At 38.7% G+C, this 72,089-nt stretch overlaps 1 protein-coding gene across 1 annotated transcript; it reads left to right on the forward strand.

The window, feature by feature from the left end:
- The first annotated feature begins 15,363 nt into the window (after window positions 1–15,363).
- On the forward strand, window positions 15,364–54,786 carry LOC124555139 (cysteine-rich hydrophobic domain-containing protein 2). The gene is made up of 4 exons (XM_047128950.1): window positions 15,364–15,578; window positions 15,818–16,028; window positions 32,278–32,394; window positions 49,497–54,786. The coding sequence occupies exons 1-4, from the start codon at window positions 15,454–15,456 to the stop codon at window positions 49,545–49,547; spliced, it is 504 nt and encodes a 167-aa protein (XP_046984906.1). The 5' UTR covers window positions 15,364–15,453; the 3' UTR covers window positions 49,548–54,786.
- The last annotated feature ends 17,303 nt before the right edge of the window (window positions 54,787–72,089 follow it).

A 72,089-nucleotide genomic window follows, 5' to 3' on the forward strand; every position in this document is an offset into this window, starting at 1 on the left:
ACATTTAATTTTGGCGCTGCAGTTTCCGTAGAACCTCGTTTATGTAATATCGTTGAAGAACCTGTCGACTGTCGTATGTGCAGGAAAAATGTTTACATGGCATAAAACAAAATCAGAATGCGTTTCAACAGTTGTAATATGTTTTAATGGTGGAGTAAAAATGGTTGAAATGCATCTAAGTTCTGTGGGACTTAACTTCTGAGGCCATCAGTCCACAAGAACATAGAACTACTTAAACCTAACTAACCTAAGGACACCACACTCATCCATGCACGAGGCAGGATTCGAACCTGCGACCGAAGCAGTAGCGCGGTTCCAGACTGTAGCGCCTAGAACCGCTCGGACACTCCGGCCGGCCTGATGGAGTAAAGATTAAAAACAATGAGCAGAAGAGGCATCAAAACTAGGAACAACATGAAAATTGTGCAGGTATGGGTGGACAGGCAACATGTCACATAAACTGAAAAAGCTGCTGAAAGTATGAAAAAGGAGGCCAGAATAACAAAGAAAAGAAGCAAAACTAAAGAAAATGAAAAGGACATGAAAGATGACAACAAGATTATGGAGCAGGAATGGTTTGCAATGTCGTCATTGAGAAGAAAATGACATACAAATCTTTAGTTTCAATTTTCTGTAATCAAAGTGTTTGCATGCAGAGATACTGTTACCAGTATCTCATCCACTATTAAAGCTACATAAACGAAGCTATGGATGAATAATAATAAAGTGCTTGCCTACACACTGAACCACATTATTCAACAATGGATTAGCCGGCCGCAGTGGTCTCGCGGTTCTAGGCGCGCAGTCCGGAACTGCGCGACTGCTACGGTCGCAGGTTCGAATCCTGCCTCGGGCATGGATGTGTGTGATGTCCTTAGGTTAGTTAGGTTTAAGTAGTTCTAAGTTCTAGGGGACTGATGACCACAGCTGTTAAGTCCCATTGTGCTCAGAGCCAGCCAACAATGGATTAAATATTTTAAACTGCAGTATGTCATATTATGTTCTTAAATTATTAGGAGAAACAATTGACTCTTAAAATACATTGTTTTTAAAATAATCAAAACATGAAACTGGTAAATATTACTGGTTTGCTGTTTCCACAAGGTAATAATTCATATAATAAAATTTGTTTTTTATCTGTTATTTGAAATAGTGTGTAAGTGCATTGAACCTAAAATAACAATTACTTGTAATTCAGGATGCAAGAAAAACATCAATATTCACTACACAATGTATTCCACAGATTTACAATGTATTTCACCTAGAGCTCACTATCTACCTATTCTTTGATAAAAGTTTCATTCCTGAATCTATTGACAGTCTTGCATTATTAAACACACTCAACAAACACACACAATGGCAACACCACACAGAAAAGAACCAGATGGTACACCATGACCTACACACATAAACTAACACACAGAGTTGCAAACATCCTAAAGAGACAGGGCTTCAAAATAGCATATAAGCCTGGGCAAACCCTTCAATCACACCTAAGCCAGTCAGCTACCAAGAGGGACAAATTCCAGCAATCAGGAATATATAAACTTGAATGTCAAAGTTGTGATGCAGTATACATAGGCATGACATGCAGGAATTTTGAAACAAGATACAAAGAACATATCAGATGTTGGAAGTATGAAACAAACCATTCCACATTTGCAGAGCATTTAAAACACTACGACCATCATCCTACAAACATGGAACAAGAAATGAAAATAATGAGAATAAGCAACCATGACAAACATCTTATACAAATGCAAGAAAACTTCCACATCCAGAAAGCCATAGCAGAAAACAAACATGTGATAAATGAACAAACACACATCAGCACAGGCTCCTTACTACACTTAATAAAGGAAATGATAACATAAAAAAAGTATATAACACCAAAATACACACACACACACACACAGCCCCCCCCTTCCAAAAAAAAAAAAAAAAAAAAAAAAATAATAATAATAATAATAATATGCATAACACCAAAATACAGACAGACACACATACACAGCACAAAATATATATATATATCACACCAAAACACACACACACACACACACACACACACACACACACACATACACAAGCGCACACACAAATGCATACACGAACAGACCACAGATACTTCGATAGTTACACTCATAAGTTTGGCAGTAATATTCGATCTTTGGCAAGAACATTTGACAGTCGGCAACAGAAACCAAAACATTGCATTAAAAAAAGCGTTCAGTGCATAGTGCTGTGGAATGCAGAAAAAACAGCAAATTGGCGCTCATAGGAAGACGAACAAGACCAAAAATGCAACAGGAGCGTAATATGTAAGAAACTGTCTACGCAACCTGTAAGTACAGTTCAAAACATTACTACTTAATAGGAAATACCAACCACCAGAACTGTTTATAACCTATAGGCACAGTGACAAAAATGTAAATAAAATAGCTAACATATGTACATATTACAGGCCACTGATGATGCCTTGCAGAAAATAAAGGCGAAACGCGTATGGCACTAAAATTGTGTTTTATTCAGTTGCTGTCAGACGGTCCATAAGTGAAAATCATCAACATACCGTAGTATTACGCGCAACTGAGGAGGACAGGACCAAAAAATTGAAAATGTCAATACAGCTAGGTCAAGCATTCCCTGTCAACGTGTACAACAGGTTCAAGAAAATACATCTGAGACTCCATAAGACAATACAGCATATAAAATTCAACAGAACATGCAAAAAGAACGATTTAATTCCAAGCTACATTAATGTAAAGGTTAAAAACAGTTCTACAGTGGCACAAAAGTCGAAATCATTTGCAGAACGATATTGGTTACTACATGAAATTAAGATGCTCTATTCGAAAAAACAGCACCTAAACATGATGCTCTATGAGACTCATCTAGAATTGGCAAAAAACGTAGGAAACGCCGCAGTTTTCATGGCACTAGTAGAAAAAACTGAGCACAACACATACATAGCAGTGAAACATTTACAAAACAAACATAAACACAAGATAATGAAACTAACAGTAAAAAAGACGCAAAAATACATTTACATTTTAAATGTGAAACCACATGAACACCAACACTCATTCCATCCACGCTTAGTTAACCTAACAGAGACAGAACTACACGAAAACGAAAAAATGCTCTTGGAAAAAGGTTTGAAACACTGCACCAATAGCAAGGTGAACAATCAATACATAGAAAATCTCATAGTAGAAACCGAACACATCCTTACACGTGAAGAACAACAAAATAATTGTGAAATAAACATAGGACTGACAAGAGAACTAGTAAAAGAAGAAATAAAAGGCATAATAAAACAAACACAGCAGACACACAATAAGAACAACCAGACAGAAGCAGCTACTATGAAAAGGTTAAAACAAAAGTTAACAAACAACAACGTATTAATAACAAGAGCAGACAAGGGAAATGTAACAGTACTCATGGATAAAGAGCAATACATCACAAAAACCAAGGAATACATAAACACCAACGCAATACAAAAACTGAAGTCAGATCCAACTACACGATTCCAGGCAAATGTGAAACGAACACTGAAAAACATTGAACACACACTCACAGACAAACAAAAATACTACTTAACACAGAAAAACCCACAAGCACCAACACTCCGCAGTCAACCGAAAGTACATAAAGACGGAATGCCAATGAGACCTGTTATCAACTTCAAGAAAGCCCCAACATACCGCATAGCCAAACACCTCCAAAAGTTAGTTGCAAAACACTATAAAGTAGAAAACAACAGAACAGTGATAAACACAGGAAACCTAATAGAAAATATACAGAACATACAGGTACCACACACAGCATCACTGATTTCATTCGATATAGAAAATATGTATACCTCCATCCCTATCACAGAAACAATAGAAATCATAGAACAAAATCTCTCATCCCACAGCAACCTCACCACAGACGCAATAAAAGAAATAACAGATATGCTCAGACTGACAACTGAACAAAACTACTTTCAGTTTGAGGAAGAATATTATCTACAAACTGATGGACTGCCCATGGGATCCCCAATATCAGGAACACTAGCAAACATTTTCATCAGTCACCTTGAAAATCAGATATTTGATAAGATAACCACAAATGAAAGATTCAAAATCATATATTGGTACAGATACGTGGATGACATTATTTGTTTGGTAGACGAGCCAAATGAAAAAATAGATGAACTCCATTCAGAAATAAACAAAGCTCATAAGAACATAAAATTCACACTTGAAAAAGAAAAAGAAAATCAAATAAATTTTCTTGACATTACAATTAAAAAAGAAAATGGAAAACATACATTTAACATCTTTAGAAAACCAACAGCCACGGACACAATAATACATTCCACATCCAACCACCCCCAAAGCCAGAAATTTGCAGCACTAAGACACATGTTACATAGATTAAACAGAATCCCACTCAGTAAGAGAAACTATGAACAAGAAATGAACACGATCATACAAATAGCTAGGAACAACGGGTATGACACACATGTGGTACACAGGCTCAATCAAAAAATAAAAACACAAATAAAAAACAAACACAACATTTCCACAATACAAAACAAACACACTCAATGACAACACCACACAGAAAAGAACCAGATGGTACACCATGACCTACACACATAAACTAACACACAGAGTTGCAAACATCCTAAAGAGACAGGGCTTCAAAATAGCATATAAGCCTGGGCAAACCCTTCAATCACACCTAAGCCAGTCAGCTACCAAGAGGGACAAATTCCAGCAATCAGGAATATATAAACTTGAATGTCAAAGTTGTGATGCAGTATACATAGGCATGACATGCAGGAATTTTGAAACAAGATACAAAGAACATATCAGATGTTGGAAGTATGAAACAAACCATTCCACATTTGCAGAGCATTTAAAACACTACGACCATCATCCTACAAACATGGAACAAGAAATGAAAATAATGAGAATAAGCAACCATGACAAACATCTTATACAAATGCAAGAAAACTTCCACATCCAGAAAGCCATAGCAGAAAACAAACATGTGATAAATGAACAAACACACATCAGCACAGGCTCCTTACTACACTTAATAAAGGAAATGATAACATAAAAAAAGTATATAACACCAAAATACACACACACACACACACACACACACACAGCCCCCCCCCTTCCAAAAATAATAATAATAATAATAATAATAATAATAATAATATGCATAACACCAAAATACAGACAGACACACATACACAGCACAAAATATATATATATATCACACCAAAACACACACACACACACACACACACACACACATACACAAGCGCACACACAAATGCATACACGAACAGACCACAGATACTTCGATAGTTAAACTCATAAGTTTGGCAGTAATATTCGATCTTTGGCAAGAACATTTGACAGTCGGCAACAGAAACCAAAACATTGCATTAAAAAAAGCGTTCAGTGCATAGTGCTGTGGAATGCAGAAAAAACAGCAAATTGGCGCTCATAGGAAGACGAACAAGACCAAAAATGCAACAGGTGCGTAATATGTAAGAAACTGTCTACGCAACCTGTAAGTACAGTTCAAAACATTACTACTTAATAGGAAATACCAACCACCAGAACTGTTTATAACCTATAGGCACAGTGACAAAAATGTACATAAAATAGCTAACATATGTACATATTACAGGCCACTGATGATGCCTTGCAGAAAATAAAGGCGAAACGCGTATGGCACTAAAATTGTGTTTTATTCAGTTGCTGTCAGACGGTCCATAAGTGAAAATCATCAACATACCGTAGTATTACGCGCAACTGAAGAGGACAGAGCCAAAAAATTGAAGATGTAAATTTCAAAGTACCTGTAAAACTACAGGCTGTGATGTACAGGTCACCTTAACAGCTCTTCTTCAGAATACAATAAAACCCAGAAGGAAATACATATGTAGGGAATTCAGTAATAAATAAGCATAGAATTTATGAGGTGTGAAACAACTAAGAAAAATAAGTACAGAAAAATATATATGTGAAATTTAGGGCATAAAATGCTCTTATTCTAGTAGCTAAAACAGGAGGGCTGTGGTTCCAGAAACAAAGATACAAAGAATTAACATAAGAGCTGTATTCATAATATTTAGATATGAACTTTTAGCAATTGTTTACCTTATAAAGCAAAGTTCCTATGTAGGAACTACTTGTTTCGTCTCGTCGGTCTTCTAGCTGCCATTTGAAAACTTTCCTGTCTTGACATATATGAACAGGTGTGGAGAAATTATCATTCCTTTTGAAACTCTCTGTACATCTTTTTACAAGTCATCTTAATGCTTCCAGTAGGTTCCATCAAAGACATATGCCGTGCAGTGTTTGATGGAGCTATTATAATGAATGGCACCAACAAGATTTCTTTCGTGATCGTTTGCAACGCACATTTCTTCCTTTGATTTGGAGGAAACTGATCTTCAATTAGTGGGCAAGTTGTTGTACTAGTATCCATCATCAAGTAGCATCCAAATCTCTTTTCTTCGACTGCTTCTCCATTAGATTTCTTGCATTTTGTGATAGTCTTTAGACCTCCATTTGTTGCATCCACAGCCTCTTGCATGAAATTATAACCAAGTCTGAAAAGCACATATGTATCAACGGAAATATAATGTAGTTTCACACAACGTGAATTTAGGCACGTCAGACATGATGTCTTTTTGTTGCAAATCAGGATATCTTTTAATATTGTCTCATATAATTCCCCAACATTCGACTCTGCATTCAGGGACAATATTTTTCTAGAGATTACTCCTTTTTTTAGGAATGGTATCACATATAAAATATCAAATCCCTGCTTAAAATGCTGGGAGTTTATAATTTTTTTGTCCAAAACATCCAAAGCCACATCCAAAAATGGAGGGCTCACCACTTGAATGGTACTTTTGAAATCATCACCGAGTGATATTGCTTGCATGAATAAGGTCTTCGAAGAATCGAAACCGCACGTTCCCTTCAAGTTGTAGGTAACAGATTTGAATTTGCTTGAGGACCCATTTGGGAAAAGTGGCAAATTAATTTCTATGAATTTGTTAGTTGAATTCCAGTTTTGGAAATCATCTAAGTAGTTTTTCTTGCTCTTAGTTTGCATGCTCGATGTGACAATGATTTCATTTTGAAGCTTTTTCAGCATTGCACAATCCTCCATTTAATTGTTACAGGTCTCTCGGTTTTCTTCTGTTTTCGAACCACAGGATGAAATTTCAGTGACATCCCTGGTGAAGTATGGTTCTCGATAGTCTTTTGTGGAATGAAATATCTCTTTAGAGTCCAAATTCGGCAGTAAATTATTATCTGAAGAGCGCTGAAAACACACACTATCACTCTTGACTGAGAGACTGTTGTTCTCCGCATTCATAACAAATGAGCTCAAAGTAGGAGAAAATGTGTATTCAAAACTATTAAAAATTTTGTTTAACTCTGTCTCATTGCCATCATTGTGTTTTGTCTCATTTCGTAAGGTGTTGTTCAGCGTGCTCTCAGAATTATCAACCATATGATTGCTTCTTATTTTTTCCTCTCCAGTTTTTTTCTTCATGGTAAGGCAATGATGCTTCAGTTGGTTTGTGCTTCACAGCTTGCTTTGAATCTTGTTTTCCCATCATAAGTGGCGCTAACAGTTTTGTTTCCTCACGCAGCCACTTCAAATGTTGAAAAATGAATTTGTCTACTCGTAAAGGCAGCTTGTCAAAGCCCATTGTCTTTAATTTTGAAAATTATCCTTCAGTCGCTGCTGATGAACGAATAGATAGAGGAATATGGAAAGAAGGATACATCACAGCTGTCCACTGTGGTCTATAGTACATCAACTCTTTCAGCATCTCTGCAGCATTAGGAATGTTGTACAGATTCACATCAAAGAGATTGTCATCCTTAGTCTGATTCGCGATGACTTCAACTTCATTGTAGAGACGTTTTGCCCTATCAATCCACGCGTTTGCAGTTGATTCCAAAAGACAGTCATCATTGTTTTCAACATTATCAGTTTTCTTGCCATCATCTTTCTTTTCTTCAATATATGAATGACGTGGACCACCTCTGATAATCTTATCAAGGTGGTACTGATGTTCCATTGATGAATATTCTTGACTGCACTCATCAGTACCAAGATTTCACTCAACGCAACAGCCAAAAGTGAGCGCAAAGCACTTTCAATATCACGAAAATCTGTCATCATGTAAATGTGGGCCAAAACTCAAAGATAAAGTTGTTTGACTTGTGATTTACCTCTTGAGAAGCATTTCCACCTCTAAATCATGACCATAAAACGGTTTAAATCTATCCTCAAACAACATGAGGGTAGAATTACTCTTTCATGCAAAACAATATGACAATAACACCTATTCAAATAATCTGTTAAGTCCGAACAAATGGCTATTGCTCTAGAAATGGCAACCAACAAAGCCTTACCAAAATCAGTTACCATGATTTTTGGTCTGGGAGCTCCAGATCTGACGATTTGCATAAAGAAAAATGACAAGAATGATGCGTCATGCCTAGAGGATATCATCTGATAAGTTGGGCAACTGCTTGATGATCCATTGACGATATTTGGATCTTTACTAGTGACGTTTACTTCGCGGATGCACATGTACTGATACAGGTATATGTAGTTTGACTTAATTTCCGCACAGTCAGCCCTGTTTGACAGATCCTCAAATCGTGAAATAACTCGAAATGCAACGCCATCTGTAGCATCTACTGAATCGTATACACTGCTATTGATTTGATGACAGTATTTGTGCAACTGACTTTGATCTTTCAGCCAATATATACAGAAGAATGGGTCCAATCCGATTGCGTAAATTTCGTCCCGATGGGTTGTATGTTTTGCGATTTGCAGGTTTTCAACAGGGATACTAGTTATTATACCAAATCGTTTGTCCCTTTCGTCTTCTTTAGCCTTTCTCAAGACATCAGCATTTGGTAAATTTGGAGGAATTATGTCTCCGAAAGACATATTTCTCGCTTCATAATTTCGCCAAAGAGCTGCAGGAATCCTGTTATCAACCAATTTAGCTGCTACCTGTTGTCTTCTCGTGCCACGAAGTTGTCTTCTTTTCAGGTGATTTCTATGGTCTGAAAAGTTTGAAAGTCTGCAGTTCAGAATAATGTCGTTGTCCTTTTTTTGCATCTTCAGAGCAATCCCTTCGAAAGTGGCTCCACATTCTGTACATCTTCCTTTGATCTTCAAGAAGTACTTTGAACTTGAACTTTCACACACTTTCGCGTATTTGAAAGAAAAGGCACATGGAATTTTGTGACGTTCATAAATTTTATCAGCCATCAAATCGGTCCATTTCCCTATTTCCAGTTTTGAAGGCTTTCCAAGTTTCCTCTTTGTTGGTTTTATGGTAGACCATTTTTCTGCTGACAGTAGTAAGTCGAATTGCTTTGTCATGTCCTTGTAGCACGAGAAACCAAAAACATTCCACGACTCATCTTTGCTGTCGTCGTCTTTTTCTTCAACGAAACATTCCAGCCTGAAGGTGTTTCTAACAAAAGTAAGCAGATCATGACGATCTTCTTTAATTGTTGTGTAAATATGTTTGAAGACATTTTCGAGCCGATGTCGGCCATGGCATCGGACAGTTTTTGGAAGACCGTATGACACAGAGTTAACTGAATGCCTCTATCATCGATTACTTTAAATTCCTCCATGCTGAGAAGACGTTTCAATTCTAGTAGATTGTACATTTTTATGGGTATTACGGTTCATAAATGTCACTTACACAACAGCACCGACTGCACAACAAGCACCGACTGCACAAGAGCTCTGACTGAACGAGCATAATTATTATTCCCATGAGTGTGAGTAGTATTGTTACGTTTAGTCATTAGGGGCAGATAAAGGAGCGAAATGCAGCGCCGGCGGGCGGCTTCACACGACGCGGCGCGTGCCACCCAAAAAGTGTAGCTGTTGTTGTCATTAGCTTTGATGCTACCGCGAGAAGCTTTGATGCTACCTCTATTGTAACTGCTACGCTGACGTCACTTGCCGATTGTTTAAAAGACGCAGTTCAAGTGTTCATTGTTTCCAGATGTAGTGCCACGACTTTTGCATTGTTGCTGTGCTTTGTTTATTATTTTTTGGTCTTGAGAGGTCTCAGGGACGTATCATAGTTTTCATTATCCTTCCAACGGCCCCATCTGTTCAAATTGATACATTTCGAAATTTTCTGTAAATTACTTGTTTGCAGTATTGGCGCCTTGTCGTTAATAGCTTCCCTTCTCCGTATGCTTTTCACTGTTGTGTGATTCTGTAAATTACTTGTCCACAACTGGTAGCACTGGCGCCCTCTCGTTATAGCTTCCTTTCTCTGTATGCCTTTCATTGTTGTATGATTCAGTATCGACGCTAATCCTCTCTTGATGAGATATGAGCCGATTGCTCGTTTTTATCTACTGTGCCCTCTCGTATTTCATTTCAGCAATTAATTTATTTGTTTATCAACGCAGTAAGTAGTACAAAGCTAACCCAGATTGTAAAATGCTCTTAAATTCTGTTTGAACAGTTTAACCGTCAGTGTCCGCTGTCTGAACGTCAAATATCAAATTAATACACTGTGCCTGGTTGCGTTATTTTATAGGAATTTTATTAGTTTAAGTGGGATGTACTTGATCATGCTGAAGAAATCCAAAGCATATAGTTCGAAGAGGATAATATTATTCGAAATTTACCTGGACCGATAGGCGCAGCCAAAGTAGCCTTTGTGATGCTGTAATTGCCTCATAGAAGATATTTGTCTATTGCAGTTTTGTATTTCAATCAGCATTTTGAGAGCATTAAAGCTTCATTTCAGCGTAAGAGACGGGTAAGATCAATAGATGTTATTGAACTGAAAGCCTTAATCAGTCTCTTGTATTTAATTGTTGTTAACAAAAGCAACATATAAAGCCTGGAAGATCTGTGTGGAACTGATGAGGATGGCACTGAAAAATTTCACCTCGCAAATGAACATAAAACGTTTCAAATTTATTGTGGAGTGCCTTAGATTTTACAGTCGCGCTATTCGTGATGAAAGGAGACAATTAGACAAGCTAACAGCAATTCGGGAAATATTTACTGTGTTTGTCCCCAACTACTAGAAATCTTATACCCTTGGAGAAAATGTTACAGTAGACAAGAAGCTGGAAGGATTCTGTGGAAGGTACATTTTTTGCCAATATGTACCTATCAAAACATACAAGTATGCATTTAAAATCTATGCTTTTGTGGATTCTTAAGACTTTTACCTGTACAATTTGGAAATATACGCTGTGTTGCAACCAGAAGGACTTACCAACTGAGCAATAAACATTTTGATGTTGTTCTGTGACTGTGTAAACCTACATATCAGTCAGGTCGAAATGTGAAAGCGGACAACTGGTTTACTAGTACTGGAATGATAATAGAGCTACGAAGGGAGAATTTTTCTTTTGTTGGCACAATGAAGAAAAACAACTGTGAGATTTCTCTAGAGTTTGCTATCAGTAAAAGAAGGGCTGGCCACAGTTCCTTTTTTGGCTTCCATAAGACTGAGCTGTAGTTTCCTCCATAACTAAAAAGGGGAAGTGTGTGATCCTGGCATCATGTTTGCATGAAGATAATTCGATAAATGATGACACTGTAGATAAATGGAAGCCATCCATTGAAAATGTTACAATAGCGTTAAGTGTCGTATTTTCACAGCGGATAAGCTGAATACTTTGTACAACGCTGCAAGAAATGTGCGCTGCTGGTCAATGGTTATATTTTTGTAATGATCAATACGGTTGGAATCTATGCACAAGTGATTTTTTGTGGCAACAGTAAGAATTTTATCAGAAGGAAAGGGTTCCTGAATCAGCTATGTTATACATTGTTGTTTTCTTCGCTATATTCTGCAGAAGTATTCAAATTTTGTACAAAGAACTCTAGAACTATTTCATATCTATCAATAACTCTGAAAAAACATACATTTCTGAAAAAAAGAGTGCCAACTTCACAGTAAGTGAAAAGATTTTCTCCTTACATTGCAATTATCTCGTAAACTATTAGCTGCACGAAAAAATGTTACTTGAATTTTCGATAGAACTCTTGGAGTTCTGTTCAGAACTGTGCTCAGAACTCTTGTACTTATTTACATTATGCGGAAATTGACAAAGAATGTTTTCGATACGAAATTTTTTTCGAGTATTGTTGTTTTCTTCGTTACATTCTGCAGAACTATTGAAATTTTGTGCAAAGAACTCTAGAACTATGGCACATCTAACAAGAACTGTGAAAAAAATGTATATTTCTCGAAAAAAGGGGTGCTAACTTCACACGACTGACATCAGCTTGGCCCGCTGCGTTAACATCCTCAACCAGTTGGTAACAGATCATTTAAGGTAAGCTTCTGACGCTGTATCAAATTACTTTTAAGAACAACAGTTCGCCGCGGACATTCCTGTCTGAAGTGGCCGGTTTCGTTACATATATGACACGGAGCTTCCTGACCTGTATAAACAATTTGTGCCTTATATCCACAAAGTTATGTGAGACGGAATATTCGTCTTAACGTCCATCTCTACACAGCGGACCCCGTTAAAACACTGCAGTTTAAAGCGAGGCGACCGTCCTTCATTTGCAATTGATTTTACGTCTCTGTAGTTTGAAAGAGCTTCCTTAATCTTATCATTTTCAATTTCAATGGGAAGATTCAAGACACGAACGGTTTTGTAATGAATGTCCGCTCTATAGATGGAAACCTTACTTTTATAACCATTTCTATGCACAAAATCTACTTCATAGCCCCACTTTCGTAACACTTTATCAACAGTCGAAGCACTGATTAATTTGACAAAAACACAGTATTTTTCCTGATCCAGTTGCCAGCTATGGACGGTTTCAGAATTTAGACCAATTACCTGTGTAATCCAGTCATCTATTTCCAGGGACGTCGGCTGAACAGGACAGGATTCCTTGTCAAAAGCAAATACCAGAGTATTCTTCCTGAGATTTATAGCCATGGTTAATCCAGCGAAGCAATTTTGGTTAAACAACTGAAATTCCAAGTAGCAGCAGCAAGACCAGAAAGAGCGATCAGATCACAAGTAACAGGAACGAACACGGAGATTTACGGACGGACGGCACTCGGCGAAGCACAAGTACACCGATGTAAACACTGAAGTGCAGCGCAACAGTTAACAGCGACCACTCGCGAGCGCGGCTGAAACAGAACTATGCGTGCCGGCTAATTTGTTCGTGGCGGACGTCCGATGACAGCTGTTCAGGTTCTTTGTTGATCCGTTCACTCAGTTTTTTTTTTTTTTTTTTTTTTTTTTTTACAGAGGGTAGCTAACCCTCTGACCGAGCACGCTGAGCTACCTTGCCGGCGATTAAAACTGTGTGCCGGGCCGAGACTCGCGGCGCAAGAGTGCGCGGGAAGAAGAGAGCGGCCTACTGTACGCGAAGTTATCCGACGTGAACGGATCCCTGACACTGAAAAACCCTCCCAAAGAACAGGACAGTGCCGCTGGGGGGTTTTGCAACCGAGGATGCGGTGAGTTGAGCCGAAGCTCTTGCCGCTTAGCGCTCGGAAGCGTTAAGCGGCTTACGCTTGTTCGCGGCGCTCCGAAATGTAATGAAATGAAATGGCGTGTGACGAGGGCGTTCCGTCGGACAGACCTCTCGCCTGGTGCAAGTCTTTCGATTTGACGCCACTTCGGCGACTTGCGCGTCGATGGGGATGAAATGATGATGATTACAACACAGTCCCTGAGCGGAGAAAATCTCCGACCCAGCCGGGAATCGAAGGATTGATAGTCTGTCGCGCTGACCACTCAGCTAGCGAAGAGCGTCACTCACAGTCATGCCTGTTACAGCTTATTACCGACCACTCCGTAGATCTATGATCGGGCAGCTATGCCAGGTGCAGAGATCAGCGAGCGGTCTGCTCGGATCGGCTGCTCGACTGCAAATACTTGAGAAAACGAAACTCCCCGCCTTCTTTAATACCGGCGGGTTCGCCCCTCCTGGCATCTAATGGCCAGTTTCGCATTACATATGAGGGTCCAGATACTTTTGATCAGATAGTGTACCAGTGTTTTGGTGGTCTTCAAGGTCTTACCCACATGCAAATAATAATTATACACCGTATTGTAGGTTATTCAGTATAACAATAGCTAAACTATTATACGCGATCTTCCAGTGTCATAATACGCTATTTACATAGAAACGGCCGCAAGATAATAAATCCTACCATTATTAGCAGCTGAAACGAATGTACCAGGTGGACAGATATGGCATTCTGCCTCAGAGTAGATTCTTCCTGTCCTGTAGTCGGGAAATCGTTTTTGTAATTCGTCACTAGAGACACATTTGCGTTTTTTTTTTCATGATTTCGATTAAACATTAACAGTGCTTCCCTTCACAAAAACCAACAAGCAACTGAGCGTAGAGCAATTGAAAATAATCATTCTAGTTAGAAATAATTAGAAGCCGAGGTATCTTTGTATTGTTGCATACGTGATGCTTTTACCAGACCACCCCGCAGCTCCTATTTCATGATAATTGCTGAGCTAGTTATTTCAATTGCTCTGAAATCGCAACTTCAGCTCGGCGCGGCGGCGACATAGAAAAGAGCAAAGCGTGGAAAAAGTACCACATTGTTGTAAGAAAGGTTGAGTCCTTTAGACTTTGCGATTTTGAGAGTTCAGAAAGTTGTATTTGTGCACTTTCAAGTTGAAGCAATTGTGTAACTCTAAAATAAGAACATTTCTCCACTTTCTTGAAAACCTACCTGGACAATTTTTAGGGTCCAAGAAAAGAGGACACGTCCAGGTAAAAAGAGGACGTCTGATAACCATAATAAAACGAAGTTCGTATGGTGATTTAAATTAATATTTTCTAGTTGTCAAACAGACTGATTTAAATACTTCCAATAGCTGTAAAGCAACTAAAGGCATTATTGCTACACTAATGAAGAATTTCCTGAACAATATGTGCCGCTAGGTCACACAACTATTTTAAAACAAACCTCCGAAGTAACGTTGAGCACTAGTTTAGAACACGGCTTGTGAAATGGCTTCATAAGAGAAATTGTGTTACACGTTTCGAAATGCTAGTTTTCCAGCGTAATTAGAGTGTAACGATGCTCAGGTAGTTAAAATTTTCTTAACTGCTATGAGAAGATTGCTTGATTTTATTTACTTTTCTTCTGCACTCTGTTTAACATTTTGGGTAGAACCTTATGGCTACGTGGACTTTTTCTTATAGAGCTGAGATTTATCTATAAAGTATTAATTGCCAAGAAAGGGCTGTTACAAACCGTTTAGCATCTTTGGTTCCATTCAGCAGAGTGAGCAGCCTTTCATTTTCGTAGAGTTGGCAGGGGGCATATCACGCATTATTTGTTTTGATGCTGATTTCGTTTCTCAACATAGTAATAAATGTAGTGTCATGGCTGACTTCGATGCAATTTACGAAGAAGAAGAAGAAGAGGAGACTGAAGTTCCATATGAAGAAAGTTATGTTACCCTTGTCCCAGACCCAGTTGTTGTTCGTGGAGCAGGCAATATGACGGTGTAAGTGTTGCGCGTTTCAGGAATATTTGGAAGCTCATGTTCGCACCAGTGATTACAGTTTGCATAATAATAGTATATTTATGTATACTTAATGTGAAACTGAAGTGCAGTGAGAAATATGCTGTTATAATCTTGATAAACATATTTACGACAAGTCCTGTGTGAGGCCGTTAAAGCTCTGTTGGTCTTCAAAACAATGTGGAATATGCATATTAACCATTCCTTTTGTTCTCTGGCAGGTTTGGGTTAAGCAACAGGTTTGAAGCAGAATTCCCAAATGGCCTTGTTTCTCGTGTCGCTCCGGAAGAATACAAGGCAACAATTATGCGTGTGAACAGTGTTTTGAAGAAAACCTTGCCTGTCAACGTCAAGTGGCTGTTTTGTGGCTGTGTTTGCTGTTGCTGCACGTTAGGCTGTTCCTTGTGGCCTGTAATCTGCCTCAGCAAACGGGTATGAGTGAAACAAGTTTTTCAGTTATTTAGTTGCATGTTCTGTAGCTCATGCTCATCATTTCACCATAGGCCTAAGTTTTATGATTCAGAACATGTCAATTGAGCTATAGTTTGCTAAGGTGGCCATAAAAAACCTGTATTCTTCTGGAAATTTTCAAGTGCTGAATTGATTACTTATGTATACTCAATAATCCCTTAAAGAAATAGTTGTTTAGAAGAAATTACAAGCCTATGTACTTGCAAATACTTGTGCTGTCTATTAGATATTTTATTTCCACGAGCAGATTGTTAAAGAGTTTCGTAGCTATATTTTTCACTCCTCTCTCTGTTAGATTCACTGGAGTAAAGTGCAGATCATTTTTCCTCTGTTAATCTAAAAATGCTGTGTTTAAATAACAGATCTCACCGGTGAGTCATTTTAAAGCTGTGGTTAATACTCCCCAATTGCTTAGACCGATGCCCTCAAGAGATATAGATGGCAACCCCATACATTATGTTAATTACTTACTTTCATACAATGAATACTTTTTTGCTTATGTGAGGAATTACTGCAGTATATGCTCCGTACTGTATGACTTCAGCGAATAAAAAGTCATCTTAGTCATTTCTTTGTCTTTGAAGTTTACAGTTATTCTTATGGCAAAAGTTGGTAAACCTAAATGCTTTAGCATGCCTGTGGTTGTTCAGGTTGTTTTCATCAATACTGATACCCAGAAAGTTAAAACTGTGTATTGTTTGTTATTTGGTGATAGTATACAAAATTAATAAAACAGTTGAACAAGCTCTTTCTTCTCTCCTCCCTACCCACTCTCCCAAGTGCAGAATTAGATCATTTGTGGAAAATCAGTTAACAGTTTTATCAGTTATGGGAAATTTCCCAGGTTGATACATCTGTGTATTGTTTGACAATAATGCATAATGTATCATCTGCAAAAGGGACTAGTTTTGCCTCCTGATTCAAGTTATTACTACAGTGCAAGAACAAGAAACCTGTGGCACTCTCATTGTGATTTGCCCCTCGCAGGTGATAGGTTGTCTGTGTTTGTGAAGTTATCTCAATGTCCTAGTGTAATTTTCTGTGCCCTCTTCCTTACATAGCAACCTACCAAGTCATGTGCTTAAACATTTAGCCCAAAAATATTTTATTTCAGTAATAGAACATATTGAATGTCACAATCAAACACCTTCAATAAGTCAACTAGGTCCTATCCTGTGAGTGGTTACATTTATTCCTTGTATTGTTGAAGAGTATTCTGTACTGATCTGATATCATAAATGGATCTGTCAAATGCTAAGACTGCTGTAGTGTAAAGTTGAGCGAGGCATGTAATTTCATAATATAAACCCAATTTTCACAGAAGAGACAGATTACTGTAAACTGTGTGTACTGTTTCCCCAGGTCATTCTTTAAGTTGCTCTGTTTACAAATTTCTCTTTTGTTGTACAATATTCGAAAAAGAAAAGGGGCAGAACACTTGTTTTGGATGTCTACATTAACTCAGATTAAAGCAGGTGTATCTATTTTTGAAACTTGTTTGTTTAAAATGTAAGTGGTGTTTTTGGTATTCTATAGGTTATTTGCAGTGAATTGCCTATAGATACGCCTAACAGGCAATTCTATATTGCTACTAATGTAAATTTTATGTAAATGTGGAGGTTGCTATGTTTAAAGCAAAACTTCTAAAATTGTCAAGCAGTTCTAATTTTAACAATGAACAAAATATTTTATAATTTTGTACACAGCTGTAGCAGCAACTGTAGAATGAAATCTTGTAGGAATAGTAAACAGCCAACCAGTTGCAAATTAGAAGCTTTATATTACCATGGTTTCAATGTTTATAAAAGTCTCCTTCAGAAGGAAATATAGGCAATCTAAGCAAGTTAACAGTGACATGCGCGCACACACACACACACACACACACACACACACACACACACACACACACACACAAATCTCGTTAACGAATACAAAATAACTTGTTCAGGCTTTCTGGATTACAACAGAGTCTAGAAGAATTAGAGATTTTTAAATGTTTTACTCACAAAGATGGATCAGATTTAAATAAACAGGTTCAACTCAAAAATATAAATTGTCTACAGTTTCAGACCTCTACTTTTGTTAACATAGCAGGGAAATGGCAGTTTTCCGTGTGACTGTAGGTTATGTCATTTTCCTCACCTGTTAATGCTTAGTGGTACTTGCGTTTCTTCTTTGTTATGATGTAAGTTATACTTCTAGAGGTTTTATGTTCATAGTTTTTTTCAATTGTGTTGTATTTGAGACTATTATACGTTTTTACCATCTTCTTCCCCTCCCCGTGCCCTCTCTCACCATCTCTTTCCTTCCCTCCCTCTGCCCACATTCCTCACCCCTTTCACTCTCTTCCTCCCACCTGCCATCCCCACCCTGGTTCCTATTGCTATTGTTTCTATTTCCACTATTCATAGTTTTACATAATTTGTTTTTACTACAATTACTTTTGATAGTTTATTATTTGTTACTATTTCATTAATTTTAAATGTGTACACAGCTGATTATGAGCGGGTTTTTAATTTTAACTTTTGAAGCAACTTTCGCATGATAAAGTTTCATTCACTACCATGCACCCTCCTTGTGCATACTGCTAGTACCCTCTCTTGCCAGAAGCTTTCTTTAGCGCAAGTGTTGCATATGTAACACTAGTGCACTAGCTGCACATTGATTTGGAAGTATCATGCGACAATAACCATGTATTGTGTGTTTTAATATATTATGGAGGTGAAATTGTATGTTTGACTGATGCCTGTCAGCGGTATTTTACCATACCTTTGCCACAACATGTAATTCAATAAGTCAGAATAATTTTTTGTTTTTGTTGACGAGATGTGGTTCTATGTGTGTCTATATATAATCTTAACACATTTTTACTGGTAACTTACTTAGGTTGTCTAAATTTCCTTCTGAAGAAGACATTTTTTATAAAAACAGTGAAACCATGGTAAAGGGGTTTTACTAAACCTTCCAGTTTGCAACTGATTGACCGTTTACTATTTCTGCAGCAAAATACAATTTTATGTAACTTGGACTAAAATTACATGTGACTTCACAAAAGTTTCTCAATACAGTTTGGCTTGTGTCCAATAAAACTTACTGTTGATCTATAAAATAAGACAAAAACTAGACAACTGCAATATGCCTAAGAGTTGTAGAATGTTTCCTGTTGGCTGACACACCCATAGAGGTGTTGACTGTGTTTTAAGAAGGTGTATTGAATGGTCATATATTTGGAAATATGCGCCAAATGATGTGCACATTCACATTTGAAATGTAATAAAGTTTTTCAGTACTAAGATGTATGCAGGCTCGGAATGTTTTTAATGTTATTTAGTTGGTTGACTCTCACTGCATGCATGGATGAATGGGAGAGATTTTGGTGCAAGAGAGGTTTGGAAATTTCTTGTTTTTATCCAGAGTTTGAAGCATCACATATTCATTGTTTTCTTTCCCAGTAAACAGTTTACATCAGTAACACATAATTACGGTCTGTTACTTTTCTTTCATGTTAGACATTAAATGCATGTTGTTTGTGTAGTGTTGGGGGATTTTTTTCTTTCCATGGATGTAGCGTGGTTTAAAGGTGAAGAAGTTTATGATGATAATCTAAGATACTTTATTATTACCAATTGCGGGTTAAGTATTAGTCTTGATGTTCCTGTGCTTTTGCATAATATTCAAAATATTTGAATACAGTTTTTTAAATGCTTGCAATTTATCACCTGGAAGTTGTCTATGAGCTACAGTGCTAAATAGGAAATTTTTGATTCAGTTGTATATTCCCGTTGTGCTGTTGAATGTTAGAGTATGAGAGAACTGTCAAAGTCGTAGGTAGCAGAAACATTATTCACGGACAGTATTTCTCTAGGTCTATATGCCGGAGAATGACCTGAGGAAATTTTGCTGAGACCTCTGTCATTCTGCTGGCTTAAGACTACTACCCCCCCCCCCCCCTCTCTCTCTCTCTCTCTCTCTGTGTGTGTGTGTGTGTGTGTGTGTGTGTGTGTGTGTGTGTGTGTGTGTTGGGGGGGGGGGCATATTTTTTGATACGGTGTTGGTCCATCACGTTCCTTGAAGATTTGTACTATAGGGGCCAAGGTACATGTATGGACACAACATCATAAAATACACATTACTGGCTTCTTATAATTCGTGCCGGAGTTGGTAAATGTTATAAGTCCAAAAGTTTAAAGTTCAGTCCTTTGACATGCCTGTGGAATTTTCATGACAGTTTCTGTGATCTTCACCTCTGACATTGCTTTGGCATATTGAACACTGTTTCATACTACATTTTAAGTAAAACGGTTTGATAAGTTTCTTCAGAAGTCAAAGATAGTTGAGGTCATACTACCCCTTTGCAGATGAGAACACTTTGATTTTCAAATCAACCTGTTGCGTTCATGACTGGCTTAAGTTTACCTGTCAAATTGGGCAGAATGATGTAGCAAAAGATTTGGTTGTTTTTCTGGATAGAACAGTTCCAGATAACGAATCATTTATCCAGCTTCAGGGTTTTTATTGATTACCAGAGGCTTGGTCCATATTAACTCAGCTGATGGTTATATTGTCCAATATTTATTATTTTTTGTCAGTTGTGTTCACCCATGGAGTAAATTAAAGATTATGTTATTTTAATGTGTTGATCCTGTGCTCTTCAAATGTCAAGACACGGAAAAAAAAAAATTATTATTTGGAAAAGTCAAGAAACAAAGATGCATACAGCTTCCATACCAATGATTCTAAGCAGCTGAAATTTGTCATTAAAAGGGCTTTGTTTAAGCTTTAATTTGATTCACATCAAAATAATACTGTAAGATTTGTTTGATTATAATAAAATATTTTTAAAAAATTGGGAAATATGAGGTGCTACTTTCTCTAAAAAGAAAAGTCTCCTTATGCAGCCTATGTATACAAATAGTGGTTCACATTTAAATATGGAGAAAGTATGGTTTCATGAAACATAAAAACATATGAAGCAAAAGAACTAAAATCTATCAGTAACAAACAATGAAACCATTCTTTTCATCAAACACAAGCTGAGGTATTGGGCTTCCCATGAATTGAAAAACATGTTTATTACTTATTTATTATGTACCCAACAAGATATTTAAATGATAAGTTGCCTAAACCATTGTCTTGTTCACTTTTATTTCCACGTGTTTGTGAGTTTCAGAGAATTTTTGTTATTGTTGCAGCCAATTATACAGGGTGGTCCATTGATCGTGACTGGGCCAAATATCTCATGAAATAAGCGTCAAACGAAAAAACTACAAAGAACGAAACTTGTCTAGCTTGAAGGGGCAAATCAGATGGCGTTATGGTTGGCCCGCTAGATGACGTTGCCATAGTTCAAATGGATATCAACTGCATTTTTTAAAATAGGAACCCCCATTTTTTATTACATATTCGTGTAGTACATAAAGAAATATGAATGTTTTAGTTGGACCATTTTTTTCACTTTGTGATAGATGGCCCTGTAATAGTCACAAACATATGGCTCACAATTTTAGACGAACAGTTGGTAACAGGTAGGTTTTTTAAATTAAAATACAGAACGTAGGTACGTTTGAACATGTTATTTCGGTTGTTCCAATGTGATACATGTACCTTCGTGAATTTATCGTTTCTGACAACGCTTGCTGTTACTGCGTGATTACCTGTGAATACCACATTAATGCAACGTCAGATCCAGTGAACGTGCTTCGACAACCAATCCACCTGTCATGAAATATGCTATTCAATACCGCTTCAACTGCACGCGAGCTATGTGCCGGACATCCATCATGCTCAAAGTACATCGCCATTCTGTCATGCACTGAAACATCTTGCAGTAACATCGGTAGAACGTTACATAGGAGATCAGCATACGGTGCACCATTTAGATTGCCATCGATAAAATGGGGGCTATCATCCTTCCTCCCATAATGTCACACCATACATTAACCCACCAAGGTCGTTTATGTTCCACTTGTTGCAAGCCATCGTGGATTTTCCGTTGCCCAATAGTGCATATTATGCCAGATTACATTACCGCTGTTGGTGAATGACGCTTCGTCGCTAAATAGAACACATGCAAAAAATCTGTCGTCGTCGCATAATTTATCTTGTGCCCAGTGGCAGAACTGTACACGACATTCAAAGTCGTCGCCATGCAATTCCTGGTGCATAGAAATATGGTATGGGTGCAATCGATGTTGATGTAGTATTCTCAACACTGACGTTTGTGAGATTCCCGATTCTCGCGCAATTTGTCTGCTACTGATGTGCGGATTAGCCGCGACAGCAGCTAAAACACCTACTTGGGCATCATCATTTGTTGCAGGTCGTGGTTGACGTTTCACATGTGGCTGAACCCTTCCTTTTTCCTTAAATAATGTTACTATCCGGCGAACAGTCCGGACACTTGGATGATGTCCAGGGTACCAAGCAGCTTACATAGCACATGCCTGTTGGGCATTTTGATCACAATAGCCATACATCAACACGATATCAACCTTTTCCACAATTGGTAAACGGTCCATTTTAACACGGGTAATGTATCACGAAGCAAATACCGTCCTCAGTGGCGGAATGTTACGTGATACCACGTACTTGTACGTTTGTGACTATTGCAGCGCAATCTACCACAAAGCGAAAAAAGTGGTCCAACTAAAACATTCATATTTCTTTACGTACTACACGAATACGTAATAAAAAATGGGGGTTCCTATTTCAAAAAACGCAGTTGATATCCATTTGACCTATGGCAGTGCCATCTAGCAGGCCAGCCATAGCGCCATCTGGTTTCCCCCTTCAAGCTAAATGAGTTTCGTACTGTGTAGTTTTTTCATTTGATGCTTATTTCGTGAGATATTTGGCCCGGTCACTATCAGTGGACCACCCTGTATAAAGTAGAAAGTGATTAGAAGTTATTTATGAGCGTACATCAAAATTTACGCACCGAGAACTGGATTTGGTCAAGCAAACTGTTCGATGGGAGACAATTTTGTGTAGAAGTTTAAGTGGAAATCTGCTTGAGACAGAACGAGAAACATGGCAGATTGTTGAGATTGATGAATCTCAGCTCGTTATGAAGTAGTTTGGGAGATGGAATACAAAAAAACTGGAAGATACGTGTTTGGCAGTATCCAGAGAGGTACAAACAAATTTTTGTTGTTGTTGTGTGTAGACGTTCAAAAGCTGTTCCTTTAAAAATTATTCAAGAGAATATTTTGCCAAGGATAACAGTGATATCTGACAGTTTCTCCGCATATAAATGTCTAAAAAACAAGGGTTTCCAGACCTTAATGTAAATCACAAGTTGACTTTCAAGTATCCAAAGACAGGTTCCCATTCAAATGCCATAGAGAGCACATAGGGTGCCATTAAAGGTCCCAGCATGGCACAAGACTGTGCAAGACATTCTTCGATAGCTGTCTCTTCGAACGTGTGTGGAGGAAACAAAATGGAAATTTGTCAGGCTTGTTTTTATGTATTTTGCAGGCGGCTGCATTGGTGTCTAGTCCAAATGAATAAAATTTGTTGCAGTTTCATTTTTGCTTTGTTTTCACTATTAATTATTATTCCTAAATAGAGCAGCAATTCTGTTAACATATTTTGATGCCACAACTACTTGGCAGATGTGAAAGTGTGCGTGGGTGTTGGCAAAGCCAATGATTTTGAAAGTCAATCCAAGGTCTGGGTTAGGTTGGAATATGACAGTTTCACTCACAAAAATACTGCACCGAGCAAGGTGGTGCAGTGGTTAGCACACTGGACTGGCATTCAGGAGGATGACGGTTCAATCCCGTGTCTGGCCATCCTGATTTAGGTTTTCCTTGATTTCCCTAATTGTTCCTGGCAAATTCCAGGATGGTTCCCTTGAAAGGGCATGGCCGACTTCCTTCCCCATTCTTCCCAAATCCAGTGAGACCAATGACCTCGCTGTTTGGTTTCCTCCCCCATAAACTATTATAATAAACTTTCTTGTAACGAATATTTCACTATTTTCCAAACATGTCACAAATTAAGAAACTGTTGTTAGGTAGCATTCTAATTGCACAGCATCATTTGCTGCATGTGAGGCGAGCAGGAATTACGTTAATAATCTTCATTGTCAGAAGTATTTATTGCTTTTTCCCAATCCATTGCGAATAACAAAGTTAGAGATAGGTTTGGAGCTAAAAACACATGTTAAATTGCTGCGAGTAATACAAACAGCAGTTAAAAGAATTGTAATCTTTATTGTCAGAAAGTCTCATTGCTCTTTTTGAATATATCGTGGGTCACAAGGCTTTCCTTAGGTTACCAGATACCAGCTCAATTTAAATAGCTGTGACTGTAACAAGAAGCAATTAAATTTAAAATCCTAATTCACAGAAATGTTTCACTCTTTCTTCCACCCTGACAGCTGAAACACTCTTTCATTGCTTTGGTGTGTCTCAGCAAGCACTGACAACTTTCCTGCACAATACAGTTAAGTATGCCACTGACGTATTCTAGGCTTTCATCATGGTATCTTATCCTAAGTCACTGTTTACACTTTTCCAGTAGGTTTGGAAAAGAATAAAAAATGTAACAATAGGTCCCTTTGGATAAAAACACTAATGCCGAATTTCCTGTGTGGTTGTTTTCGAGAAAGTATGCAATGTGTTACAAACTTCGAGAACTAAATTATTGGATTAGGCATTTGTAACATCTACATCACAATGTACTACTCCATAAGCTATGTTATGGTGTGTGGTGGAGGGTGCCCTATACCACTACTAGTCGTTTCTTTTTCTGTTCCACTCACAGATGGAGTGAGGGAAAAACAACTGTCTGTATGCCCCTATACGAGCCCTAGTCTTTCTAATCTCATCTTTGTGATCCTACATGAAATGCACATTGGTGACAGTAGAATTGTTCTGCAGTCAGCCTCAAATGGTGGTTCTCTAAATTTTCTCAATAGTGCTCCTCGAAAAGTGTGTCGCCTTCCTTCCAGTGATTCCCATTTGAGTTCCTGAAGCATCTCCATAATACTTGTGTGTTGTTCAAACCTACTGGTAACAAATCTAGCAGCCCACCTCTGAATTCACTGACAGTCAAATCTTCTGAGCAAGTATGCTGTTTAGAAATGATTTTGCATAAATGATTTACCATTAAGGAGCATTACTTAATTTCAGTATGAAATTCAGGCACAGGAATAAGAAAATAGTTTGAGTACCTTCAATGATTTTAGAAGTGATGAATCGGGGCAGTAGCTTGTCACATTGTCTGTTCCTCTGTTGTTCAAAATTCAAAGTGGATGCCAAGAATGGGTTTTTATGGAAAACGGTACAACTCCTTAGGCATTAGGATGTGATTTTCATATGATCTCTGTAAACTTGCTTTAGAACCAAGTCTTTTGACAGTGCCTCCAAACCCATTGCAAAAATCAAATGGCTCCAAGCACTATGGGACACAACACCTGAGGTCATCAGTCCCCTAGACTCTAGACTTAGAACTAAAAAACCTAAGGACATCACACACATCCATGCCTGAGGCAGGATTCAAACCTGCGGCTGTAGCAGCAGCGTGGTTCCAGACTGATGCGCCTAGAACCTCTCAGCCACACCGGCCAGCCCCAAGCCCATTGCAAGCCTTGGTTTAATAAATATTCTGAAGACATGGAATAAGAAAATGTTCTTCATTTTTATAATGTGGGGCATTACCATCATAAAAGCAGAACATATTTGGCATGTAGTAATTCCATGGAAACATTGTGATTACAAAACACTTTATCATGACACACTTTAAGTAATCACCATCTTGTCAAATAGTCTTAGGAAAGCTCATACAATTGATCAGTACAAGAAAAATGTGCAATCTCATGTGCTGTTGCCATTGGGTGTATTTGCAAAAGATGTTATTTTGATACGACACATGCCAGTAGAACACATTTCTTTTATGTTAGGCAATTTTTCCTTTAAAACTGAGACCACCTTTGATAGGAAAACGTATGCCAGTATGTTGTTTTCTAAGCAGTCAGAAATTAAGGCTCAGTTCAGATGTTTTCAATTCTGTGTTATCCTCACTGTAGTCCACAAGAAAAGGATGCAGTGTGGTTAGCTATTCCATGTAATAGGAACTATTAAGTGAAATCAGAGTGAGCCAGTGGTATAGTCAATAGTTGATTTCCCTTTCAACACATCCTTTCCCCATCTTAAAATTATCAAAGGCAATCAGAAATTTGTAGTAAATACACATATTTCAGAGAAAGTAAAAGAGGGATTTTTGAGATTTTAGAAAAGAAATTGTTTGCATTTTAGTAACTTCATTTTTTTCAAAAGCCCTTCACTAAAAAAGGACTAGCATGGTAGTATTTGTTAACATTATTGTATTGGGGCTTTGTAAAATGTTTTTAAAATATCAGAGATAACTGTGACATGATAAAAAAAAAAAAAAAAAACTAACCAAAGTTGTTGGATTTAATGTGGACAAACCCCTAAACCATTTCAGGCACATGCTTAATGTTCACCACATCAGCTAATAGATTTCCTGCTATTTGATTGCTTATTTACGTGTTCAATTCTTTGTCCTGGTCGAAAACCTTCCTTGAGGTCTCCTTAAATTTGACTGTACTTTAAATTTTACAACATACGCATAACGGTTAAACACAATGTATCAGTGTGTCACAGGTTTATTACTATAATACATAATAGAAACTGCATAAGAATGTAGGAAAAAAAAGATACTCTTCAAACTTGCCAAAGATTACAGATCATAATGTAAAGGTATGCAGTTAGTTCCAGTCATTCCCAGAGAACATTTTAGCTTTGAAACTAAAGCTATATGTACCTTCTGTGATGTTAAGAAGCAAGTTACTTCATAATTTAGTGTTTACAACACAGAGGTGGTTGTCTTTGATTTATTGACACGAAGTCAGCATGGATTCAGAAAATATTGTTCTTGCAACAATCAACTAGCTCTTTATACGCACGGAGTAATGAGTGCTATTGACAGGGGATGTCAAATTGATTCCATATTTTTAGATTTCCAGAAGGCTTTAGACACCGTTACTCACAAGCAGTCTTCTTACCAAACCACGTGTTGATGGAATATTGCTTCAGTTGTGCAACTGGATTCGTGATTTTGTGTTGGGAAGGTCACGGATTGTAGTAATAGATGGAAAGTCATAGAGTAAAACAGAAATAATATCTAGTGTTCCCCAAGGTAGTGTTATATGCTCTCTATTGTTCCTGATCTATGTTAACGACATAGGAGGCAATCTCAGTAGCCGTCTTAGATTGTTTGCAGATGATGCTGTCATTTACCATCTTGTTAAGTCATCAGATGACCAAAATGAATTGCAAAATGATTTAGATAAGATATCTGTAAGATGCGAAAAGGGGCAGTTGACCCCGAATAAAGAAAAGTGTGAAGTTATTCACATGAGTACTAAAAGAAATCCACTAAATTTAGACTATGCGATATGTCACACAAATCTTGAAGGCTGTAAATTCAACTAAATAATTATGGATTACAATTATAAATACCCTAAATTGGAATGATCACATAGATAATGTTGTGGTTAGAGCCAACGAAAGGCTGTGATTAATTGGCAGAACACTTAGAAGGTGCAACAGGTCTACTAAAGAGACTGCTTACATTACACTTGTCCGCCCTGTCCTGGAGTATTGCTGTGCAGTGTGGGATCCGCATCAGGTGGGACTGACGGATGACATCGAAAAAGTACAAAGGGCAGCTCGTTTTGTATTATCGCAAAATAGGGGAGATAGTGTCACAGACATGATACGTGAATTGGAGTGGCAATCATTAAGACAAAAGCGTTTTTTATCACGATGGGATCTTCTCATGAAATTTTAATCACCAGTTTTCTCCTCCGATTGTGAAAACATTCTGTTGGCACCCACCTACGTAGGGAGAAATGATCATCGCGATAAAATAAGAGAAATCGGGGCTCGCACAGAAAAATTTAAGTGCTCGTTTTGCCTACGTGCCGTTAGAGAGTGGAATGGTAGAGAGACAGCTTGAAGGAGGTTCATTGAACCCTCTACTAGGCACTTTATTGTGAATAGCAGAGTAATCATGTAGATGTAGTGATGCTTAAGCACTTTTAGTTTGAAGGGGATTGAAGATAATAGAGAATGTGGATGTCACCTGGAGTTGTGATAACTGAGAGAACACTCTGAAACATTCTTTGTGTTTGTTAATGACACTTTTACTGCGTTTAAGAAATTGTAATATCATTGTGTGTGTGTGTGTGTGTGTGTGTGTGTGTGTGTGTGTTTGTGTGTGTTTGCACGCATCCACCTGCTACCCCCCCCCCCCCCCCCCCCCCCACACACACACACACACACACACACACACACACTAACTAGAAATTTGTTGACCTCAAACATGGGAGCTTTTACTATTTGAGACCTTACCTACTAAAATATCATGGTAGTCAAAGAGAAAAAGTTATCTTTCTTTTTGTTAAGTAAGCACATGGCCCCAGGCCAACTGAATTTTCATTCTAGATAACTGTTATCTAGATCTTTAAAGGAGTAACTTAAGAGAGATTTTTGCATTATGTAGAAGTGAGTGTGAATGGATATGTGATCTGATATGTCTTTCAGCTTAGCAAAGTGATTATAATTTGGTAAGTTTGAACTTGGGTTCCGCTTCGTTGGCCCAGTTGTAATCAGCTTGGAGACATTTGTAAATAAATTTAATGGTCACGTTGAAGATTGAGTATTTAAAGAAGATAGTTGCAAGAAAAGACTAGTGATCCTAGTGCTGGTATTGACAACTTGTAAGCTCTGATTTAAACCATTTATAGACCGTAATAGAGAATCCCGTTCAGTATATTTGGAAGCAGAATGTTAAATAGAAGTGTCGAAACCTGTACAGCAGTAGAGAACAATTGTAATTGCTTGTTGTCAGAACATAGTTCATTTTTTTGTTATGTACTGAATGTCACACCAGTACCTGTTACACAAAATGTGTTGATATGGAAAATGAAATAAGATTTGCTGCCAGATTGAAAATATCCTTACAACCACAACACAGTACATTATCTTGTTTGGGATGTCATTTACAGTTAGAATAGTAACGTCTGCTGTGTACCAGAGAAACATTGTCGGGCCTTACTGTTAATGTTAGTCACTAATGACTTTTGTTATTTATGGTTTCAGAGTTTGAGAAGTATTTGCCAATAAAATTTCCACCCACTGAAGTTTCCACCAAATTTGTGGTTTCTAAGAAGGCTTAAATCATTGGAACTTTCTAGCAGTTAGAAATTGTGACTGCCTTATATCATGTAGGTTAAGTATAAAATAATGCTCAGCACCTGTTACGAACTTCCAGCAAAAATTAAATTTTCTGTGATTCACATGTAACTTTTGTGGCCTTTCTACAAGCTTCCTCTTGTATACTTTCAAACTGATAAGCAGATGGTTGATGTGTTGGTAATTATAAAGTTTGCATGTGGTAGTTGAGGGATAATAGCCTCTCTTATTTATTATTATTTTTTTATGCACTTGATTTCTTCTATGACTAATCAGTCCAAAATGAGGCACACTGGGATTTAGGTTTAGTTAATTTATGTGTTCCATGGACCATAATTGTGCTCTCTAGGTAGGTTATGGTACATTTCAGTTAGTTTACAAATGTGACACTTTTTGTTTTTAATGTTCATCTTAGGATACCTTTAATTTCATGTTATTGTACTGCATTGTTGCCATTATATTTGACTTGGGAACCCAGAATAGAAAGAACAGAGTTAGTCCCTGTTTGGTCATACAGATTTAGGTGTTACATTGTGAAAGTTGGTCTGGTTTCTTGAACAAGGCTGTTTCAGGTTTCCTTCACCATCATTACCAATCTAGCTATTGCACCCTCCCCAGTGACCATCAATGTTTGTGTGTCAAAGTGATTATTTTAACTTTCCATTGATTGTATTTTTTTGTTAAAAGAATCCTTGCAGTGATGCGAAAACATGTTTTTTCCATGGAAAAAGATTTTATATTCTCCAGAATGTAGCCAGCCTCAAGCGTTTGCAATTCAAGTAGCACACTGAATGTAAGCTTTTGATTTAACCGTCTTAGATTCGAATTTTCCTGGAGGAAGGAAAATTTTTCCTTATGTGGTAATGCACATAGGTGAATTTCTAATGATTTTTAGATGCAAGATTTATACAAAAATAAGTACCCATTTTCAAAAGATACATTGTACACTTGGCTTCATTTTATGGACTAAAATAACTAATGGTGAAATATCCTCTATTGTAATAAATAGAAAAATGATCATTCAATAATTACCGTGCAAAATAACAATTTCAGTTATGCAGTGGAATGTAACGAACCAGCCACATCTGTCTATTCTGGTAATAATGAGCTGCTGCACACTGCTACATTGACTTGCTGATAGTCTCATAGTGATCTCCAACAGTTAGCAGCTTTTGCACAGGATGAAAAGGTTGAACATTTGCTAATGTGTACCTCAAGTTTCCATTGGGAAAAATGCTTCTGTTGCACCTAAGATACAGTAAAATTTAATGTACTTAATTATAGCCAGAGGCACCTGAAAGAGTTAGAGGAAAAAGGAAGTTCTAAATTTGGTTGAAATTTGTTACTGCTGTGTTAGTGATTGTTTGAACTTTAAAACACTGATTATTAAAATATAGACCAGTTATTGCTATCAGCAAGCATTTCTTTTGTTAGTTATTAGGTATTCATGTGTATTTCTTAACCATTCTTGGAAGGGGAGGATGTTCATCAGTGAAGTCCTTAAAACAACTCTGACAACTGACATGACATGCAAGAAAATCTGATTTATCGGTGAGGTATTTCGTGTTCTGAAAGTGATGATCGCATTTTTTTAGATGGTTTGTGTAGTGAAAATATTGCCCTCTGTTGTATTCTTAATCTTTAAAAGTAGCGTAATGAGATGCTTTGGTGGCCTGTAATACAAAAGGCATGTTCAGAAAGTAAGTGTGTTGTGACAGTAATGGGCTGCAGTCTTTTGTTTTTTGAGGCTGGACAACACTGAGTGTTAGAGGGGGAGTCCCCTAACAAGAGCAACTGTAACAGTTACCTGGTAGTTCATAAACTCAAGTTGTAGGATCCAATTGTGTGAAAGATGTCGGTAAGTAATCATTTTGAGTAGAAACCATGTGAAGTGATCAAGTTACTGCTCATAGAAGGAATAAAACCTACAGAAATTTTTTTGGGAAATGAAAACTGTTTAAGATGAAGGTGTTAGTAGCAGAATGAGTGTGGTTAAGTGATAAAGGGAGTTCAGTGGAAGCACAACAAATGTTCACAACAGAGGAATGGTACATCTTACTTGATGACTAATGAGTCGGTGCAAAAAATTTAGGAAACTGTTTGTGAAGGCAGTTTACAGTGGGTGAAATGTCTGCGGTGCTTCAACAACTCTCCAGAACTATCTTATATGAGACACTCGCAGAAATGCTGGGCACCAGAACAGGTGCACAAGATGGGTCCCAAAACAACTGACGTCAGCAGTGCAAGAAAAATTGAGTCGGTAGCCCTTGCAGGTTTAAAGAGCGACTTGAATTGCAAGATGAAGATTTTCTGAGATCTGTGGTGCCTTGAGTTAAAACATTATATGCCTGAGACAAAAAGACAGTCATCACAGTGGCATCACACCAGTTCCACATCTTCCAAAAAATTCAAAACCACAATTGCAGGCAAAAGAATTGTGACCTCCGTGTTTCGGGACAGAAAAGGCATCACTTTGATCGAATTCCTGCCTAGGAGGGAGACCACCAATGCACAACGATGTTCCGAGACCCTAAAAAAAACTCAAAGGAAGCATTGAAAACACCAGGAGGGGAATGCAGATGAGAGACGTCTGCTTGTTGCACAACAACACCTGTCCTTGTCCAGCATTGACCACCAAAGTGCTCTTGGTCTCAATTGGTTGAGCCCATCACATGCAGTGAACAGGATGGCGATTATGTGGAAAAGTAGTCACCAAGTGTATCAACAGTATACTGTAATTTTTCAAGTACATTTTTTTGGAAAAAAAAATTATAAACTTAGTACACTTACTTTCTGAACATTGTTCATACTTTTCAAGTATAAATTTTTGCTGAATATTAAGTAAAATTTTCTCGAATTTTGATATTAAAACATGTCTGTTCATTTTCAGTAACTTGAAAACATTGCTCCTTTGTTTAATAGATAAGTGTAATCATTGGACTTATTTAATGTATTTACTAATTTTGCTTTTACTATTGTAGACTCAGCACTCTATAGACAAGTTACTGGAGTGGGAAAACAGTCATTTGTACCATAAACTTGGCCTGCACTGGAGACTTGCCAAGCAAAGATGTGATTCATCATCAATGATGGAATATGTAAGTGCATTATTTAACCCAGTACTATATTTTTTACTGCCAGAGAAACCAGACAGCCCAAGTACCAGAAAATAATAATTCGCAACCCACCGTCTCCCACTCTCCCTCTCCCCCGCGATCTCCCTCTCCCCCGCGATCTCCCTCTCCCCCGCGATCTCCCTCTCCCCCGCGATCTCCCTCTCCCCCGCGATCTCCCTCTCCCCCGCGATCTCCCTCTCCCCCGCGATCTCCCTCTCCCCCGCGATCTCCCTCTCCCCCGCGATCTCCCTCTCCCCCGCGATCTCCCTCTCCCCCGCGATCTCCCTCTCCCCCGCGATCTCCCTCTCCCCCGCGATCTCCCTCTCCCCCGCGATCTCCCTCTCCCCCGCGATCTCCATCTCCCCCGTCCCTTCTCCCATTCCCCCCACACCTCACTACCCCCAAGCTCATGCAACCACCCACTGCCCCCATCTCCCATCCCTCCCTCTCCCCAACCTCCCTCAACCTCGCTCTCCCTCTTCCTGCTCCAACCCCCTCTCCCCCCTCCCCCTCTCCCCCCTCCCCCTCTCCCCCTCCCCCTCTCCCCCCATATACCCCCTCTCCCCCTCCCCCTCTCCCCCCTCCCCCTCTCCCCCCTCCCCCTCTCCCCCCTCCCCCTCTCCCCCCATATACCCCCTCTCCCCCCTCCCCCTCTCCCCCCATATACCCCCTCTCCCCCCTCCCCCTCTCCCCCCATATACCCCCTCTCCCCCCTCCCCCTCTCCCCCCATATACCCCCTCTCCCCCCTCCCCCTCTCCCCCCATATACCCCCTCTCCCCCCTCCCCCTCTCCCCCCATATACCCCCTCTCCCCCTCTCCCCCCTCCCCCTCTCCCCCCATATACCCCCTCTCCCCCTCTCTCCCCCCCTCTCCCCCTCTCTCCCCCCTCTCCCCCCCTCTCCCCCCCTCTCCCCCCATCTCCCCCTCTCCCCCCCTCTCCCCCTCTCTCCCCCCATCTCCCCCTCTCTCCCCCCATCTCCCCCTCTCTCCCCCCATCTCCCCCCCTCTCCCACCTCCCCCCTCTCCCACCTCCCCCCTCCCCCCTCTCCCCTCTCCCCCCTCTCCCCTCTCCCCCTCCCCCCTCTCCCCCTCCCCCCTCTCCCCCCTCTCCCCCCTCTCCCCCTCTCCCCCTCTCCCCTCTCCCCCCCTCTCCCCCTCTCCCCCTCTCCCCCCTCTCCCCCTCTCCCCCTCTCTCCCTCTCTCCCCCCCTCTCTCCCCGCACTCCTACCCCATCCCCTTCTCCCTTTCCCACTCCCATCTCTCCAACACCTGCCCGGCCCCACACTCCGGCTCCCACCTGTCTCACTGTCCATGCCCTTCGCTATCCTCCCACACATCACTGTGCTTTGTAGTAATCATATAAAACATAAGTCCTTTGTTAGTCTGACAAGGGTGACAGCTACTAATGGCAGTTTGTCTCGATCTTCTTGTTCTCTGTTAATGATATCTAGTAAAGGCCTCATACTATTTAGCAGTAATCAAGAATTGGTCAAATGAAAGATTTGTAAGCCACTTCTTTAGCGTATGAATTAAATTTCCTTTTTTTCCATCGAATGTCATTCTGGTATGTGCTTGTTTTACTTCTAGATATATGGATAAAAGATAATTATTAAAAATTATCCAGTCCACCCATTCTTTATCTATTTATAAAACATTATAACAGGTTGCTGAATCTGCAGAATCTGTTAAATATCTACAAAATGGGACGTTCGTAAGTGAATACACACAGTCCCTTCAAGCGTCTCCTGTTCTGAACTCTCCACGATTATGAAACTTCCTGGCAGATTAAAACTGTGTGCCATGATTACTTCATAGTAATTGAACTAAATAATTTAGCCAGTTTTTTTTTCAAGAGTATTGCATCTTGCTGTACCAGAGTGCTCTTAGAAACATTTGAGTTGCAAAAAAAGTGTGTAAGTAATGGAATTAAGAGATCCAGTGATGAATTACCAATAACTTCACATATCTCCTTCACTTTCAGTTGATGTCATTTGTCCAAAAACATGCAGCCATTCAACAAGTTTATAGTTAAGACTGTGCATCCTTGTTCCAATGTAATGCTTCTAGTATCAGAAATTTGCCTATTCTAATCTAAGATCAAAGGGGTAGGTAACATATGGCAAATTGGACTCATACGTCCACATGTCTGAAACCAAATGTTTATGGACATTAGTAAGTTTACTTGCTCAGACAATCATATGGTTTTGAAAAGTGACTACCCTGTGTACACAGATAGAAAATTTAATTCAAAAACCAAGCAAAAATGCTAGAAAAGTATAGAAAGTGTTAAACCTTCACCAGGAGAACTGTTCTAAATACATACATAGTAATACAGATGAAGCTATCAGAATCTCAACAAAGTTAAAGTTAGCCACTAACGTTATGCCCACTAACAGCCATACACTTTTGAATACTAGTACATAGTATGAACACATCAAAATCAATCCAAAATGCTGACAACACGGAGAGTATTCTTATGCAGAAGACATGTATCTGTGCATGTGCTTGCAAGAAATGCATTTCAATGAAAATGGTATGCGTTTCCTGTTGAAGGTAAAATATATACAGGAAGAACCACAAAAGTTTAAGGACATATGCTTGGCTGAAAAGCTGGGTGCTTTCCATTCTGTGAGGACAAAAATTGTGCTGTCAGTTTGAGAGCAGGAATAAAGACTTCGTGGATTCATTTAATTGTTCCGCTCCATGTGTTAGAGTATGTGAATCAAGTCATAGGTGCTCAGTAAAGGCAAAAGCTTTTGTAGTCATTGCTGCATGGAAAAATAGTACACTTCAAAACCACATGAAAGGAAATAGTAGTGATGTGTATTGCTGTGCCTTCTCCATCTGGTAGGTGGATTAACCCTTCCAATTTTTCAGAACACTACTGCTATGGGAGGGAGACATGCTTTTTAATAATTTTCTAGAGAATAGATTGCCGTAAAGGAGTGTTTGAATGCCACATTCAATAAAGTTGCCATTTATGGTAAGTAGTCCAGTGATTACTATGTGAGTAATGTTACAAATTGTGAGCTCTGCTTGCACCCCATGCATGGGGCCAGTGGGCTTCACCACTTCTGCCAGCCGGCTGTATGAACTGAGGGTGGCCTCAGAAACCATGCGACAGGTGTTGTTGGTGCCAACATGAGCCACAACTTGCAGCCAGCTCACACTCTATGTCTCCGCAATATCCTTTCTTTCAGGAGTGCTAGTTCTGCAAGGTTCGCAGGAGAGCTTCTGTAAAGTTTGGAAAGTAGGAGACGAGGTACTGGCAGAAGTAAAGCTGTGAGTACCGGGCGTGAGTCGTGCTTCGGTAGCTCAGTTGGTAGAGCACTTGCCCGCGAAAGGCAAAGGTCCCGAGTTCGAGTCTTGGTCGGGCACACAGTTTTAATCTGCCAGGAAGTTTCATATCAGCGCACACTCCGCTGCAGAGTGAAAATTTCATTCCATTTCCACACTGTTTGTATTTCGAAGCACATTGGAATTATGAATACCTTTATCCATTTGCAGTGGCAGCATGATTTACAACCACTATAATTGTGTTAGACCCCGCCTTGAATGAAGAATCTCTGCCAGACCTACCCATTGTTAGGGAAAAAATCAGTTACCTCTCTTAAATGCTAATCATTTGACACCAGTGGAGGCATCTGCTGATGGAGCTGAAGACTCTTCATCCTGATCTGACATCACAGAAATTATCTCGTAGGACACCTTCCTCCCATGAACCCACAAACAAACAAATCAGCTGCACTCAGCTGAAAGACGAAATACACATATTGTGCTGTTGAATAGCTTGGTCATCTCTCAATCCAGAAATGTGGTCTGGGAAACCCTCACAAGAATTGGTTTGTATCTGGCAAGGAAAGTTTAACAGAATGAAAAGCAGACAACTCGCCGAACTTCTGTGTGCTGGCTAAAAACACAATACTGGACTGCAGTTTGGCAGGTAGAAAGGTTGAGGGTTGTCAGGTAGGGTAAGTAGAAGGAAATAAAAGAGGAAGAACGTGGGAGGAGGATTTGGAGAAGGGTGGCTGACAGCTCAGAGGGAGACAGCAGATGTGCAGGATGGGAATGCAAGAGGAAGAGGCGGCAGGTACACTAGATAGGAGTGTGGCGCATGATGGTGCTGATGTGCTTGGAATTGATTGGGAGGGGATGAGAGGCCAGGGGAAGGGGATGATGTTGAATAGAGGGTGTGGGTGCAGTGGATTAGCAGAGTTTGAGGCTAGGAGAATTGCAAGAATGAAGGATGTGTTGCAGGGATAACTCACACCTAAATAGTTAAGGGAAGGTGGTGCTTGGGGGGAGGGATCCAGATGGCACAGGTTTTGAAGCAACCATAGCACTAGAGCATTTGTACTCAGCCATGTGTTCCGCCACCGGGTTTCCAACGCAGTGTGGTGGTGGCCATTCGTACTGGTGAAGAGCTGGTTAGTGCTCATGATCCTTAATCCTCCCACCACATCCAAGAACCAGCTTCAAAGGAGCACCCTCACAACACCCGATATCATCCCGGACTTGAGCAAATGTGAGTGATATCCTTCACCAGGAATTCGACCATTTGTCATCAAGCCTTGTAGTGAAGGACATCCTAACAACAATCCTCCTCACTACTCCTGATTTGGTATTCTGCTGTGGCCCAACCTCCATAATGCCCTTGCTCATACCTGTGCAAATCCCACACCCAGCCCCTTGCCACAGGGGTCCTATCCCTGTGGAAGGCTGTGGTGCAAGATCTGACCAATTCACCCACTCAGCACTTGCTATTCTAGTCCTGTCACAGGATTGCCCTCTCCCACCAGAGGCAGGTCCACAAGTGAAAGCAGCCATGTCATATCCAGCTCTGCTGCAATTTCTGCACAGAATTTTATTTGGGCATGATCACTAAAAAGCTGTCCACCAGAATGAATGGCCACTACCAACTCTGGCCAAGAACAGAGAAGAAAATCCAGTGGTGGACTGCACTGCTGAGCGCAGTATTCTAGAGCTCAATGTCTACATCACAGTCCATACCATCTAGATCCTTCCCCCCAGCACTAGCTTTCTTGAAATATGTAGAAGGGAGTTGTGCTTGCAAGACATGCTTTGTTCTTGAAATGTTCCTGTTCTCAATCTCTGCTAACCCACAGTAACCACATCCTCTACCAGTCTCCACTACTTCTTTCCTGCCACCCTCTCCCGACACAATCTCTATGCCATTATCATCGTGAACAGAGTTCCTACACTCCTATACTCCCTCTCGCATTCCCATCCTGCACACCTGTTGCCTCCATCTGAACCCTCAGCCACCTTCCCAACCCCGTGCACTGGCTGCCTCCCTGCGAACCATCAACCACCATTCCCATCCCATTCACCAGCTGGCTCTCTGTGAACCATCAACCAACCTTCTCATCCCACACACCTGCCGCCTCCCTCTGAACCGTCAACCACCCTTCCCATCCCATTCATCTGCCGTCTCCCTCCAAACTTTCAACCACTCTTCCAATCGTACACACCTGCTGCCTCCTGCAGACCGTCAGCTACGCTTCCTATCCTGCACACCTGCCACCTCCCTGCAAACACTTTCCATCCCGCACACCTGCTGCCTCCCTCCAAACCATTAGCATCTTTCCGTTCTGCACACCTGCTGCCTCCCTTCGACCCACCAGCCACCCTTCCCATCCCTCACATCTGCTGTCTCCGTGCAAACTGTCAACTGCCCTTCCCATTGGAAAATGCTGAGAAAGCAAAGGCTGTGTGCTGTTGCACACTTGGTTCAAAATAGAACACACAAATGAAGACAGGCAAGTGTTAGCAGAGATTCTTATATCCATGAAAAGAGGTATACACTACAAATGCAACTACCACTGTCATACCTTAGCAAAAGATCTGGCTGAGATCTCAAAAAAAATTGGTACTATGTAAAATTGCTAGGTGGCTGTAAGGCTTCTATCCAGTCACTTGCTGATGTGTCTGGTGTGGTAGTAGAAGACAGTAAAATGAAAGCCTAAGTTTTAAATTCCAGGTTAAAGAAATTTTTACCTATGGAGAATTGTATGTACATACCATCGTTTGACTGTTGCACAGAGTCCTGTATGGGCGATGTACATTAATAAGCACCACTGGTGTAAAGAAACAGCTGAAAGAGTTGAAAACAAATAAATCTTCAGGTCCAGATGGAATCCCAATTTGGTTTTATGAAGAGTAGTCTGTGGCATTGGCCACTTACTTAGCTTGTATTTATTGCAAATCTCTCACCCAATGCAAAGTTCCAAGCAACTGGAAAAAAGCAGTTGACACCTGTGTATAAGATGGGTAAAAGAACAGATCTACAAAATTACAGACCAGTGTCCTTAACATCAGTTTACTGCAGACTTCTTGAGCGTATTCTGAGTTCAAATATATACTGTGAGTTCGAATACGTACTGAGGTGACAAAGTTGATGGGATAGTGACATGCAGATATACAGATGGCAGTATCATCATGTACCCAAGGTATAAGAGGGCAGTGCATTTGCCGAGCTGTCATTTGTACTCGTATGATTCGTATGAAAAGGTTTCTGACATGATTATGGCCACACGATGGGAATTAACAGACTTTAAACACAGAATGGTAGTTGGAGCTAGACGCATAGGACATTCCATTTTTGGAATTGTTAGATAATTCAGTATTCCAAGATCCACAGTGTCAGGAGTGCTAAGAATACCAAAATTTAGGCATTAACCCTCACCACAGGCAATGCAGTGGCCAATGGCCTTCACTTAACAACCGAGTGGAGCAACATTTGTATTTAGTTGTCAGTGCTAACAGACAAGAAACACTGCATGAAATAACTGCTGAAATGAGCGTGGGATGTAAGAACGAACATATCTGTTTGGTCAGTGTGACAAAATTTGGCACTAATGGGCTATCATAGCAGACGACCGATGTGAGTGCCTTTGCTAACAGTACGATGTTGACTGCAGCACCTCTCATGGGCTCATGACAATATCGGAAGGATCCTAGATGACTGGAAAACTGTGGCCTGGTCAGATGAGTCCTGCTTTCAGTTGTTAAGAGCTGATGATAGGGTCTGAGTGAGTGTTGTGGAACCATGCGAAGCCAAGGACCCGTGTTGTCAACAAGGCATTGTGCAAGCTGGTGGTTGCTCCATAATGGTGTGGGCTGTGTCTTCATGGACTGTAATGAGTTCTTTGGTCCAGCTGAACTGACCATTGACTGGAAATGGTTATGTTCAGCTACTTGGAGACCATTTGCATTCATTGACTTCATATTCCCAAACAACGATGTCACCAGGCCACAAATGTTCGCAATTAGGTTGATGAACATTCTGGACAGTGTGGGCAAACGATTTGGCCATCCAGATCGTCCAACATAAATCCCATTGGTTATTTATGGGACATAATCGAGAGGTCAGGTTGTCCACAAAATACTGCATTGGCAACATTTTCGTAATTATGGACGGCTAAAGAGGCAGCATGACTCATTATTTCTGCAGGGAACTTCCAACAACTACTCGAGTTGCTGCAATACAGTGGGCAAAAGGAGGTCTGAAACCATATAAGGATGTATCCCACAAATTTTTTCACCTCAGTGTAATAAATTTCCTCGACACCAAAAAGTTTATATCCACGAATCAGCGCAGTTTTAGGAATCACCATTCATACAAAACTCGGCTTGCCTTTTCTCTCACGATATACTGCAAATGGTGGATGAAGGGCAACAGGCAGGTTCCATATTTCTAGATGTCCGAAAAGCATATGACCTGATGCCCCACAGCGTACTGTTAATGAAAGTACGACATCAGTGGCTTGAAGACTTTTGTAAGCAACAGAACCCAGTACCTTGTCCTTGGCACTGAATGTTTCCCAGAGACATGGGTTTTGTCAGGAGTGCACCGGGGAAGTGTGATAGGACCACTATTATTTTCTATATACATAAATTATCTGGTGGATGAGGTTGACAGCAATCTGCAGTTGTTTGCTACTGACACTGTGTTGCATGAGAAAGTGTCAAAGCTGAGTGACTGTAGGAGGATACAGGATGACTTGGAGGAAATTTCTAGTTTGAGAGATGAGTGGCAGCTGGCTCTAAACGTAGAAAAATACAAGTTAATGAGTATGAGGAGGAAGAAACCCCCATAATGTTTGGATACAGCATTAATAATGTCCTGCTTGACACAGTCACATCATTTAAATATCTGGGTGGATTGTGGCAGAGAAGGCAAATGTTCAGTTTCGGTTTATTGGAAGAATTTTGGGGAAGAATGTTACATCTGTATAGGAGACTGCATATAGGACGCTAGTGTGACCTATTCTTGAGTACCCCTAGAGTGTTTGGGAGCCACACAAGTTCAGAGGCAGGCTGCTAGATTTGTTGTTAGTAGGTTTGACTAACATGCAAGTATTACGGAGATGCTTTGGGAGCTCAAACGAGAATCTCTGGTGGGAAGGTGACGTTCTTTTCAAGGAACACTATTGAGAAAACTTAGAGAACTGGCATTTGAAGCTGTCTGCAGAGTAATTCTTCAGTTGCCAATATATGTTTTGCATAGGGACTACAAGGTAAGGTACAAGAAATTAGGGCTCGTAAGGAATCATATAGTTAGTCATCTTTTCCTCTCTTTATTTGCAAGTGGAACAGGAAAGGAAATTAAAATTGTAGCGCCACCCCTAATCACATGTAACTTTTTCCTTGTTTTACATGTTCCACTTGACCAACGCAAGCATCTTCAGAGCTATGATATTGCCATGTGTTATACCACCACCCACTAAGATAAACTAACAGATTCAACTTGCAACATAACAACTTACATTACGAGGCTAAGGTCGCACTAGTTACAGGTATCGGGCTGTGTGTAGCGCTGGCGTCGTAAGTAAAATAGAGTAAGTTTGTTGTGTACAGTTAATGTAATTTCCCTGGTCAGGTGAATTATAAGATTAAACAGCAAGATACACTGTTTCTTGTTGAGCGAATCAAGCCCTATCAGTATGGCTTTCATTGAAACTACCTCATGAAGTGTTATGTAAAGCTATGTAATACAAAAAACTCTAATATCACTAAACTAGAGTTATTGTCTGCCGCTTTTTTGGGTGTTCACACATACAAGTCTAGAAAACATACCTGGTTATTAAAATAATTGTAAATGAATATGGTAAAATTACAAATTAAAAGTATAATTGCCATGTCTAGAGACGTTAGTACACCATGTCGTGTGTAACAGGTTATTAATGGCATTAAAACTGACTGACTGTTATTTCCCTAGTTTAGTGATATTAGTGTTTTTGTATTATGTAGCTTTACGTAAGGCTTGATGAGGTAGTTTTAACTAAAGCACATATAGATAGGCCTGTGACTCACTGGTTATTAAAATAATTGTAAATGAATATGGTAAAATTACAAATTAAAAGTATAATTGCCATGTCTAGAGACGTTAGTACACCATGTCGTGTGTAACAGGTTATTAATGGCATTAAAACTGACTGACTGTTATTTCCCTAGTTTAGTGATATTAGTGTTTTTGTATTATGTAGCTTTACGTAAGGCTTGATGAGGTAGTTTTAACTAAAGCACATATAGATAGGCCTGTGACTCACTCAACAAGATGTAATATATCTTCCTGTTTAATCTTAGAATGTACCTGACCAGATCATTTATGTTAACTGTACTCAACCAACATACTTCATTTTATGTATCATGGTGGTGCTATACACAGCCTGGTATTAGTAATGTAAGTTACATTGTTGTAATTTGAATCTGTTAATTTATCTTATTGTACGGTGGTGTAACACATTGTAATTTCACAGTTCTAAAGATGGTTGTGTTGCTCGAGTGAAACACATAAAATAAAGAAAAAGTTACATGCAACTTGTGGTGGCCTTACAATTTTAATTACTAATAGTCACTGTTCCCCTGCAGGCAAATGCCTGCACTCACAAGGAGGAAAGGAAATAACTAGTAGTGGTACAGGGTACCCTCTGCCATGCACCATATGGTGGCTTGTGGAGTATGTAGATGTAGATCCCGCACACCTGCTGCATGCCTGCCAGCCAGCCATCAGCCAACCTTTGCATCCCACACATGCTGCCTGCCTCTGAACTGTTGGCCACCCTTCGTATTCCACACACTTGCTGCATCCCTACGAACCATCAGTCCTTTTCTCATCCCACACATGTGCTGCTCCCTCTGAACTGTTGGCCACCCTTCCCATCCAGTACACCTTCTGCCTCCTTCCAAATCATCAGCCACCCTTCCCATTCTGCACACCTGTTGCCTCCCTCCAAACTGTCAGCAGCCATTCCCCAATCCCTCAACCCAATCTACGCCCTGAACTGCAGCAGTCCCAGAATTGTGTGTTCAGCCAGCCCGTTATCTTGTCGATCTCACATTTCCAGTGCTCTGGAGAGTTGCCACACTTCTCCTCAAAGCAAGCTGACTGGCAAGCGTACATTTCTGCGGGCCTGTTAATCCCAAATCGTACAAAAGAAATTGATCAGTATTGTGCAAGATGCTATGAATATCATTCTATAAACAACAGAAGCTGCTGTATGCCTCCCATCTTGATCCTCTAAACTCAAGACAATATCCTGGTGGCCCAAAGGAATAGCTGTACCAATTAAAGAGATCAGACAATCTCTACAACAGCACAAATGACAGTCTTTGATTACTAACTTAATCCTCACTAGATCAACAAGGGTAAGAATCTCTTTTCAAACAACAGAATAAACACTGTTGAGAGCACTACATCACTTCACTGACTTCACGTAACCAGATTGCTAAAGCGTGGGGTAAGTTAGGGCACATTAATGTAAACTACTCATCTGCCAAGATCGCTGAAACTACCACCAGTGAGGTTCTCTGTACTTATACCGATGAAGTCACTGAACTTCAGATACACATAATCATCATCATCTTCTTCATCGTGGACTGGAAATGAAGAAATAAAAGCATAATGCAGAAATGTCAGCATCGGCCAACAGTTTGCCACCATTCATATCTCCTATAACTTAAGTGGATTATAATATCCTCTTTTTCCACACCAAGAACATTTGTAACATACACCATACTGTTTTACTGACTGGAAATTTAACACTGTGTTAGCACAATCCAGAGGACCATACGCAATACATTATCAGGTTCCACATCACATCAACAACAATGGAAAATCTGGTATTTTAGCAGTTTTATAACAAAATATGAAAAGGAGTAATTTTTCCTACCTGTTGGAAGAAAAGTATAGTTACACCAATGTTTAAATCCTACAAAAACTCTCAAAGTGAGGACAGTTACTGAACAAGTAGTTTAACAGTAACTACACAAAAGTTATCAGAGCAAGTGGTTGATTACTTCTGGTGGCTGGAATCAAAACATTTGCTATTACTACTTAAGTGTGAATTCATATAGTCCAGGTCTTTTATTTGAAACCTTCTGTGCAGACTCTACTCTGCTGTCAAAGATTACACTGTGCAACGTCAACATCTTATCACGGTATTCCTGGACCTGCAGAATACTAATGGTGCCACAGTGAACAAGCTGTGTTTCCAGGGCTACTTGTCCACTTTATACAAGACTTCTTATCTCGTGCATTCGTTTGCATTTGTGAGAGCAACTCTTACCAGTTATAGGAACAAGAAAACAGTGTGTTAAAGGGGCCTGTTTTGAGTACCACCCAATTTGTTATTTCAATAAATGGAACTGAAGCTACTGATGGACACAATGCATCATTGGTGCTGTACAGTGATGATATTTACTTCTATTAAGACAACACAGTATGCCAGTCTGCTGAACTTAATCTCCAAATGGCTTTACGTAGGATGCGGACATAGACTAAAAGTCATGCGTGCTGTAGTATTCAACTGTGAAATCTCTGTGGCATATTCGATTTGTGTTCACCCAAAGCATTAATTGTACTTTTATCTCCAACCTTTTTCAGTAGTTGACTGTACCTATTTTGTGGCTTTACTAGGCAGTGGTAAGCTGACCTTGGTGGCATGCATCAAGCAGCTAAAGGCTGCTTTCTTGTAGAACCTTTACTCATTATGTTACCTTGGAAATACCTCCAAGGGATAATTTGTTTCATTGGTCACTTAAGGAAGGAGGATAGGGAATTTTATTCTAATAGGTCATTGCAGTGGAGGGAGAGCGTAATCTATGTTGTCTATTGGCTCTTGTGTCATGTGCCATCATTGCTGGTCACCGTCGAATGAGAAGTCGGCTCCTGTTTACCAAATGCTGGACATCGGCCGCACGGCGGCAGTTACTTGACGGTAGTGCTCGTGCCTCGAGTTGACAATGTGGTCTGTTGTGTTCTGATAGCCAAGATGGGGCGAGCCTGAGTCCATCCTCTCTATTCATGTTCTTGGGTTGTTTAAGTATTTTGATGGCCTCTCTGACTTTGTATTTCGTCATAACCAGGTGCTTGGCCAACACACAGGCTTTGTTGAATTTTATTTCTTTTCCGCAGTCTTGCTGATAGCCCTGTCTTGACTGCCAGCAGTCAGAGCCCAACAGACCACACTGTCAACATGAGGCATGAGCACTACCGGCGAGTAACTGCTGCCCCATGGCGTGTCAAGCATTTGGTAAACAGGAGCCAACTTCTCATTCGACGGTGATTCTGAATCATGTATACCTTTTAGTATCTCCAGGGTTCTTCCATGTATACAACCTTCTTTCATGATTCTTAAACCACGTGTTAGCTATGATGAAGTTATGCTCTGCGCAAAATTCTACCAGGCGGCTTCCTCTTTCATTTCTTAGCCCCAATCCATATTCACCTACTATGTTTCATTCTCTCCCTTTTCCTACTGTTGAATTCCAGTCACCCATGACTATTAAATTTTCGTCTCCCTTCACTGCGTGAATAATTTATTTTATCTCATCATACATTTCATCAATTTCTTCGTCATCTGCAGAGCTATTTGGCATATAAACTTGTACTACTGTAGTAGGCATGGGTTCGTGTCTATTTTGGCCACAATAATGTGTTCACTATGCTGTTTGTAGTAGCTTACCCGTACACCTATTTTTTTTATTCACTATTAAACCTACTCCTGCATTACCCCTATTTGATTTTGTATTTATAACCCTGTATTCACCTGACCAAAAATCTTGTTCCTCCTGCCACAGAACTTCACTAATTCCCACTATATCTAACTTCAACCTATCCATTTCCCTTTTTAAATTTTCTAACCTACTTGCCCGATTAAGGGATCTGACATTCCACGCTCCAATCCATAGAACGCCAGTTTTCTTTCTCCTGATAACAACGTCCTCTTGAGTAGTCCCTCCCCGGAGATCCGAATGGGGGACTATTTTACCTCCAGAATATTTTACCCAAGAGGACACCATCATCATTTAGTCATACAGTAAAGCTGCATGCCCTTGGGAAAAATTATGGCTGTAGTTTCCCCTTGCTTTTAGCCGTTCACAGTACCAGAACAGCAAGGCCATTTTGGGTAGTGTTACAAGGCCAGATCAGTCGATCATCCAGACTGTTGCCCGTGCAACTACTGAAAAGGCTGCTGTCCCTCTTCAGGAACCACACGTTTGTCTGGCCTCTCAACAGATACCCCTCCATTGTGGCTGCACCTACAGTACGGCTATCTGTATTGTTGAGGCACGCAAGCCTTGCCACCAATGGCAAGGTCCATGGTTCATGGGGGGGAGGTAATAACAAAATATAAGAGACACTGCATAGCTAGAACACACCAATAAACCCAGAAGAAGGCCATTGCAACTGTGACCGAAATGGTTTTTCTCCAGTAGTAGTTTCATACATAATGACATGGTACCATACCCAGAAAACTTTTATGTTAAGATTTGAAGAGTGCAGGAAAAGAATGTGAGTTGTCCACTTTTCTTCAAAAATGAATTATGTATGCCATGAGATGTTGGATTCTGTGTTGTTTAGTATTGTTAACCGGTGAATCTGATAATATGAATAATCCACGTTCTATAAACCATTTTAGATTACACATGCAGGGGAAGAATGTGCCGTCTCTTGCTACAGGGAATAAATTTTTTTTATCCAGTGTTGTGTATTAAGTTCTAGATTCGTTGTGGTTTGTCAAACAGTGTTGAAGCAAAAACCAGACAATTTTTCTTTATTGTGCATTGTTAGTACTAGTGAGAACCATTTCTTTAGTTTGAGACATTGTGTTTAGTATTGCAGGTGTTGTAAGTGATTCTTTTCAGCTTTAATAGTCTATTATTTACACTGAATAATGAGTACTGCATCTTAAGCTGAAAGACAGAGATCTTCAGATTCTAACAGTGTTAGGAAAAGGCAAGTAAGAGGGTGAATGAGTACAATCATGAAGAAATTAATAGTTCAGTCGAATGAACTACGAGAAGACTGCAACTGTAAGTTAGTGTTTTGAGATATTAAGTGCTGAAAAAAGATCAATTATTATATGAAAATTTAGTGATATGGTTGGCTGGAATGAACAATCACTGTATCTGACTGGCCTCATTACAATACTTCCATTTCACAGAAGTTGATCAAGGAATAATTAAGATGATGCACAGCTTCGAGGGTGTAATTTCCGCAACAGAGTAAGAGTATAACGTGATGAAATTGTACATGAAGTTCCTATGTGCAGAAAAGCTTTCATGGGAGTGCTTGGAGTAACAAGGTGATGATTAATGACTGTGCAGAAGTCTTTGAAGCTGCACTTGTCTCTTCGTGCTGGAACGGATAAGACTGGAAGTAGGCCATGGAAAAATTACGGAAGCAGCAGGAATGGCAGAGGTATATGATTACATTCATTCATTTAAGGGTAGATCAAGTCATTACAGCAATGACAAGACCAAGAAGTTGTATCTCCCAGAAGAAGATTTTATGAAAAAAATTGCATGAAATGTTCCAGGAAAATACACGAATTTTAATATTTCATATGAAATGCATAGAACAGTATTCAACATCAAATTTAATATAGCTTTGGGGTATCCAAGGAATGATACATGGTCAACATGTGATAAGTATACTGCTGATATGAAAGTGCTCAATGCAATGTTAATTGCAAATTTAGATGATGACATGAAGAAACAAGTCTTGAAGGAAATTAATGAGATCACCATTGACCAGAAAGTACGCAAAGTGAAAGCTGAAACATTTTGTGCTAGAAAGAGGAATGCTAGTTTTAGAAGTCAAAAGTCTAATGAACAAAAGCAATCTGTATACACTACAAAAAAAATGCATGCTTACCAAACCTAAGTACTAATAATGTCTATTACAAAAGGCAGTTGTCTGTTTACTCTTTCAGTATTCATCAGCTTTCAAATGCAACTTCAGTATTCTACACTTACACTGCAGATACTGGAACAAAAGGGGCCAGTTAAGTTGTTTCCTTTGTAAATCACTTTTTGACAGAATTATTAAATAAGAAAGAAACCTCTAAGAATTCATTTGTGATTCATGTTCAGGGTAGAACAAGAGTTACACTGTATCAGGGTATTGTAATTATCTTGCAAGTGAACTGAAGCTTTTGGAGGCAGTGAAAGTAACTTCACATAGTATGGGAAACACTTTTATGAAACATGATAATAATATAGGACTGATTAACTCGTAAGCAGAGGCAGAAGTTCCAGTGGATTGGGTGCAGATCATAGTTGGAGCTTGATGTAAACCTAAGCGTTTTGAATGTTGTCGTGGTCAGTCATAATATGATACAAAATTGGGGGTCATTTCTGAAGAAGAAATATTTGATGAAATGTCGTTTCCTAACAAGACCCGTAAGAGAGGTAATCATCACAAAAACATCCCCACCTCATTCAACATATAGCTCAGATTTTATCAGTGGGAGAGTTTCACAGCAACTTCAAGAGCAGCAGTGTGGATAATGTCAATCCCCAGTTTACAGACATAAAATATAAAAATATAAGAAAATTTTCTTTTTGAATAATTTTGTATACTACTGACAATAATAATAGTAGTAGTAGTAGTAGTAGTAGTAGTAGTAATTTGTCTTTACAAGTCCTGTGGCAACATCAAAAGAAAAGTATCAGTACCTTCAGTTTTTAAAGGAGTATTGCAGACAATAAGATAGAGTGTTTCACACAAACCTTTTACACTACCCTGAGAACTGCATGTTTGGACAAGTGACAGTATACTGTATTCTTTTAGCATTTTATCACATGAAGTTAAAATAGCAAAAAGGAACTGCTTATCAAGAAGTATCTTTATTGTTTCAAACATTGTTTTTCATTACAAAGTAATCTGACATAAAATTTAACAAAAAATACAGGTTTACTTGCAGTATCTTCTATTCTGCTATATAAATGTAGCAAATTTTCTCCTTGTGATGCATTACATCGCTTTAAATGTTATGCCAGTAAATCCATAATTTAAACATTTAAATAATCAATTAATGTTAAATTTAATGTATATAACATGTCCTTCCAAATGACTTTTGTATTCTTTTTGTCCATTAGTATCCATGAAATTCGGTTTCAAACTTTAAAATTGCTGTCCTGAATGATTTGATAAGCAGACAAAGCAACTTCTTTTCCTGTGCTCTTCATTTCTTGGCGTCTCCAGATCTCAGCTAGACAGTCACATTCTAACCAGACTTAGATCTTAGGCTTTTCTACAAATTAGTTAGTCGCAACAACCTTCATTTGAGAATATTTATTTGGTTCATTACAATTTTTGCAGTGTTCTGTTCTGTCCCTACTTGCTCTTGTATGATCTCTCTCTCTCTCTCTCTCTCTCTCTCTCTCTCTCTCTCTCTCTCTCTCTCTCTCTCTCTCTCTCTCTCTCTACACACTCACACACATGACATCATTATTTCACGGGGCAAAGCTGACATCCAGTATTGGTGGGTTCAACTCGCTTTTGATATTGATGATGTATTACATGATTTAACAGGATATCCAAATCACTAACATGTTGTACCTGTATAACGGAGATAACATATACTACTTGTATGATAAATGGATGTGCTGTTGCTGTAACTTTTCTTTTTCTTATTCGTACACCTATATTCATAAATATTTTAAAAGGAGGTAATGTTTACAATGATTTTTTTTGTACACAGGATTTTTTATTACATTCCAATAAAATGTCTATGCTTTACCCACTAAAAAAAGTAATTTTCTTTTGCAGGTTCTTTTGATTGAATTCATTCCAAAAATTCCAATATACAGGCCTGACTAAGAACCTGAAGATCGTTCCTGTGAGACAACAAAAGTTCTATCATAACTAGCGTGTGAATACTCCACAGATCATTTCATTGACACAGTTGTCATTTGTTTGGAATTGTCTGTGAGATTACAAATGTGTAAAGGACATACATGTTCATCCAAAATATTTATGTTGAAAATCTCAAATGCTCTTCGTGCAGGGACTTGTGTTTAGTAATGATAAGGTTGCCCACTTTTGATTGTTATAGGTTTTAATATTATTTTATTATTAAGGAAAGTCTCTTGTAATTCTTCAGTGTTGTTTGAGAGTCTCTATAATAATTATTTGGAAATACTGGAATGAAAGGCAGCTAGAGCAAGAAATTAGGTGACTGACAGTTCCTGTGCAGGAGACCTGCTGTGACTGTGAGATAATGTTGTGGAAATTAACATTAATTGTGCTTCATTTTAAAATTATTGAGTGGATAAAATGATTGGACTTAGTAAGACTGAAAACTGAAAGTTAAAGTACCAGAAATTTTGAAGTGCTGACATGTTTGCCCACAATCAATGGAAAAACAATAAGCTTGAAAATTTACTCACCAGTTTCCATACACTTCATTTTTCGTGGAGGAAAAATGTGTCCTTGTGTCCCATGGGTATTTCAAATGCATATCTTCAATTTTTAAACATATGTACAATGTGTTGGTTTGCATAGGAGTCTGTGAAATTAAGCCTGTGGTGTGCTGCCGTAAACAGAGGACAATTATTTTTTGTCATGTTCATCACAGAGCTTTGGGTTCGAACTGTGATTCCAGGATATATAACTATAAAACTGTCACCTGGTTCTTGCAGATTTCTGGAAAACAGGAAATAAAAGAAACAGTTTTTAAGTTTATAGTTGCATATATTTTTGTTGGTTGATAATTAGAGTTCTCTGACATGACAATAAAAATGTTAATAAAATCAGAACATTTAATTCATTGAGGTGTTTCTGTGGGGTCTGTAGAAGTGGTGCACAATTGTAAATATTATTCACCAATAGCTGTTGTAGTTATTGCAGATACAGTTATTTTAACATAGTCTATTTTTTTGTGTTCTGTTTTCGGAGAGTTACATTCTTCACCAGAACATTATATACTGATAGATGCATATCTCTTGACCTTTGATTGGAAATTCTTGTCATGCATTGTGGGAACTGTGTTTCCTTCTTAATTTATGATTTTTCATTGCCTGCAGGTACTTAGATTTGATCTCCAGTATAGCTGATTTTGATGAGCTATCAATTTAACATACTTTGTGAGGTAGAATTCTACACAACAAAGAGTGATGGAATGTGGACACCATGTGTTTCAGTTTATTTCTTAATTGTTGTTACTATTTAGATAAAGTGTTTTGAATTATTGTGTGTGTGTGTGTGTGTGTGTGTGTGTGTGTGTGTGTGTGTGTGTGTGTGTGTGTGTGTGTGTTTGATTGTTCAGTGGTAGATGACTCCATTGCTGTTGGGCTGACCTGTAATTTTAATTTCTAGTATTGACGAAAGGAACTAGGCTGTACAGTCATTATATATTGCAAAGGAAATGTTGTTATAAATTTAAAAAAATACATGTATATAGTAATGACAAATGAAATTACCTGTTATTTTTTTAAATATGTGTTGGCCAGGTGGCTGATACATCAGATGTTGGGGAGTTTTGCACAAAGAACCCTTATTTGCTCTCTTTAGTATACAAGAACAAAGTTTTGCAAACCGTCTTAAGATTGACATCTTAGATATTAAAACCTCTGTTTGAAGAGAAGTAAATGTACTTAAATTTACAAATGATAATCTCAGCTGATAAGTCAGTGATCTTGGAAAGAAGGGAATAAGTAAAATTTGTATGGGGGTCATTTGTGAATAGAAGCATGGTGCATGTTATTTGCTAAGTGTTTACTTGTTGCTGCATAAGTAAGTCACCTCAATAACATATTTGTGAATGGTTCCATGCAGACAAAAACAAGATGGTAGGGTACCATTTCTGCCTTACATATATATGTATGTAAGTTGTAAACAATGTCTACAGCTTTCTTATATCACATGAAATGCCAGAGAATGTGTGTTGGAATTATGTAATTCTTCAACAACGAAGGTGACAATGTTTGTGGTGATAGTTATAAATGTGACATTGCATATGACCTCAGCCACCACAAAGAAGATTTTATTTGAAATGTGGTGCTCATTTTCATAGGACCTTTTCCCAACCATTACTTGTGTATAGGTTATTTTATACTGTAAGATACACCACATTATCTTATTGCGTTTTATGTCTTGACTGATTTGATTGGGGATGCATTCATTCAATTTCTTGATTTAGATATTCCAACTGTGTGTGTGTGTGTGTGTGTGTGTGTGTGTGTGTGTGTGTGTGTGTGTGTGCGTGCGTGCGTGCGTGCTGTGCTTCAGAACTTACTTGACATTTGTTATTGTTAGGTTTCTTGGTATAATATGACTGTCATCCAGGACCAGATTTATTTCATATAATGTATCAATGTCAGTGGCCTGTTGGAGATGTTCAACAGTTTAAAAATAACTGCTTGATTTATACACATTAGAAGTCTGTGTCATTGTGGACCATATTTATTTGCAGCATCATAAATTCTTACACACAAGGAGAAGATTAATACATGATGTGTTGATATGCTCTTGTTAAGAGCCCAGTGATTCTGAGCATTCAAAAACATAAGGTCATCATCCTGTAGATAATGCTATCTTTCTCTCTTCTGTTCTTCAATCTTTGCTACATATGTTGTGATGAGTGAAGCAACCATGTATTTCATTTGTGAAGTGTACATTTATTTTATCTAATGTCACGACCTTTATTTTTGTGACTTGCTAATTGGTATGAAGAAAAGAAATTTTCTTTACAGATTTATTGCTTTCAACACATTTTCTAATTTTAATTCTATTTAGTATTTGTGGGAAGAGAGAAGAGAAGCCATTCACGTTTCTGAATGCTGATTTTTAATTTCAGTTTTTTAAATACACCAGTGTGGATTATCATTTAATAGGATTAAATGTCACAGCAATCACAATCACTATGGTGACTTTTATAGTATGCTGTTTCAGTGATCATAACACAGGAATAAATAATTAGCTGTATGTCAGTCAGGTTGGTGTTCATTGTAAAGCATTGTTTGTAGTCAGGTATCATAAATGATCTGCAGTTTTTACTGGTATCAACACTACAGCGAATTAGTATTTGTCTTATGATAGTCAATTTATCATGTCAAGCATTGCTGAGCTAGTGTAACACCACAGATATTACACCATTTTGTTAGAAATGTAAATTGAAGGCTTTATACTTTTAAAATTTCTTGTTGGGACATCTGTCCATGTTATTGGTGGAAGCAGTGGGAATCAGTGAACATAATTTCTTATGTTGACTGAAAATATAGTTTCTTCAAACATATTATAGGACTCCATAGAAATGTTACAAGGAAGTTAGTGCTTGATGTCAGAAAATGAATATAGAAATATATTCATATTGATTTTTGGTTAAAATAATCTTCAGAAATTGTCAAAATTATTTTATATGTACTTGTAAAGCATGCTATATTGTGCTGCCTGACCCTTACTTACTGTTTTGAAAGGAGTTCTGTGCTCTCTTCTCTCTCTCTCTCTCTCTCTCTCTCTCTCTCTCTCTCTCTCTCCTCCCCCTCTCCCTCTCCCTCTCTCTTTTCCTCCATTCTTAGCTGAGTGAAGACAGTCTCTGATTCTCATTCTCAACAATGCATTCTTCAATAGCATGACATTTAATGGCTTACTTATATTTTTTACCGCTGATGTTTTGGTGTATAAAGATCTGTTTAATGTTATTACTGTAGGACTTTTCATACTGTGTAGTGTTTTGTTGCAAACAAAGTAAGTTTGATGTAGAATTGCAAAATTTTGCATTGAATATTTCAAGTACATCTGTGGCTTGCACTTTCGTGTAGAAATATTTGTTTTAGGGGCTGGGGAGGGGGGAGATTGTCAGGAAAAAAATAGCTTTCACAGGAAAGTACATTATTCATGTAATGGTAATTTGGTTATATTGAAAGAAAAATGAGAGATTATCAAGGTGCGGGTATTGCATTGAAAGAGCTTATATACACATTACTAAAATTAAGGTATATTTTAAAGTAATTGAGACCTGCAGCATGGGTGCAGTTTGCCGTATTTGTAGAGATCTTCACAATGAAGTTTATTGCACATTAAAAATTTTAAGCATTTAAAAATATGAGTAAATCACAGCATTATTTTTTAAGGATAACTTTTGATGATGGGCAGTGTATTATGTATGTACTAGCATATCTGCAAAGTATGATGGTTGATGAAAACCTCTTACTGTAAATTGAAGTGTATTTGCTGCTGTAGTGTTGTACTCTTCGTTACTGTCTGAGAAGAAACAAATTCTGAGCCAAGGTAAATGAGGAGTTTCACTTTGAAGTACTTAAGCTACTATTTGTAATTGTAATTTAAGTAACACTGAACATACCAACAGAAGGTGACATTTTATACATCACCTCTAGAAAGTGTGTTATTTGTCCAACATTTTTATTGAGAATTTGGAGGAGATAAGAATCAGTAAATACATAGTGTTTTACATACCATATACATGAGTTGTGTGTTGCGGTTCAAAGGTTACATTACATTTCAACATTTCACCTTAAGAAAATGTTACTCCAAAAATGACATAGTAACAAGAATTAAGAAAAATAAAGATTTTTCAATTATGTCTTACTTCAGAGAAAGTAAATGATTCTTGTATTGTTTGACTAGGTTACAAGCACAAATCAAATGTTTGGAAACCTTTGTTTTCCCTCTGTTCCTACATAGAAGGTGTTTTGAATAAATGTCCTGTGTTGTGCAATAAATTCAGATCTGTTACCTGAATTAATGTTATCAAATACTATATAACCCATAATGGTCAGCAGTGTTCAGTGGTCTGTACTAGTAGTTATGGAAGCAATGTCACTTTGTGGCACTGTTGGTTGAATAACTTTATGCAGTTAATTTTTCTGAGATACTTATGAAAGTATTTGATGTTCCATGTCTATAAGTATAAAGTAGCATAATTGCTTTTAGCTATTTCTGCTATGTAGATATTATTTCACTGTCTTACAAGAAGAGTGTCTGTATATACATGTGCATGCCTAAAAACTTATATGTAATTCTAAGCAGATAGACACTTAGTTCTTTTTATTAATCAGTCATTGATAATTCAGTTGAAAATAAACTGCTGGAAGACTCATGTTTTTGTCAGAATATATGTCGCTTGAGACTGCCTTGAAACATCCATCTTTCCTGCCATCCATAACGAGTGATTTCCTGTTGTTTACACAAGTGATATCAAGAAGATGGCTGAATAATTTTATTGCCATAACACTTGTTACAGTGAGATGTCTGTTTTTGGTTATCCCGAATTACTGACATACAGCAGAGCATCGATTATCTGAACTAATTGGAGGATATGGGTATATTATACTGCTCTGATCTTGTGTGACACACTTTTCAAACTGACATACAGCAGAGCATCGATTATCTGAACTAATTGGAGGATATGGGTATATTATACTGATCTGATCTTGTGTGACACACTTTTCAAATATAATTTTTTTTTAAACAGACTCTGTTCTCCCTCTGCCTCCTCTTTCTAACAATACTTTGTGTAACAGTTCTTCCCTGTAATACCATCTGAAAGTCTCAATAACATCTCGATTCATGGGCTGTAATAAGGAGGTTACATTAGGTGGACGAAATGTCACTTTAATGAAGTTGTCCATTCCATTTAAGATATCACTTGATGGATGAGGCAGTGCATTGTCAGGAAGCAGTAATGTTTTCTCCCTTTTGCAATTCCTTAACTGACGAAATTTTAGAGAGGGTACAAAAGCTCTCAGAAACCAATCTGTGAAAATTGTGTTATCCATCCAGGCTTTCTTTTGTGTGGTGTAAGCAATATGTGTTGCAGACATATTAATGCATTTGAAACTTAGTTTTATCAATGACTAGCATAGGCAGTCAATGAGTACCAGTAGCATTGGCACAAGCTAATGCGGTAATGTGATCCTTGCTTATTTTAGGACCAGATGCAGCTAATTCACAACACAAAGCAAGAGTTGTTCTTGGCAGAGCTGCCCAGTTGAGCCCAGTTTCATCAGCATTGTAAATGTTTTCAAGAGCATAATCTTCTCCCTTCAGTACAATCCTTAGTTTAATTTCGAAAGCATCAGCTGCTGAAGAATCAACACACAGTTTGTCTCCTTTTATTTGAAGCTCACAAATGCTGTGTCTTGACTTAAAGCACTTTAACCAGCCTGTTCTTGCTTCAAAGTTAGACAGTCCTCCAAGATTGTTATTAAATTTAATTGCTTTTTCATGCAGAACAGAAGTAGAGAGAGATTCTCTTTGTGATCTTCTTTCTGTAAACCAACTGTAAACAGCATCCTCTAGATTCATGTTCATATCAACCTTCATAGGTTTAAGACTTGTCAATCCATATTAACATCAAGAATTTTGTGATGTTACTATTTTGTTGTATTATATCCGTAATTATTGACTTATCAACTTTCTAATCATTAGATAACATTGTTGCAGACTCACATTCCTGTAACCGTATAAAGGGCAACATGTTTATGTTTAGGCATTTTATGTCAAGAATTCAGCAGATGATGGTAGGAGGGGGGGGGGGGGGGGGGATGGCCGATCTGAGTGAGTAACAGTTGGGCTAAGTGGTTGTTCTGTTGATTGTCGTTTTGATAATAGATGCTCTACTGTATAAATTAATTTTGAACTTACTGATAATCAGTCGAGTAAATTGAAATAGTTCACTGCCACAGGTATTGAGTAAAGATGTCAATCCAATGTCAGTGCGGATTTAAATGTGATAGGATTTTACTCCCCTCCCCCTTCCTTTTCCTAAGGAGTATTCAGGGGTTGCAGTCTTCGTAATTAGTGGTATTAGGAAGTAGTAGTTTTATCTGAAGTATGTACTGAAATGAAAACTGCTAAGTTCCCCATCAGAGATCAGTTGAGCAACGAAACAGTAACTGCAGTTGATTTGGAGATAGTTGTGAAGCTTCTAAAGGGACCAAAAATTACTTTAGTGGTTTTTATTAATGATAAAGCTGTCTGACCAGGTCTATTAAACAGTAGTGCTAGTCTGATGGTCAAAGTGTTGGCTTTTATGCATGTGTGGCTATTTGATAAACACACACATGCACTAGTGATACAACTGAACAAAAGCGTAAATATACTCTTGTTCAAAATTAAACAAATTTTTGGAAGTGTGTGGAACCGTAAGAAAACTGCTGGATTTTCTTTCCTTTCTTTTCTTCCACTGCATTATTAAGTCTTTTATGATTGTTTACCAACCAACCTTTTTATCCCTCCTATACTGGAGTCTTCTTTCTGAGCTGATTTTTTTGTTGCACTGATGTGCTCTGTCAAATTGTCACTTATACCAAATTAAAAATTCTGCACTCCTGTACGGGATGCTACAATTGGTGGGTAACAGTTAAGGGACGAATCTGGTCACTTGTTAATGTTGGTTTCCTTTTCTTCAGACTCCAGTATATCGTGTTTATGTGCCAAACTTTTATATGGCTGGTAGCTGTGTCAATGGCCTTTAATAGTATTGGTCATTTTATGAGCATGACGGCTTCTGTTCGCACCTTCCTCTGGAAAATTCATGTAAATTTAATGAGAACTACTTCTAAAATTAATCTTCATTACCATTCAATCCTGATTAGTCCCTAGGTATATGTAGAAAGTAAACAGCTTAAAATAAAGTATTTTGTCTGTCAGCAGTCTGTCTGTTGATAGAAGCAGAGGTACCCATCACAAGCTCCACACAGCACCTTGTAGATTAGTTAGGAAAAATTATCCCACCTAAGTGGCCATAAAGACTTCACCCACCAATCAGCTCTAATAAAACTGTCAACCAGTATCCATGGTAAACCAAACAGATGCATTGCCACAGAGACAGTATCTAAATTAGACTAGTACGTACATTTGGACTCAGCTTGTCCAAACCACTTTGTGCCAAGGACAATGACTGCAAACGCACATCACTTCAGAGATGCTACAACTTAATATCTTAGTAGTTGGTTGCAAATTTTTAAGGTAATTTGACAGTTCTAGTTGCTAGACCTTTAAAATGTAAATGCTGCTCAGGCTGGAATCCCATTCATGTCAGTTAGCCCTCAGGCAATGGCCAGAAAAGTGTCCAGTGTTAAACATAACTTGCAGTCCTCTAGATCATCTTGCCTTCAAGGTCCATCGCTTTAATGTTACTTCATTTTCCAAAAGCTGACTGAAAAATTTGGGAATTAATGTAAAAACAGACATGCTTTGAATGAATGAACTGTTGTTGGGAGCATGGGGTTGGGGGGGGGGGGGGGGTGTCATGGCATCCCTGATCCCTGGTATCCCAACCCACTTCCACTTCCCATTTGGATATATGCCTAAAGCAGCAGCCTGGAGTGGCTGATGAATATGAAATAGAAGAATGCAGTGCGGAAGATGAAGACTCTTGGAGTATTAGTAGTTGTGAATGTATGGATAATGGAGAGGTGGAATATAGGGATGAATATCAGATCCAGGACAAATTATTGATAAAATGGCTACTGAATTGTGAATATATGTAGTAGCAGTATTCGTAAAGAACGGGTTAATGAATAATGTGATTAGTGCAAACAGCATAGAGAAAATAGGATACCCTGATGTAACGGAGATGGTGGGCCAGGAAACCCTGATGTAACAGAGATAGTGGGCCAGGAAACCCTGATGTAACGGAGATAGTGGGCCAGGAAACCCTGATGTAACAGAGATAGTGGGCCTGGAAACTACAGCCATACAGATGGTTATTAACAAGGACTTTGTTGGTGGAGTTGGGGTTCACCCTGTAGAGTTAGAACTGTATGGAATAGACAGAAATGAGAGACAGGACAAACAGCCAGGACAGAAAGTAGCATCACAAATAAAGAGAATGACTACTTCATTATTCACAAAGTGCAAGAATTTTTAGTATTTATTTTATTTAGTATTATTTTCAAAATGTAGCTGAAAAGGTAAAGCTAAGCTAGGATATTTATCAAAAATGCTATTCCACGTGAATGTAAACAATTAGATGAAGCACAAACTTCCTATTCTGAAAGTAATGTAATTACAGACTCACTTAAAAACAAAAGTCTGCATGATGACGGTGGAAGTTTGAGCAAACCTCTGAATAATTGTTCTGACTGAACAAGTCATATCTTTAACAAGATATTTAATGCAATATTAATGTGAAATTTCTGCTGTCAAAATAAAATATGCCACTGTTGAACCTCTTAAGTTAGATGTGACAAGTCCGTTATCATCCAGCTTTTTTTGAATACATTTTTTCAAAGTATTTTGGGAAGTAATGTATTCTAGAATTGTATCACATTTCTCTACCACACAATTTCTGTTTCATCTGGTTTTAATCATATTTGACAAAAACTGCACACTCTTATGCTGAATAATTCAGACAGTGCAGGAGAGAGCGAAAATTTTAGTAACTGAGTTGAAATCATGAAAAATCCTCTCGGAGTTCAATTTTGATGCTGCTACTATTCTTCAAACAAGGTGTGCAAAATTTTTGGGTCAAAATTGCACAGACAGCAGAGGATTCTCCATGTAGTATTAAGAGATGATAAACCAAGATCAAAAAAATGAATATTTCAGGCATATGCCACATGTCTGTAAACTACACTGGTGTGTAAAATTTAAGGACAAATGTAACTTTCCCATGATATGTCACTGCCGAGTAACATAGCGTGGTGGAACTTGGACCACTTATAGAACTGCTACTGAGTAGTACAGAAGGTAACTGAAAGATATACACATGAGATGAGCATAATGGCACTTTTATTTGAATACACTAATTACATTGAAGTCACTGCTCAGTCCACATGCCGCTTCATCTGCTCTGTTCAATGCAGTCATGCATTGTCATCCATAAAAATGATGTCCGGGCCAAATTCACCCTTGTAAAGGGGCGCATGGGGGAAGCAGTATGTCAAATTTTTCTGACTGGTGAGTTTACTGTGTCCAAAGATTTGAAGGTCAATATGCCAATGCAACATTATGTCTCTCCACACCATAATGCCTGGACCAACGAAAAGGTCAAGTTCAACAATACTGAACTTACACTCATATGGTGAGAGGTGGAACAAGTAAAGCACCCAGAACAATTTTAGAACATGATCTCCATAATTTTTAACACAGTGCACTCACTGATCAACATTACTATTCACTGTGATTCTTCCCCATGTGCCTCTTTTCGAGGGAGCATCTACCCCAACTTCATTTTTATGGATGACAATGTGTGACCTCATCGAACAGCACAAATGGAAGAGCTTTTGGGACGAGAAGATATAAAGTGATTGAACTGGCTTGCCCCTTGCTCCCAAGTTAAATCTCTTAGAGCACATGTAGAATGCATTGGGGAGATGTATTGTAGGACATCCACAGGCACCAATGAGCATCAGCAGTTGTCAACTGTGCTCATGGAGGATGGAACACCCTACCACAAAGACTCCTTACCAACCTTGTGGACACCATGGTAGGACATTGCAGGTGAATGGACTGGCCTGCCCATTTCCATGACTTAAATCACACTGAACATGGGTGGTATACTTTGGGGAGATGTATTGCAGCACACCACGTGCACCAATGACCAGTCAGCAGTTGTTGACTCTGCTGGTGGGACTGGAATGCCTTGTGGTTAGCATGGGAGCCCATTGCAGATCACGCATAGCCACTCAGGGTGATCAGTCGTCCTATTAAGAACTCTGTCCAAGGGACCATCATAAGTTGCGGTGACTTCAGTGTAATTATTGTCTTTGAATAAAAGTGTAATTTCTGTTCTTCTCATCACTTATTTAATTCCCTTACCTTTTGTACTGTACTGTACTGTACTATACTATAGCAATTCTTTGTATGTATGGTCGAAGTGTTATCAAGCTATGTTACTTGGTAGTGACACATGCAAAAATTACTTTTCTTCTTAAGTTTTGCACACCAGCGTACTGAGGTTTCACAAGAAAGAACTCGCTGCTTCGTTGACACTGATGGCACTACCTTCAAAAACTATATAGATGAACCAGAACTCCACTGACAAACCTTCAGAGGTAGTAGTGTGGGCCAAAACAAGAACAAAAAAGTGTATTAAATGCGGGTTGTAAAAGAAATACCTTGAGAGGTATGTGCACTTGTTCATATACATTACTCTGAAACACGTCTCTTCTACTGAACAAGTGCTCATAACTCTTAAGGTTTGCTTTTTAGAGCCCATGTTTACTGGACATTTTTCTTTTTTTTATCATTACTTCCACCTCTGAAAGTTTTGTCAGTGGAGTTCTGGTTCTCCCTGTATATTCAATCATCTGTGATGTGCCCACAGTGTTTACCACTGTTTCCAGTTCATGACTGGTTGTCAAAAACAGTGTGTTACTTATTATCAGCAATTGCAGGTATTATTCATTTAATACATGGTGCAGCAGGATGTAGTGCCATGAGAGCTACATGAATTTCCAGAGAATAGTTTTGCAAGAGACATCATCCTAATGGGAGGAAATTCATTGCCATTAAAAAAGTTACAAAAGACTGGGATGTTAAAACTGCAGAGCTGACCAGCTCTCTCCCTCCCCCTCCCCCACCCCTCCCTCTCCCACCCCCTCCCTCTGCCCCTCCCGCCCCCTCTCCCCCTCCCTCTTCCCTCCACCTCTCCCCCTCCCCCCCACCCCTCTCCCTCTGTAGAATTTGATGAGATGGTATTGGACAGGGGTGGAGAAATTTCATCACCATGTAAAGGTTGTAGTTGTCTCTTTGAACAGTTTTTATGATATTAAGTTGCCGCTGTATGCTGGAAGTTAGTTATATCAATAAAATCTCTCTATTTCCTAGTCTTACTTCATTTCGGAATCCTGTCTCACAGTATAATTTTGATCTAAAGGTTTCTCACACTCTGTGTATGTAAATTACCTTCCATGTAGAACATGTCAAGAGGAGTTGCTACTTTTTGATCCATTTAGACTGACAGCAACAGATGAAACTGTCAATAATCATCTCAAAGAATTACAAATGATTTACTACAAATAAAATAACACCAATGAGACATGGAGTATATAAACACGAGTTAGTGAATAGAGGAGGGAGAAAGTAATGATTAACTAACCAGCTTGAATTTATATACTAGTGAAATTTATCTCTGGTCACAAAAACTGACAACAGCTGGGAGAGCGATCTACTGACCACATGCTCCTTGATATGTGCATCCAGTGATTTGTACTGGCTGACGATGACATGGCGGTCGGTTGGTACTGGTGAATCTTCCGAGGGCTGTTCGGACAGTGTTTGGTTCAGTTAAATTTTTCATGAATAATCCATCACAATTTGAAAAGCATAGTAATGTTCACATCTACAGCACTATAAGAAAAAGTACTTCCATTACTTCCCACTAAAGCTGCCAGTAAGAAAGGTTTACAATACGTAGAAGCAGAATTACCTTTGGTAATTTGTTCAGTAATATACAGAGTCAAGAAGCAGCTGAATGAAAGTGATGTTCCACTTTCTTTGACAAGTGAAACAAAATCAGAATTTTATAATCTCATTAAATACATATATAACTGAATCATTGATTTAATGTACAGAAGACATTAATATAAATAATGTAACTTAGACATATACAAAATGTCAAAAAACTCAAATTTATCTTCATTTGCAACCATCATTACAAGTTTATTACATTACTCTGCAAATATAGCTGTATCAAAATTTAAAATTCTGTGACTGAAAAATTTTTGCTCAAGGATGGCATGTAATTTTCTTTTCAGTTCCATACAGTGAAAGTTAAAAATGGATTGCTATAAATTATTCTGAGTTGTGGTGCATAAAAGATAGATAGCTGGCAAATGTAAATATCCAGATGAATTAAAATATTTAGATCTCCAAGTAGAAGGTGGCAAGAATCCATAGGCTTAATGTTACATATATTTCTGGTAATAGTTTTTTGTAGCTATAATATCCTATTCACAGTACTTGTGTTTCCCCAAAACATTATTCCACATCTCACCAAGAGATTCAACGTGGCTCTGATAAACAGTTTTTACTAGTGTCCATGTCAGTTGCATAGGACAATATCGTCTTTACAAATGTGAGACTGTTTAACTTGACTGTCAAATAGCTTATGTGGAAAGACAACAACAAAAACGTTTTCTGTAAATACAACCAGGAATTTGACAAAGCTTGCTACCCTAACTTCCTGATATTTATGGGTAATTTGGAGGTTATTTGATTTAGATTATATAGTTTTGAAATGTGTTACTTATGCATTGTCGTGTTTCATTTAATGCATTTGAATCAAACCAATTTTTGGAACTCTTTAGGATATCAATGGCTCTTTTTCACTTTCAGTGAGTAACATGTGTAAAATTGGCTCAAAAAACCCGAAAAGAGATATTCTTCATATCAGCTGTAAATGTTGATATCACAACAACTGTGTCATAGTAAATCTGAAATATATAAGTAATGAATATTAGTGACAAGCTGACCGTGCATTGTAAGTACAACAAATCAAAGGAAAAATAAAAATATTGCAAAGTTATGATGTATATCCAGCGATGGAAAGAAATACATAGCATTTGATCATAAATATCACCTAATGCTTGGCAGCATAACAATGAATGGTCATTCTTCACAAAGCACATGGTGTGTGATGAATAAAAAAAATGTATGCAAGTATAATGTGAATGTATAGCATCAGTGACGCCACTATAAAATAAATTTCTAGCCTTAGACTCTAACTGTGATAAAACAAACGTAAACATAGCTACAACATGCAGAGGTCTAGCTTTGTTGTGCTCCACAATTTTCAGTGTTTTACAGAAGTAAGTGCTCATCTTAAATACTGTACTGTAACAGGTGTCACGAAACCAGCTAAGTACATAAACTGACTTCAGATATATTTTCTTCATGTACAAATTAAATCATGAGTGTCACATAAATTCACTTTGAATATCTGGGTTCTAATACTTCACATAAAATTTAAGCAAGATTTTTGTTATCTGTAACAAAACTTGGTTGTGGGCCATGACGTATTATGTATTTTCAAATATTGAGTGCTACAAAAAACATATTTCATTTTAGAGTATCAGTTTTAATCAAAATTTGAGTTTATACAGTTTGTTCAAAACATTGCTCACCCCAAATTTCAGTGTATATCTATATTAATAAACATACAGTGTAATTTATAGAAATTTCGTAAGTTATGAGTTATGGCAGCTGCGAGCATTGTGCACAACATATTTCATAGTAAACAGGAGTTTGCGACTTATTGTTACTTTAGTGTATATTATAACATTAAATAGGAGTGCATACTGACAGCAATTATTGTAAATTTTTACTATTTTTGAGTTTGTTACACAAGTTTGTAGTTACCATAATCTCCGAGAAAACCTAAATAGTCTCAGGCAATCAATAAGTTTTATCTCAGGTATTCATTTTGTCAAATTAAAATCTATTGTTCAGTGTTAATTGCTTCAGTTGTTAAAAGGAACCTGTAATAATGTAGCATAATATGTCCAGGAATTGAAAGGGAATCAGCAGTTAGTTTGAAGTTGTTTGTTTACTGCATTAGCCACAATGCAACCTCCCTGTGAATCCTGTTTACTGGCACAGAATGAATTAGTCACTATTTGAAAGTAGCTAGAAATGTGCTGGCTACCATCATATTGTTATGGAAGTTGCTGCAATTGGGTGTGTTGGCAGGGCTACTGAGAGAGAAGTACCAGAAATACTAAAGGTTTGTCAAGTATTATTCTCGTCTGTCTCCTCTGCAGGAAGTGTGGCATCTGACCCCCACTCACTCACTTGATTGTAAGTGGCAATAATCCTAAGGCCCTGTAGAAGGGAGACAGGTACTAGGGAGAACACAAGGAATGGCACCCATCCTCTAATCACAAAGTTTGAGGTGCTGCCTTCCCCTGACAATGAAATTGAGCAGAGAGACTTACTTCACCTGTTGAGAAGCCTGCTGTGTCCCGTGTCAAGAGGAAGCAATTAAAAATGGTAGGAGTTTATTAGTTTTCGGTAGTTCAACCCTTCAGCAAATACAGGTACCCCTTAGGGAAATGGCAGCAAGACATGTGAAGAACCACAGGTGTACTCAGTGTTAATGCCTGCAGACCTCATTCAATGCATCGAAGAGGCTATTCCAGCAGCCATTGATGGTACAGGTTGGAGCAAACTGCAGATTGTGGTGAATGTTGGAACAAATAGTGTCTCTCATCTGTGGTCCAAGGTCGTACTTATTCCAGCGACCGGTACAGTAGGTTGAGAAGACCAGCCTAGGTCATAGAGTTTCAATGCAACTCACAGTCTGCAGCATTGTCTCCAGAACTGGGCATGGTTTCCTCATTCTGAGTGAAATGGATGGTTAAACCAGACACATCAATAGTTCTATGGTGGGCTGGACTGCTATTTATTAGACTCATGCCATAGGGTTGAGAACTGTTTGGTTCCCCTAAATGAGTCAGGTCTGTGCTATTTATCAGAGGCTGCTACCATCATAGGACTGTAGAGTAGAGTATATAAAATGACAACCCTCCATCTAGTCCTGATGATGATAGCTGTAAGAAACACCAAAGTATCAGTGCAAGATCCAAAGGAATGCGTCCCACAAGCAAGAGTATTAAAATCCTAGCCAGCAACTGCTGAAGCATTTGCAACAGTGTGCCAAAAGTTTGAAGTGCTTCTAAAAAGCAGAAGAGTTCATAGGTTCAGGAAGTCAGTTGATAACACTGAGATTTTTGGAGGAAATTTAAATTACTAAAGAAAGGACAGGGTAGTGGCAAATTGCAGTGGTGTATTTGTCACCAGAGAAAAGAAACTCATACTGGTATCCACTGAGATAGAAACTGAAGCTGCATGCTAGATAGTTTGCGCAGGATTCAGTATCAAAGGTGTGGGCAAAAATATATAATTGGATCCTCCTGTCAGCCACCAGACTCATCCCCGAAGTAACCAAAAACATTAGAGAAAACCTCAGTTCGGTAGTACATTTGTTCCCTATAATATTGTTGTCATAGGAGCAGATCTAAATCATCTAACATTCAACTGGGTTAACTACTGTTTTGTAAGTGGTATGCATGATGACATGCTGTAAAACAATATTAAATGCATTCTCTGAAAACTACATAGAACAGATAGTTGACAAGCCCACTCGTGGTGAAAATGTACTGGGTCTAAAGCGCATCCGCACAATGCCTTTTTTCTGTTCATCTTCATGCATGCACTTATGTTTCCTACAACTTAGCTATGCGTGTGTATATATGCATAATTTCCCTGAAATGGAGGCCACACATAAAAGCGCATTGCTTCCTCAGTTCAGTGTGCGTCTCATGCTCGGTTCAGCAGGTGACCGGTAGATGGGGCTCATGTATGTTTCGTTTTGTAGTGTGCTAGGTTATGCAAGTAATTCCCAACCTTATTGAAACCATTACCCTTGAGTGCCATCAGATATTAGCTATAACTCTGCCTCCTCCCCCCCCACACACACACAAATCTTGCTCCCTCCTTCCCCCTCCCACCCTCACCCCCACCCCCCACCTTCATCAACATTAACACCTAACCAACCTTTAGAATGAAAAATAATTTCTTTGAACACTTTCATTTTTGAGATAACTAAAGATAAATGATATTTAGTTTTGTAGGTGTTTTATCAACCTACAGATTAATGAGACAATTGGATAATTGATAGTGCTTGTTTCTAACAACCTTTCTTTTGTAGCATGATGAACCAATTTTTGGTGCATTGTGATTGCTACCTGCAACTCCTCAGAAACGAAAGTTAAATGTCCACATAGAGGTTAGACACTTGTTACAAAATATACTTCTTCGGCACCACTCATCTCAGTAGTAGCACCTGCTTGACCCACATCCTGCACCCCGATTAAAAACCAACAAATTAAAATGTTTGCATTGTGCTTAGGCCTACTGTGTCTAAATCACTTGACTGCTAGGTTCCTTACTTCTGAACCAAAAAAATTACCACTGACATTAATAATTATAGTAATAATAATATTTAGGCCCTACAGCAGTGTAATAGCCATCACATAGTTACTGTTGTGTTGTGCTGTCAATTAGTTCACTTATTGTTGCAAAGTGAATACTGAAGCAATTTGTAGTATATTGCAGAAACTACCTGCAACTCGAAGAGGGCAGTTTCATGAGATATATGTGATAGATACGTCTCATTTTTACATTAATAGGTCCAAGGTGCAAAGTATGTGTGTAGTGGGTGGACTATGTGAAGACGATGTTTATACAGTCATTTAATGAGCTGTAACCTCGAACACATTATCTCACACATTTAAAAAAATGTAATTATTGATATAATATGCAATCAGTAGGTCAGGCATATGAAATAATGATAATACGAGGTGCGGCTAGAAAAAAACCGGACTGATGCTGGAAAAAACATTTATTTACAATTATTTACAATTTCATGTTATCTCCTTCAATGTACTCTCCTCCTCGGTCTCTACACCGCTCCATACGAATTTTCCACTGTTCATAGCAATGCTGCAGATCATTTTCGGTAAGTCCATACATTACTTCCGTCGCTTTTTCTTTTACTGCTTCAACAGTCTCAAATCTAGTTCCTTTCAAAGCTGACTTGACTTTAGGGAAAAGAAAAAAGTCACAGGGGGCCAAATCAGGTGAGTAGGGTGGATGATCTAAGGTGGGAATGTTGTGTTTTGCCAAAAACGTCTTCACTGACAACGCACTGTGAGCTGGGGCATTGTCTTGGTGAAGGATCCATGACTTTTTTCTCCACAAATCGTTCCGTTTTCTCCGTACTCGCTCACGTAGGGTAGCCAGGACGCTAATGTAGTAATGCTGATTCACTGTTTGTCCCTCTGGTACCCAATCAATGTGCACAATCCCTTTGATGTCAAAAAAAAAAAACATCATTGCCTTGAATTTCGATTTTGACATTCGTGCTTTTTTTTGTCGTGGAGAACCAGGAGTTTTCCAATGCATCGATTTTGTAAGAAGGTGGGATCACTTTCAATGCTTTCCAGGATGTCAGAACAAATCATTCTTCGGCGTTCCTTCTGTTCAATTGTGAGACACTTTGGAACCATTTTTGAACACACTTTGTTCATGTTGAAACTTTCATGAAGAATCTGCCTAACACTTTCCTTGTCAACTCCTGTTAACTCAGACACTGCTCTAATTGTTAAACGGCGATCTTATCGAACAAGTTTACCGATTTTTTCAATGTTTGCATCAGTTTTTGCTGACAATGGTCTGCCAGTGCGAGTGTCATCACTGGTGTCTTCGCGGCCATCTTTAAATCATTTAAACCACTCAAACACTTGTGTTCCTGATAAACAATCATCGCTGTACACTTGTTGTAACATTACAAACGTTTCACTTGCAGATTTTCCTACTTTGAAACAAAATTTGATGTTAACACGCTGTTCTTTCTGTACACTCAACATTTTCCGACGCACAGACAAAACGTCAACTACTTAAAACAGACGCCACGGGCAGACTGAGTGCAGGAGGCAGATGAAACTCGAGCAGTAGGCGGAGCGAGAGTCACGTGACAGGCCACGCGACTTTCAGCCTTATTGCATTCGTTTTATTGTTTCACCAGTACTAGTCCGGTTTTTTTCTAGCCACACCTCGTAGTAATGATCTTTCAAAAATTTAGTTTCGTGACCAAAACAGAATAGCATCCTTTTGTTTTTTCCCTCAGAAAATTACATTTTACTCCTCAGGGGATAATTATCCCAAGGTTGGGAACCACTGGGTAATGCTTGAAAGTGATTTATGTGCAATAATGTCTGTTGATCAGATGTGTGCATCATGCAATGTGAGCCCATACTAGCCCACCTCAGCCGGTCTAACAAGGGTGGGCTCAGTCCAGCCCTGGTCGTTGGGGCACACTCACTGTACAGAGGCTGGCCTGTCAACAGCTCATGTGTTGTGACACAGGCTGAACTTGCTGATCTACTAGCTAGTCTCCGAACCACCACCATCCATCATATTGAGAACGGGTGATCCTTAATGTAAACATTTGCTTGTAATTTCACTTTTTTGGACAAAATTAAGAATAATTTGTCCTATAGTTATCTTATAGTGAATTGTTATCATTAATTTTTTCTTTTCAGTTCCTTATGAGAAACAGACTGTGGTGACCCAATTGGTATTACATTCAATTTGTCTTCTCTAGCTGAAGCACTGGCACCTCACGCAATATGCTCTTGTTTGGTAAATATAGTTGTTAAGTTTAACTTAACTGTTTGAAAAATGAACCAATAATTGACATAAACATTGTGGGAGACTGTGCTATTTTGGATGCAGGAATGATAAGGAGAACATCTCAGACCTGTGAGATGATGCTGCTACGTTGTTCAGTGTGGTAACAAAGTCTTCCAACCATCAGCCCAGGTAGCTGATGGAAATGGTATGATCTGAGCCACAAATAAAACTGTGCTTTCACATATTTTGTATATTTTGTGTCAGATGAAGAATCTGCTCCATAAACATAAAGGCAACTATCATTACAGTTATGTATGTAGTATGATTGATTGAAGGGAATTGATGTTCATTGCATTCTTTTAATTGGTATTGTTTAAACTGGTCTGGTTTGATAGGAATGTAGTGCGAGCTACTGCAGTTGCCAATTGGTAATGTATGAACACTGTGAACACACTTACAGCTCAAATAAAATAATGGATAGCTACTGGGTCTGTTAATGTGTCATCATGTGAACTTTCTGACAGTGAGAGAGAAAAAGTACTTGGAGAGGAAACAGATCAGGAGGAGGAGATGTTTTTGGATAAGATGTTCTCAGTTAACGTTCTGTGTCAAATTGTAATAAATTCTTAAACTGTGATGTTTTAATTCTCTTAACATCGTATGACAGTGACTTCTTACGAATATAGTTATTTGGTTCTTTTTCCAGATTTTCAAAATGAAACTACACCAGATACTAAAAGTCCATCATCCAAGAAGAGCAGATATGAAGGCTGAGCTTCTGAGAATGATGTACTTTAGAATGTCAGTATGTGTTTTGAAGATAAGATGAGACTGTAGCTATCGGCAGACAAGCCTGACAGCAAACACCCAAATATGTTGATTTGCTGCTTGTAATTACAGGATCATTGCTTCCAAATTGTTATATGTTTGCACACATGTTTTAGCCATTCCTCCTATTATTTTATTTTGAGAATTAGTTAAAGAGCCTATAAAAAGTGTAAATGTATTAGATCTCTAAAAATTTCAATCACCAGCTTTCTCCTCCAAATGTTAAAATATTTAGTTGACTTCCATGTCCATAGGGAGAAGTGAGCATAGTAAGAAAATATGGGAAATGAGAACTCACATGGAAAGGTTTAGGTGTTCATTTTTTCTACACACTATTCAATGGTGGAATGGTCGATAAATAGTCTAAAAGTGGTTTTATGACCCCTTTGTCATACACTTGAATTGTGCAGTAATCAAGCAAATGTTGTGTCTTGGCGGAATGTAATTTCAGTAGTGCAGGACTTGTCATTTCACAGAAAATGTTTACAATAGATGCCCAAAATGTGAATGGTATTCTACTTATACACAATTACTTGTTAACGTTCTCACCAAAATTATTTACTGTAAAATTGCATAGTTTTTTTTCATATAGGTACAGATGACCAAACAATTTTTTATTCTTTTTCTTTTATTTTCAGTCTGAATCTGACGTAGATGCTTTACAAGAATAAAAAGCCTCCTGCTCCTTGCTTCTCAAGACTGTTACCTAGATGAGATATTTCGTGGTAGCTATGTTTGTAATGGATTCATTTTTAATGAATCTCTTTTATGCTTGTTCTTTAGTAAAATAGCTCTTGCAGCTTTAGTTTACCATACGCAGTTGGTAGATTACATTTAACTTTATGACTCTTCAAGATGTAGATGAGATGAACATATAGCAGTGAAGATTCAAACATAACACATGGTGTGAACATTGCAGCTTGGGCCTGGTTGCAACTTGTGAGGTATGGGCTGGCCAGCCTGGATGATCTGACAGCCCAGCTGTGTGTCGTGGTGGCCAGCAGGCAGACAGGATGAGTGGGGTAGCAATCTGCCGTGCATGGCTCTACTGTTGACTCCAAAGAGAGCATACAGAGGTTTGTAGATGATTACAGACAAAGAGGAGTCATATGGAATGCTGCATGTAAAGATCATTTGAATAAAAATGTGAGATGTGATTCCCTGAGTATTGAGTATTAAATAAGAAGTTGCTGATCATACCATTGTAAAGAACAAGATAAGTATCAAAATAGAAAAATGGAGAAGAGGCAGCCTACAAATTTGTGGAAAGCACAAATGAAAACTGTAGATGAATATTCATTTTATGTGACTTAATAGAAAACTGACTGAGGAGCCTGATATCAGAACAAAAGAAAAGATGGGGTAGATGAAGCTCCTCAACAAACTATTCAAAATGGAAATGTAGGACATTGACAATGCAAAAAATACAAAATTGGAAAATACAGCCCCTGTTCTTGTGGGTTCTAGGGTCTGTAGCATTAACAAGTCTATCGAGTACAAGCATGTTCCCTGTATATAATATCTTTTGATTGAAGTAGTTTAAACAAGTTTTTATAAAATAAAAGCAAATGACAAGTTGGAAGCCACAGTATGATTAAGAATGTCCGTTCAGCATTTCTCAGTTTCAGGAACAATTACTGAAATGTGAAATAAATAGCTCAAACTGATATATGGGTTGCTGGCTGCCAGCTGATGAAATTTTATTGCCATCCTTATTGCCGCAGTTTCCCAAGAAGAAAATCTTAAACCTCACTGTGACCTCCTGTTGAAATTTTAAAACCCTTTGTGTTTCTCATACCTCTGTTATTTTGATGCTGTTTTACCCATAGCCACCTTGCTTTATTCTTGTTATGTTGGCTTTTATCACAGGAAACACAGCACAAATTGCAAAGCAAAGAGATAGATGCACAGTTGACTGCTTGAACAGTGAGGCAATGTGTGCACTTGAGAACACTCATGTGTACATGCACTCTTTCTACTGATTTTTGTGCATGCACCTTTGTTCTCTTGTGTCAGCAGCATGAGGAAAGAGGAATTGTGGACAAACTTTAATGGCAGCAAATAGACCTGACCCTGTATAGATGTCCAGGTTAAAGTTGATGTCAGAGGCCATTAGACCAGGGCTTAACAACTAGCCGGTTTTGAGCACGAGTACTCGCGTCTGCTCAGGCACGTGCTCGTGAGCAGGTGCAAGGTCGCAGATTAGGGAGGGAGGGTAAATGCGCGCGCATGTTTGGACAGGGCCGCAGCGTGCCTATTGAATTCGCGCCGGCTGTGTAACGTTTAAAGTACTACGATCAGCTCTAACAGTCACTTCGCTGGTTAAGAATTATGTCAAGTCGCCGTTGTGTAACCCCAACCATGCTTTCGCAGTTCAACCTCCATTGGGAGGAATTGTATCTGTTTACAGAAAAAGATGGTGTTGCA

This window comes from Schistocerca americana, chromosome X (genome assembly GCF_021461395.2).
Source record: "Schistocerca americana isolate TAMUIC-IGC-003095 chromosome X, iqSchAmer2.1, whole genome shotgun sequence".
NCBI classification, from domain to species: domain Eukaryota; kingdom Metazoa; phylum Arthropoda; class Insecta; order Orthoptera; family Acrididae; genus Schistocerca; species Schistocerca americana.

Coding starts and splice junctions, on each gene's coding strand:
- LOC124555139 (XM_047128950.1), top strand. CDS start 15,454: ATGGCTGACTTCGATGCAATTTACGAAGAAGAAGAAGAAGAGGAGACT. Junction 15,579..15,817: donor GGAGCAGGCAATATGACGGT/GTAAGTGTTGCG, acceptor GTTCTCTGGCAG/GTTTGGGTTAAGCAACAGGT. Junction 16,029..32,277: donor TAATCTGCCTCAGCAAACGG/GTATGAGTGAAA, acceptor TTACTATTGTAG/ACTCAGCACTCTATAGACAA.